General features: G+C 46.1%; 23 protein-coding genes across 23 annotated transcripts; 10 read left to right on the forward strand and 13 right to left on the reverse strand.

Annotated features, from left to right (window-relative positions):
* Positions 1–488: 488 nt before the first annotated feature.
* Positions 489–4743, forward strand: ATNIH1004_009401 (uncharacterized protein; the record flags this gene model as incomplete). Its single annotated transcript, XM_033573993.1, has 3 exons — positions 489–3446; positions 4335–4502; positions 4606–4743. The coding sequence occupies 3 exons, from the start codon at positions 489–491 to the stop codon at positions 4741–4743; spliced, it is 3264 nt and encodes a 1087-aa protein (XP_033424545.1).
* Positions 4744–5005: 262 nt separating this feature from the next.
* Positions 5006–6008, forward strand: ATNIH1004_009402 (uncharacterized protein; the record flags this gene model as incomplete). The annotated part of the gene is made up of 5 exons (XM_033573994.1): positions 5006–5201; positions 5236–5327; positions 5396–5457; positions 5539–5571; positions 5681–6008. The coding sequence occupies 5 exons, from the start codon at positions 5006–5008 to the stop codon at positions 6006–6008; spliced, it is 711 nt and encodes a 236-aa protein (XP_033424546.1).
* Positions 6009–6953: 945 nt separating this feature from the next.
* ATNIH1004_009403 (uncharacterized protein) lies at positions 6954–7688 on the reverse strand (the record flags this gene model as incomplete). Its single annotated transcript, XM_033573995.1, has 1 exon — positions 6954–7688. One exon carries the CDS (start codon positions 7686–7688, stop codon positions 6954–6956), a length of 735 nt encoding a protein of 244 aa, XP_033424547.1.
* A 6685-nt stretch (positions 7689–14373) lies between these two features.
* Positions 14374–15921, reverse strand: ATNIH1004_009404 (uncharacterized protein; the record flags this gene model as incomplete). The annotated part of the gene is made up of 4 exons (XM_033573996.1): positions 14374–14506; positions 14560–14601; positions 14669–15828; positions 15892–15921. The coding sequence occupies 4 exons, from the start codon at positions 15919–15921 to the stop codon at positions 14374–14376; spliced, it is 1365 nt and encodes a 454-aa protein (XP_033424548.1).
* Positions 15922–16457: 536 nt separating this feature from the next.
* ATNIH1004_009405 (FAD-dependent oxidoreductase) lies at positions 16458–17911 on the reverse strand (the record flags this gene model as incomplete). Its single annotated transcript, XM_033573997.1, has 4 exons — positions 16458–17093; positions 17146–17521; positions 17609–17806; positions 17865–17911. The coding sequence occupies 4 exons, from the start codon at positions 17909–17911 to the stop codon at positions 16458–16460; spliced, it is 1257 nt and encodes a 418-aa protein (XP_033424549.1).
* A 434-nt stretch (positions 17912–18345) lies between these two features.
* ATNIH1004_009406 (FAD-dependent oxidoreductase) lies at positions 18346–19733 on the reverse strand (the record flags this gene model as incomplete). The annotated part of the gene is made up of 3 exons (XM_033573998.1): positions 18346–18605; positions 18656–19577; positions 19629–19733. 3 exons carry the CDS (start codon positions 19731–19733, stop codon positions 18346–18348), a joined length of 1287 nt encoding a protein of 428 aa, XP_033424550.1.
* Positions 19734–21003: 1270 nt separating this feature from the next.
* ATNIH1004_009407 (uncharacterized protein) lies at positions 21004–22190 on the forward strand (the record flags this gene model as incomplete). The annotated part of the gene is made up of 4 exons (XM_033573999.1): positions 21004–21149; positions 21210–21570; positions 21626–21810; positions 21866–22190. The coding sequence occupies 4 exons, from the start codon at positions 21004–21006 to the stop codon at positions 22188–22190; spliced, it is 1017 nt and encodes a 338-aa protein (XP_033424551.1).
* Positions 22191–22242: 52 nt separating this feature from the next.
* On the reverse strand, positions 22243–23447 carry ATNIH1004_009408 (HpcH/HpaI aldolase family protein; the record flags this gene model as incomplete). Its single annotated transcript, XM_033574000.1, has 4 exons — positions 22243–22695; positions 22777–22985; positions 23055–23182; positions 23251–23447. The coding sequence occupies 4 exons, from the start codon at positions 23445–23447 to the stop codon at positions 22243–22245; spliced, it is 987 nt and encodes a 328-aa protein (XP_033424552.1).
* Positions 23448–24622: 1175 nt separating this feature from the next.
* On the forward strand, positions 24623–26058 carry HIS5_2 (pyridoxal phosphate-dependent aminotransferase; the record flags this gene model as incomplete). The annotated part of the gene is made up of 6 exons (XM_033574001.1): positions 24623–24641; positions 24695–24880; positions 24960–25162; positions 25217–25334; positions 25391–25538; positions 25599–26058. The coding sequence occupies 6 exons, from the start codon at positions 24623–24625 to the stop codon at positions 26056–26058; spliced, it is 1134 nt and encodes a 377-aa protein (XP_033424553.1).
* Positions 26059–26498: 440 nt separating this feature from the next.
* On the reverse strand, positions 26499–27395 carry ATNIH1004_009410 (sulfotransferase family protein; the record flags this gene model as incomplete). Its single annotated transcript, XM_033574002.1, has 3 exons — positions 26499–26631; positions 26692–27214; positions 27290–27395. 3 exons carry the CDS (start codon positions 27393–27395, stop codon positions 26499–26501), a joined length of 762 nt encoding a protein of 253 aa, XP_033424554.1.
* Positions 27396–28734: 1339 nt separating this feature from the next.
* Positions 28735–33273, forward strand: ATNIH1004_009411 (uncharacterized protein; the record flags this gene model as incomplete). Its single annotated transcript, XM_033574003.1, has 4 exons — positions 28735–28833; positions 28932–31067; positions 31134–31421; positions 31474–33273. 4 exons carry the CDS (start codon positions 28735–28737, stop codon positions 33271–33273), a joined length of 4323 nt encoding a protein of 1440 aa, XP_033424555.1.
* Positions 33274–34981: 1708 nt separating this feature from the next.
* Positions 34982–36096, forward strand: ATNIH1004_009412 (Gfo/Idh/MocA family protein; the record flags this gene model as incomplete). Its single annotated transcript, XM_033574004.1, has 2 exons — positions 34982–35039; positions 35120–36096. The coding sequence occupies 2 exons, from the start codon at positions 34982–34984 to the stop codon at positions 36094–36096; spliced, it is 1035 nt and encodes a 344-aa protein (XP_033424556.1).
* Positions 36097–36406: 310 nt separating this feature from the next.
* Positions 36407–37330, forward strand: ATNIH1004_009413 (phytanoyl-CoA dioxygenase family protein; the record flags this gene model as incomplete). Its single annotated transcript, XM_033574005.1, has 1 exon — positions 36407–37330. One exon carries the CDS (start codon positions 36407–36409, stop codon positions 37328–37330), a length of 924 nt encoding a protein of 307 aa, XP_033424557.1.
* A 269-nt stretch (positions 37331–37599) lies between these two features.
* Positions 37600–38283, reverse strand: ATNIH1004_009414 (uncharacterized protein; the record flags this gene model as incomplete). The annotated part of the gene is made up of 2 exons (XM_033574006.1): positions 37600–37833; positions 37855–38283. 2 exons carry the CDS (start codon positions 38281–38283, stop codon positions 37600–37602), a joined length of 663 nt encoding a protein of 220 aa, XP_033424558.1.
* A 115-nt stretch (positions 38284–38398) lies between these two features.
* ATNIH1004_009415 (uncharacterized protein) lies at positions 38399–40273 on the reverse strand (the record flags this gene model as incomplete). Its single annotated transcript, XM_033574007.1, has 4 exons — positions 38399–38708; positions 38841–39424; positions 39507–39809; positions 39857–40273. 4 exons carry the CDS (start codon positions 40271–40273, stop codon positions 38399–38401), a joined length of 1614 nt encoding a protein of 537 aa, XP_033424559.1.
* Positions 40274–40586: 313 nt separating this feature from the next.
* Positions 40587–42447, reverse strand: ATNIH1004_009416 (uncharacterized protein; the record flags this gene model as incomplete). Its single annotated transcript, XM_033574008.1, has 3 exons — positions 40587–40995; positions 41054–41433; positions 42391–42447. The coding sequence occupies 3 exons, from the start codon at positions 42445–42447 to the stop codon at positions 40587–40589; spliced, it is 846 nt and encodes a 281-aa protein (XP_033424560.1).
* Positions 42448–42853: 406 nt separating this feature from the next.
* ATNIH1004_009417 (Zn(II)2Cys6 transcription factor) lies at positions 42854–44501 on the forward strand (the record flags this gene model as incomplete). The annotated part of the gene is made up of 4 exons (XM_033574009.1): positions 42854–42936; positions 42991–43637; positions 43682–44406; positions 44484–44501. 4 exons carry the CDS (start codon positions 42854–42856, stop codon positions 44499–44501), a joined length of 1473 nt encoding a protein of 490 aa, XP_033424561.1.
* A 61-nt stretch (positions 44502–44562) lies between these two features.
* On the reverse strand, positions 44563–45657 carry ATNIH1004_009418 (quinone oxidoreductase family protein; the record flags this gene model as incomplete). Its single annotated transcript, XM_033574010.1, has 1 exon — positions 44563–45657. One exon carries the CDS (start codon positions 45655–45657, stop codon positions 44563–44565), a length of 1095 nt encoding a protein of 364 aa, XP_033424562.1.
* A 6321-nt stretch (positions 45658–51978) lies between these two features.
* On the forward strand, positions 51979–53321 carry ATNIH1004_009419 (cytochrome P450; the record flags this gene model as incomplete). The annotated part of the gene is made up of 4 exons (XM_033574011.1): positions 51979–52212; positions 52272–52881; positions 52961–53082; positions 53139–53321. 4 exons carry the CDS (start codon positions 51979–51981, stop codon positions 53319–53321), a joined length of 1149 nt encoding a protein of 382 aa, XP_033424563.1.
* Positions 53322–55036: 1715 nt separating this feature from the next.
* On the reverse strand, positions 55037–56911 carry ATNIH1004_009420 (uncharacterized protein; the record flags this gene model as incomplete). The annotated part of the gene is made up of 4 exons (XM_033574012.1): positions 55037–55492; positions 55554–55846; positions 55903–56017; positions 56078–56911. The coding sequence occupies 4 exons, from the start codon at positions 56909–56911 to the stop codon at positions 55037–55039; spliced, it is 1698 nt and encodes a 565-aa protein (XP_033424564.1).
* A 5233-nt stretch (positions 56912–62144) lies between these two features.
* Positions 62145–63956, reverse strand: ATNIH1004_009421 (uncharacterized protein; the record flags this gene model as incomplete). Its single annotated transcript, XM_033574013.1, has 6 exons — positions 62145–62566; positions 62600–62754; positions 62810–62880; positions 62935–62996; positions 63060–63789; positions 63861–63956. 6 exons carry the CDS (start codon positions 63954–63956, stop codon positions 62145–62147), a joined length of 1536 nt encoding a protein of 511 aa, XP_033424565.1.
* A 500-nt stretch (positions 63957–64456) lies between these two features.
* ATNIH1004_009422 (uncharacterized protein) lies at positions 64457–65637 on the reverse strand (the record flags this gene model as incomplete). Its single annotated transcript, XM_033574014.1, has 2 exons — positions 64457–65236; positions 65299–65637. The coding sequence occupies 2 exons, from the start codon at positions 65635–65637 to the stop codon at positions 64457–64459; spliced, it is 1119 nt and encodes a 372-aa protein (XP_033424566.1).
* An 889-nt stretch (positions 65638–66526) lies between these two features.
* On the forward strand, positions 66527–67729 carry ATNIH1004_009423 (uncharacterized protein; the record flags this gene model as incomplete). Its single annotated transcript, XM_033574015.1, has 1 exon — positions 66527–67729. One exon carries the CDS (start codon positions 66527–66529, stop codon positions 67727–67729), a length of 1203 nt encoding a protein of 400 aa, XP_033424567.1.
* Positions 67730–68000: the final 271 nt, after the last annotated feature.

A 68000-nucleotide genomic window follows, 5' to 3' on the forward strand; every position in this document is an offset into this window, starting at 1 on the left:
CCTGGTTTCTCATTCTATTACATCCGGATCAATCACAGTTCGTCATGACCTGGCGTTGCTAACTTCTACTATATCCAAAGCACTCGATGATGCTGGACTAGTTGTTGATCACATTTCTCAGAGTGGAGCGCGTGATAGTCAAGCTCTCAGATATCTCGGTGAAGAGGACGTAGATAAGGACGAGGATTTCCTTGAGCGGGTTTTTAGAAGGTGGAAACACAGCGCGCCAGCTGAGAGCTCGGAAAAGCGGACAGCCACACATATCAAGCACTGTGACCTCTGTCGTTCAGAAGAAAAAAAGCTATCAGATAAAAATGGGCCAGCCTTTCCTGCTTTTTCTCTAGGTAAGAGATCTGTCAGGCCAGAGATGATGGACAGAGTGGCTGACGTGAGAACTATTGTGATCAGATCCTATAAGCGAGCCATTTGTGGTTGTCGACAATACAGAGTCACTGTTTCCTGTCAAAGTAACTATATCCATTATTGGAATGACCTGCGGCACCTGCGTTGGAAGGATATCTGAAGCTCTGGAAGCCCAACCATGGTCGCGATCCGTTGATATTAGTCTTCTCAGCAATAGCGCTGCTATAACTTTATCTGGCAGAGAACACGTGGAGGATATTGTTGGTACAATCAACAGTATAGGCTATGAAGCAACAGTAGAAAAGGTGGAGGAGTTAAAAGACTCCCGGAAGACATCAAAGAAAGCAGCGAGTGACGTGTACCAGGCATCTTATTCCATAAGTGGAATGACATGCAGCACATGCATTGGAACTATCAACAACGCACTTCGACAGCATAGTTGGATAAAGAATGTTCATATTAACCTTATCTCGAACAGTGCTCTTATCGTTTACCAAGGGAAAGATAACCAGAGTCAGATCACGGATTCTATCGCAAACGTCGGGTACGATGCCGTGATAAATAATGTGGTGGAATTAGGTAGTTCACAATATCAAGATCAGCGGAGAGAGACACTAATTCGCGTGTCTGGGATGTTCTGTGAGAATTGCCCCCGACGCGTCTATGATGCTCTCTCAGAATTCGGGCAGAGTGTCATCATTGAGGAACCATTAACCCTGGCAAATCCGACCCTGAAGGTCCGATATACACCAAATGCTCCAGAATTCACTATTAGAGATATTCTTGCTTCGATCTCAGCCAGATGCCCCAGCTTCGAATTGAGCATTTACCATCCTCCGACACTGGAAGAACGTGCACAGGCTATCCATATCCGCGAGCAACGGCGTCTGCTGCTCCGAGTTGCTCTGTCAGTTACAATTGCCATTCCGAGTTTTATTATTGCTATCGCGCTGGGAAGTCTCACCCCGTCAGATAGCAGAGTAAGGCAATTCTTTGCGCAACCGATTTGGTCTGGTCAAGTCACACGAGCGGATTGGGCACTTTTCATCATGGCTACCCCAGTATATTTTCTCGCCGCAGATATTTTCCATCGACGGGCACTGAAGGAAATTTGGGCCATGTGGAGGCGTGGAAGCCCTACTCCTCTACTTCAAAGGTTTTATCGCTTCGGAAGTATGAATACACTCATGTCTCTGGGGACGTCTATTGCCTATCTTTCGTCTATTGCACAACTGGTTCTCGCTGCCACCAATCCTTCACGATCCACGTCTCACGCGGCCAGCTCCACTTACTTTGACTCTGTCGTATTTCTTACTATGTTCCTACTTGTTGGAAAGTTGATTGAGTCCTACAGCAGGTCGAAGACCGATGATGCTGTGAAAATGTTGGGAAGCCTTAGACCAACGGAGGCTCTTCTAGTTGTCCCTCATACTAATGGAGGCCAGCTTCTACAATCTGGCGATTATTCGAGACACACCAAAAGGGTCAACATCGATTTACTTGAGCTGGGCGATATAACCAGAATCCCTCACGGCGGCTCCCCCCCCTGGGATGGATCTGTAGTTGAAGGCGATTCGGAGTTTGACGAGTCTAGTTTGACAGGGGAGTCCAAGCTAGTGCCGAAAAAAGTAGGCGACAAAGTCTTCTCCGGTAGTATTAATAGGGGAAATCCAGTGTCTATCCAGATCACAGGCGTTGCTGGGGACTCAATGTTAGATCAAATTATTCGGATCGTTCGTGAAGGCCAAGCGCGACGGGCCCCAGTGGAACGTCTTGCCGACACCTTAACAGCCTATTTTGTCCCATCGATCACGCTACTTGCTGTCTCTACGTGGATAATATGGCTGGGATTGGGCCTTTCCGATAGTCTGCCCCAAGATTATCTCGATACCCCTCGGGGCGGCTGGCCACTTTGGTCGTTACAGTTTGCTATTGCTGTATTTGTGATTGCATGTCCTTGCGGGATTGCGCTCGCAGCTCCAACGGCGCTCTTTGTGGGAGGTGGTATTGCTGCCCAAAATGGGATCCTTGTTAAAGGCGGGGGACAGGCGTTTCAGGAGGCGAGCCAACTTGACTGCGTCGTCTTTGACAAGACTGGTACCTTGACGCAGGGGAGTGAGCCTGTGGTTACCGACTATGCCGCGTTACCACGGGATGACGCAGCACTAATGTCTTCCATGATTCGGCGGCTCGAAGAAACAAGTAGCCATCCAATTGCAAAAGCAGTTGTCGCATACCTCAAAGACGAGCATCTGCAAGACTTACAGGTCAAATCAATTGATGACATCCCTGGCAAAGGGATGAAAGGTACATTCACGAGCGAGGGACGAGATGTGGATGTCATCGTAGGCAGCGAGGCACTGATGGCCGACTATGGGGTGGATCTGCAGAATGGGATATGCCAAAACGTTTACTCTTGGAGGACTATGGGAAAATCAACTGCGACAGTCGCGTCGAATACTGGCTCTGTATGGCAGTTTGAGATGTGTTTTGCTATCTCAGATCCACCTAGACGGGAGGCTCGCGCTACAGTGGATGCCCTTCGGCGCAGAAACATTGATGTCTGGATGCTATCAGGTGACAACATCACAACTGCTGCTGCTGTTGGTGACATGGTTGGGATCCATAAGGACAATATAATAGCTGAAGTCTTACCTGGCCAAAAAGCGGAGAAGATCCAGCATCTACAGAGGACGGTCCTGGAGCTAAAGAATCAGAACATTTCCCGAAAATCTCGTGCGCGTTCAAAGCAGAGAGCAACAGTCGCAATGGTAGGAGACGGTATTAATGACTCTCCCGCCCTCACTGTTGCTGATGTGGGCATTGCTATTGGCTCCGGATCTGACATTGCCATATCCTCTGCCGATTTTATCCTTGTTTCGTCACAATTGGATTCCATACTGACCCTGATCGACCTAAGTCGCACAGTCATGACAAGGATCAAGTTCAACTTCGGGTGGGCGTTAATCTATAACCTTATTGCCTTACCCATTGCAGCAGGAGTGCTATACGTGGTTAAGAGTGATGGAGATCATGTTCGGCTCGACCCTGTCTGGGCAAGCCTGGCAATGGCTCTTAGTAGTGTGAGTGTGGTCTGCAGTAGTCTCCTGCTGAAGAGCCGGCTTCCCGTGGTAGGCTTTCGGGACACAACCAAACATAAATAACAATCTATTGGAGCACATGTTATGCGACTCATAAATGCTGTTAGACGTAAGATAAGAGAAGGATTTTTGTTCATATTAAAATATTTTTACTGAAGCTTTCTTTTAATTTGGAAGTCAACCTGGAAGTTTTAGTGACCCTAATACAGAAGTCGAAAGAAGACATCTACATCATGTAATTGGTTGTGTTATAGAGGCTAAAATCTTCTTGCCCTTCAAGGTTGATCAGCTAAGGCTTCAGTGCCATTGCACAATCTTCCTCAATGTCCGAAGTGTGCACCTCCATGATTTGGGATTATGGAGGGACTCCCTGTCTCTCTTCAATGGCGTATTCCTAGCCCCTCCCACCGCAACATCATACTATTCAGCCGTTACAGGCTTCACCATACTCTCGCTATCCACACAGATAGCTCCACAACGTACACGGGACTAAGTAAAGTTTTCCTTCATGGTCCATCTAATGTACCTCTGAAGAGATAGCTTATCCTAGGGGCGGCAAGAGACATCCAGATTGTGCCACGTTGGCTGCTCTTCGGGGAAAATGTGTTAGCAGATGCACTTTCACGTAGTAGCCTTCAAGAGATTGCTAATACTTGTCCCACCTCTCGGTATTGAACCGCCCATGAGGTTCCCTTCACGACCTCATCAGCTCAATGTAGATTCCCTAAAGCTGCTCTGGAATGGACTCGGCGCCAATGCGCGCTCTGTGTACCACTCCTTTAGTGTAACTACGAGAGAAACTGCACGCTACAACACTTACCAGAATGGCCAGCCTCAAAACAGTCGCTGATCTCGTGGCTAGCCTTACAGATCATTGGCATTGCCAGCCAGATATCAGTCAAACTGGATACCGCACTAGCAGAGTTAGCCGCTCTTCAAGCCTACCATGTTGACAACTTCTTTGATGATAAACTCTTTGATCTCAAACACCTCCAGCGTCCTGTCGACAGCCCGAGAAAACTTAGCCCAACGACCAAAGTACGAACCAGAGAGCCTATTTCGCGCTAGGCTATTACAAATCTATTATCATGCCTACCCACACTCTCGTTACGGTTCTCAGAGCTGACTACAGACCTTAAAGACAACTTACACTTCGCAACCACCTACAGGGTTGCATTTGCTGGGTTTCTTCGCACCGGACAGTTCACCTGCAAGAGAGGAGGCCTCGGCACAACTTTATCTTCTCAGCAACAAAGCTAACGCGCTCAATCCTTATTAGACCATGCATGTGAGTAAGACGGATTGCCGCCAGAAAGGAGTACCGAGTATTCTTGCGAAAAGAGGAGACGGAGCAAGGCCAGTAGATGCCCTTTAAAAGCTGCTATTTCTTGGTCTCAAAGGACTCGATCCCCCGTCGCTCTCCTTCCACGGAAGTCCGTTAATCGCAACAATTTTCTCTACCTTATCTGCTAAGCCGAGGGAACATGGATTCCTGACGGACGGTTGCTCAGGCCACAGTTTTCGGAAGGGTGCGGCGCAGCATGCCCACGATAGTGGGATCCTCGCCACCAGATTCAGGCACTTGGAAGAAGGACCTCGGAGGGATTCTCAGGGTATATTTCACGACGAGCGCGTCGGACTTATACAGGCTCAGCCATCGGTTCCAGACTGGCTCGCCGGCTCCGCTGTCTCTGCTGATTCCACCACCAAAAAGAACCCAGTCTCTCGATCAGGGTGGTGGGCTTCCAGCAACTGATGACCTCCGAGCAAGCTGGAGGTGCCGAATACAAGAGCACATTGGACGCTTCTTCTTCGACTTTGAATGGTGCTGCAAGCATAAATGATCCTGGAAACATTCTGAAAGTAGGTATACGGTGTAGCTTTCTTATATATTTACGGATAACCAATGTTGGACTGAGAAGTCACCCAAGGAGCGAAGAAACGGCGCCAGAGAGGTCCAGCTTGTGCAGGATGCCATCAACGAAGAGTTAAGGTGAGATAACACGAGACTGGCCCAGATGAAGCGGGTAAATTTTTGATCTGTATTAGTTTTCCTAATGACTCTGGTCAACAGTGCTCGGGTAATAAGCCTTGTGAAGCATGCAAGGTAAGGGGAGACACCAGTGTTGCCCGTAGTGCAGCTTCAAGAGCCAGAGGAAGCGGCATTCTCAGTATCTAGACAATTATCGGTCAGAGAACAAACAAAATCAAGGAAGCCTGGCTGGTGATTACAACCCAAAATCCCCCACAGTGTCTCCACAGGGCCGCAAGGACTACATCTTGGAAACTGTGGAGCTGCTATCTGAGAAGAATACCAACATTGCTTTTGATCCTATCAGAACTAGCCTCCGCCATTATATGGCTGGGGGACCTGCTTCCGAAATCTCTAACAGACTGTCAGACTGTCTGTTCAACCACGCTGGAAAAAGTGGTCGCAGCTGGGGTGTGTGTGGAGTCAACTACAGCACATCCAATTATTTTTACGACGTTCCCTACGAACACGAACGCGGAGACCAGTGTGACAGAAGGCCATCCGTCTCGTAGGCGAATATTAAATAAGTATTGGTGTCGACTTACTTAGGACGGAACCGAAGTATTCCTGCCAGTTAGAGATACTAATTGTTGGCCTACCTTGGAACAAGACATGCTAGCAGCAAGTATGCTGGCGTCTGTAACCACCGCACCAAACCCGATAGAAACAATTTTAGTCCCTGGTTGAATGTCTGGGTTTCCTTCAGGAGAGTACCCGAGCCAAGTTGATACTCCAACATCCTTTCCCCTTGCGTCTGATCTAACTGGGCCATTTCGAGTCCCTTTCGAAGGATCGGATCATCAGGATCGAGACGGTAACTTATTCGGTCAGCGCGAACTAACACCCAGGGCTTGCGCAGTATCCTTTTGTCAGCCATTATCCTCCCAGCACCACAACGATGAGCCAGGGTACCTGGATGTCTCGGAAGAGCCATTTTCCATAACAGAACCTAATCAATTGATGGGTTACAATTGGACCTGAAGTCAGACTGGGCCAAACTAGTCGCCCTACATTTCTGGTGGGTATTCGCACCTTAGGGAGCTGGTACCGAATATTGTCTTCGGAAATGTGTACAGCTTTGCTAAGTTATCCTTGCAAGTAGAGGAATTCAACTTATCGTGCTCTACATATTTGAATATTCAATGTCGCGGCTGAGATGGGTTTCACTAGATGCTCATTGACTCCTAAATCTGCAATGATGAACATAGCTGCTAGGGGAAAAAGTCAGTCGGACCACTCTCCACCTGAAGTTTTGCCTCACTGATTTATCCATATGCTAGAAATAAATAAAGCCATAAATATGGGAACATGTGCATATGGCCCAGACTAGCGTGTCCTACCATCCTATGCGGATTGATATCAAGCATACAGACTAGTAAATATCGTATCTATATGCAGACGATAGACACCCATAGCACAAAAACATACACCTATTCCAAATCTGAACTATCAATATATCATCTATCCACAGGAACCACTGACAAAAGAGCCGTCGCATCTTTTGTCGAAGCTGCAATCACATCCTCCGATGCCGATGCTGTGCGCCACATGCCAAGTCCCACGAAACGCCCATTTACGGAAAAGTAGGTCCCAACCATGCGACTTTTGCGAACCTTGCGCTGCTCGTCCCAGAACCAGTCAAAGGTCCGTAGGGGCACCAAATGCTGGATCATATACAGTGGTACGCTAGTTTTAGCGGCGTGACTACCAAGGGACGCAAGTATCGTTTCCCATTCATGGACGGATATGTTCTTTCCAAGTAGAATACCATTCCCACATCCGTCACGAATGGGTTTGAGGATATATCCGTTTTTTGTCCGGGGATCCTTCTGAGAGTCTTCGAGAAGGGTTTTGAAATCTGATGACCCCGGGATAATCGTAGGTATAATTCTTTCTCTGAGGTTCTGAGCTTGCGCAGGCGAAAGGACCTGGTGTTTATTCAGCAATGTATTCAGCTCCTGTAGAACTATGCCTAAGATTCGTTTGTCATGGGTGATAAATACACTGCGAGGATCGTTGACGCAGCATAGTCCGATATGGCGCACCATCTCCAACGGAAGAGAAAATAACTCATAGTCGAAGACTTGAAGTCCAACTTGGTGCACTTCTTCTAGGGTTTCCCCGTCCACAGTATAAGTCGAGGAACCTCTGAAGTTCTGCTGACGTCCTGGTCTGCGCCCCAGATACAGCATAAAACAAACCCAGTCCGACTGGCTTTGTTGGGCACAAGACGCAAGTCTCCCGATTTGACCTGTCTTGGTTTCATACCCGTTCGCTTTTCGATCAGGCCGAATAAAGGGCTTGTCCGCGGAAAGTCTTTGCCCTCTGATACAAAGTGTATAGGCAGATTGGGATTGAAGAACGCTAATATACCGTCTTGTACTTTCTCATACCTCGTGGCAGGCTCAACTACCGGGCTGTCTCTTAAGCAGCCTGCCAGAGCCTCGTAGACACATGCGACATAGCTAAATTAATAGGGAACGAACCATTAATTTCGCATACCCCCCCCCCCCCAAATGTCTGGCCCTCACCGCTCTCGCTGGTGAGGGCCCTCCACAGTCTAATTGAAAACCAGTCTAATTAAAATATTTCTTCCACTCCCCAACTTCTTCCTATTATTACTCACCACCGCAATGTCAGAAAATCCTCCTAACACCGAGGATCGATTAGCTAATGCCTTAAAAGCCTACTATAATCGCGGCAAGCCCCCAATTACACAGTTAGCTCGGGAATTCCGCGTTTCCTATGGCTAGTTATATAGACGCGTTTAGGGTCGCACCTCTTGTTCAGCGCGCCCTGGCCCAAATAAAGTGCTTAATAAATCCCAGGAGCAGGCATTAATAAGCTGGGTAACCCTTCTTGATAGTGCAAAAGCTTTATTAACTGCCCAAGATATTAAGGTAACTGCAAACAATATTTTACGCCGGGGTGGTTCTGATCTACGCGACAGTAAAAACTGGGCCTATTACTTTTTTAAACACCTCCCCCAAGAATTCGAGCATATTATCCAGAAGCCAATAGAGGTAGAGAGAATGGATGCCGAGCGGTTACCTATTATAATTAAGTGGTTTAATAAACTTGAGGAGGTACTTAAGGAGTACAAAGTTGGACCAAAGAATATCTATAACTTCGATGAGACCTGCTTCCAACTTGGCCAAGGAAAAACTCAGAGAGTTGTGACAAAGAACAAGCATAAAGCAAAGAATATTGGAACCGGAGGAATAGGGGGAATAGTAACAGCTGGCGAATATATTGCAGTAGATAGTTGGGTTATACCACTAATAATTCTATTCGCGGGTGCCGTACATCTGGAGAATTAGTACCGTGATCAGCCAGATTTACTAGATAATTATATTATTAGTACTTCGCCGACGGGGTGGAATAATAAGGTAAGAGATTATTATTTCCCTTAAGGTTTAAAAGTAAAAGTAATTATTTATTGAATAGGTACGCGCATACTAATGGCTGATGCATCTTAAGTATATAAAACCCCAGCTTCCCCGTCGTACAGATTATCGACTTCTATTTCTTGATAGCCACGAGTCTTATAAAAAGTTCGACTTTATAAATTATTGCTTGTATAATAGAATTCTTCTTTATTACTTTTCTCCAAAGCTTACCCATCAACTTCAACCGCTTGATTTAAAGCTATTCCAGGCCTACAAGCACTATTACAGGGTTCAAAATAATCAGACTAAACGATTAGGCGGTTTAGTTACAAAGAAAGTAGATTTTCTCCACTCTATCTATAATATTTAAATACAGACCTTTAAAGAATCAACTACCCGGCATGCATTTAAGCATTGTGGGCTTTCGCCCTTTAATCCGGAGGTTATTTGCAAACCACTCCGTCCAGACGACGACGGGCCAGATCTAGTGGTCTATAACGGAGGAAAGGAATACGAGCTACCAGAATTTAGTAATTGGCCAGATCAGGAAGGGGAAATAGAAGAAGAAACGGGTAATTTATTAGATATATCCCACCCAGAAACTCCACCGGTGTCAAGTTCTACAGTCAATTCACCACCAAAGACGTTGACAAAACTACGGGAAAAAATTACAAAAGCAAGGGAGAGACTCCCAGTCAATGCAACTCCAGAAATAATAAAGCTAAAGCACTGTCTAGAGTTAATTTTAAGGGTAGTGTTACCCAAGTGGAATTAGCAGCACAGGCATCTACCGAGCTTAGCTGTATATTAAGTAACCAGGAGCAGGCTAATGCCCCTAAAACTCGGCGCCAGGTTTCTAAAGGGGGTATTCTTGCTGTTAGGGATTCAAATACCATGATCCGGTCTAGGGATATTGCAGACACTGAGAAACAAAGACGGAAGTGGGCACGGGAGGCTAAACAAAAGCGGGATAAATGGGCTCGCCAGGACCAAACTAAGGAGCAGGAAAACCGGAGAAGAGCAAGAGAGCTTAAGTGGGTGACTGGAGATGATGGCCAGCCACTTTATTGTATAGATAAACAAGGGGAGGTGCTGTAAATAGCTTCGATTCTACCGGGGGGAGGGGGATATTTTAATTAGATGGTTTTCAAAAGTGTACCTAGCTGTGGTATGAATTATACTTGAAATTATAAAAGAATACTTGACAGAGGTGTTAGGAGTGCTCAGAAGCGCGATAGCCAGATCCTTAACTAGCTACGATGCTTAGTCAGGTACAAAGGGTTTAAAGTAGTTGGACACCGAGCGGCGCAAGACACCGAGCGGCGCGCCGCTCACCGCTCCGGCTCTCCCTTACCTCCATCTTACTTTAGATAATATTCATACCATTTATCTCCATACAAATGAAATATATTATAAAAAAAATACGCAGTAGAACTATCTGGTAGGACATTTTAATCGATTATGGCCCTGAATATTGCAATTACTGCATGTGGGAGGCCTTCGCTGCCTAGGTGCCTGGGCCTCGGCCTGAATCTTTGCCTCCTTCTCGCTGATTATTTAATGTGCCGTATCAGCAGTTAGACTGCCTCCATCTTGAATAAACTGTCTAGGCTCTTTCTTTTTTTTGCTCTTGGTACTTATCACCTGCCTGACATCGATAAAGTTTATCCTTTAACAAAGATATTTGCTGCATAGCAATCTTATTGCCTTTCATAGCTTTCTCAAGCAAAGTATCAGCAATCGATGGAAAAAAGCCTTGGTTTTGAATCTCAAGAAGTTGCTCTTTTTGTCGATTTAATTGGTAGAGATTATAAGGTGTTTTTCCCAAGTAAAATAACTGGTTACTGCCTGAAGAAGATAGTGGACTTGGTGTTTTTAACTTGATTTTTAACTTTGATATCACTGTCGAAGAATCAAGAGGAATAAGGCCAGTAGCCTTAAATCCACTTAATATATTTGCCGATAACATTGCTTTTGAGTGAACCGATGAATAGATAGATAAAAAATCTACCTTATTAATAGTTTTATACCACTATTCATCATTTCTTGCACTTTTTGACCATAAAAGTGCTTTAAAGGTGCAAAACAGCTAATATCAAGTGGTTGAAGAAGGTGAGATAAAATAAGGAGGCATATAAAGTAGAATAATTAAATTTTCCATGTAGTATTAATCAAATTCAGCAGTTGCATGGCTCCCGTGGCCATCTAAAATAAGTAATCGATAATTGACCAATAGTGCGGGATCTTGTATGCTTGTTAAAAAACTTCTTGTAGCTATTTAAGTCCCAGATTATTATTAGTCCAGCCATTCTCACTAAGACTTAGTCGATAATCTTTAGGTAGAACAGAATACCACTGAGATTGATGTTTTTTCCAGCAAAGATAATCTAGGGGGTAAAACCCAACTACTTGCTCTAACAGTTACAATTAATATAACCCATTCTCTATTACCTGGTTGGATTGATTTAGCATCAGATCTGCGTGTTTCTGCGCTGCAGACAACTTTGGCTGTTGATGTTACACCCATTTGGAAGCCAGTTTCGTCCATGTTGTAGATATCTTGTTCTAAAATGCCATATTTTTTTGTATAGTATTTTAAACCAATTAAAACCAGCCTTGAATAACCTGTGGATCTTCACACTTCGCCCGCTGGTAGTCATATCGACGATTATATCTTGACTTAATATCATTATGGCGGGAAATAAATCGAGTAACCCATTTACTACTAACTAGATCAGGGATAGAGGCCGGGGATAACAACGAAGTCTTTTGACGTGCAGATATTAAAAGACCAGCAAGATATTAAATTTGGGAGATCCGTTGAGGCAGACCACGGTTAGCCATATCAATAATCCATCTTTTTAATGTATCCTCTTCAAGATTGGACAATTTCCGGCTATTAGTAATAATATTATTGCGGTTGCTTCTTCCTTTAAGTTGATAAAGAAGAGTTCTTGAAGAGACATCAAATACCTTGGCACAGGCAGTTTTGGATAAAAATTGGTTATTATTCCATGCATCAACAGCCATTTTTATTCTCTTATCCATTGGTATGGCACTCATTTTGGTATATTAATAAAATACTGATGAAAATCAAGATAAAAAGGCTTTGAATACTGAGATGTTTGAATATTTCCAGGAAGAGCGGTGAGCGGCGCGCCGCTCGGTGTCTTGCGCCGCTCGGTGTCCAACTACTTTAGTTAACTATATTCGCACCCTCGGGCCTGAACTCTTGAAGGCCAGCGATTAGTTCTGCAATATACGTGATTCCATCTTCCCTCTCATATAGATATTCCCATTCGCACCATAGCGCACCATTCAGCTCGTTATGGGCCCCATACATAACACAGGTAGACTTCATATACTCGTTGAACTTGGCCCTGTTGTCCGTCATATCGACCCGCACCACTCCCCAACCCCACTGTGATCCACCCGCAGGGATGTAAAAGGGCCCGTCCATTTGAGTGGCATTTTAGCCAATTTAGCAATAAATCCGGTAATGATCAGCGAGGACTTTGTCAGATAATACGGCTCTATTGAGGGCGGCTCCACCTGCATAGTCAACATGTCCGGCTGCAGAGCCTCGTTCGCGGTGCACTACAAGAGGATGAATGTAGCCAACATTGTCATGATATTTGCATCTATTAGCATTTGTCATATCCAATGAAAGTGTGCGGGTGCACAAAAGGATCCTTTAAGTATGATATAAGAACAATGATTGCGTCTGTGATGGCAGCTGGAGGTAAAGACTTACACGGTATATTACCATAGAACCATGCCGTGGCGATAATATGCATAGACATATTTGCGCCAGACTTTCTACCTCCACCCTGCTTTAATACTCCGTCGATCGTAGAGATTACAGAGCCGGCCGTGGCCGATACGAGAGCTCCACTGGCGACGTTCCCCAAGAATGTAGCAGAACGCGCGTATTCTGAAACTTCGCACTAGCCTCGGTTCCTATATTGTCTCCCCCCAGGTGTAATCGCCGAACATCTACCAAGGGTATAGTACTGTAATTGAATGGTATGGCGCATCCCTTTTCTATAATACAGTGTATTTATAGCTATTTTAATACTGCTGCATAAGTTAACCTAGTACAGCGCCGAGTGTGATAAGGCCGGTAAATTCTGCGCAGTGATCACCTAGTATATTGTCCAGTTCTCTAATTGTCACTCGTAACTCACATATTATTTTGCAAGCCACTTAGGATTCTTTTAAGCAACCTTTTAGAACAGCCACGCGCATCATTGCAAGGGCATTCTCTGCATGAGGGGAATGGTGATGGATTCCTCCATAAAATTCTTCCGTAGCGTCGTTTCCGGGTAGATTAAACCGGTCAGCTAGGTAAGATAGTAGAAGGGAATATTACTATATCTTTATCAAGATATATTAAAACTAATCCTTGATCTCTTCTTCAAACAGATGATAATATATAGAAAGCACATAGATAAGATAATAATGTAGTTATGAGATCATGACAATATATCAACGCGTTATTAAGATACTACCATAGCTTTGCGCCACCGTATACGCAGCTTATCGATGGGGATTCGGGACACGGGCTTGGCTGATTCCGGCCTATCCTTGGACAAATATAATAGTAGAAAATAACTTATACTCTACTACTTAGGACGGCATATTTTTTAAGAATATTAAAGAATGATTTGTCAAGGGCTGAACTTCTATGGACCTAATAACTAGGTCGTCGAAGAGGAAAGTGAAGTGAAGAGAAAATAGTGATGAGACGATTGCGAAATAGAAAGGGGAAGAAGTCACAGAGTCCACTGATCAATGTACCAATCATGTGACAGGCGAAGAGAAAAGAAACATGAGGGTTACGCCCGAGTAGACCTCAGGGCTCTAGCCCCTTACAAGTCTCCTTTGTCTCGCTAGGGCGGGGGGTTACTGTAGGGAACAAAAAGTACGTATGTTGTGATGGTGGAGGATGCTTCATGTTACCCAACGAATTAGATGCTCCTACATGTGTGACGGACATGTCTGGAAGTGTCTGGCCAGCACCCACTGCAGCACTCCTACAAAGGTCGACTCGGCACAGATCATTCTCGACTTCATTATATTCTCCCCGGTGTTTGGCCCTCGATGAACGAAAGAAATGGTGGAGAGCTGACAGAACTACGAGCGAGATACTGCAGCTCGGAATTCACTCATTATTGGCCATTGCCCACCACCGATTCAAGAGAAAGCTCACATATGTGGCCTTTTGTCCCCTCATCCGGCAATAATGGGCTACGGGGTAGAGAAAGGTGACAGGGGGTAAAACATTCTGTGGGGCCAGATGTTGCTGATCGCGAGAAAAGGGGATTTAAAGAAAAAGAGAAAAGGGCGGGTATGGAATGAGACAGTGGTATTGAAATCATGAGGATACAGTACGGTGTAAGGTATGTAAGCCCTGTAATTTTCAGAACATCTCAGGCAAACCTCACACCAGTGAATCCTTATAATTTTTTCTTTTCTTCTCCCTTCTTCAGTTTGGAAGAGTGATACGAGGCTTGCAAAAGTATCCGTCTTCAGCTGTAGCCCACTTCCTGCGCGCGAAAAAGCTCGGACTCAGATAGATGGAGGCTTCGGCGCCCTCCGTTCGTGGCGCAAGACCAATCCTAGGATCGCAGTTAGCCTTTGATCATCGTTCGGATTTGCTATGTACACTCACTCGGAGATAAAATTGGTCGGTTTAGTTCCGGCGGCAAAAGCACTGGAATTGGTGGTTAGTTGGGAGGAACCAAATGAGGGGTTAGAAGTTGAAACACTCATGCACTCACCGTAAAATGGTTGATTCGGCAGCTAGGTTGCAATGCCGGAGTAAGTGCGTGGCAATGAAAGAATCGGGATGTGGTATCTCCTGGCACATCACATAGAGCTTGCTGGAGATTTTCTGGCGTAACTCGCTCGTTCCATTCACAGTGGGTGTGGAAGATGACGCGGTCAGTTCGTAGAGGATCAGGCAGTATTTGGGTCCTACACCGGGTCGTGTGCTTGCCCATTCATCGGGAGCCGTCACTAAAGACGTCCAGAGATCGCGACATGTCGAGAGGAAACCATCAGGACATGTTATCGACTCGTTGAATCGGAGGTGCTGCTTCCAGGAGTCAAAGCCCCTGTCTCCATGAAACAGACAGCGCGTGTAAAATTTGATCCGAGGGGCTGGGAAGGCTGTAGCATCGATTGACAACATGCGCGGCCTCAGAGTCTCGGGGTTAGTGAAAACATGTTGGCGGATTTGACTCCATGATCTCTGAAACACGGGGGATGCAAAGAATTCGTGGACAGGGGCACATGCTGCGAAGACGCTGTCCATCAAGTTCAAGACTTCAGGGATATCGAGACAGGATGGAAGCAACCAGTAGAATTTGCTGCTGACCACCGATCGCTTCAGGCCAAAGCCGATGAATCCAGAGGATGGGCCGCATAGCGGGCAGTCACCCTGCGGATGGATACTGGGCTCTGAATCTTGTAAGCATCGTGAAACTGCCTTCCAAATGTCTGGCAATACATGAAGTGTCAGGCCGAACGACAGGTCCTGAGTAACCTTCTCTAGGGCGCCGATAAGGCGCAGTGACTCTTGGAGCGATGCTGCTCGGGTCCTTTCACCGTCCGGCGGAATCATATCATTGATGAACCGTACAATAGGTTTGCCTTCTTGTTTACGCTCTTTCCAACAAAGGCTTAATTGGAATGGAGTCAGGTCATTGGTCATGGAAGAAGGATACTGTGGTTGATAATATGGAGACTCTCCAGAGCCGGACACTAAGGGACCAGGACCGATATGAGGGGCGATGATGTTGACGAAAAATCTGACGTGCTTCGCGATCTCGTGAGCAGTATAAGAGCTTGCATGTATCAGAGAATTCTCTAGATACGGGGCCAGCAGCTCACTCCATTGCGGATTTTCGGGTGCACTCGAAGAATCCGGATTGTTGAGCTGATTTTCGACCAGGTTAGAGCAAATACACGAACAGGGCGAAGGAAACAAGAGAGAACCCACCAGATAAATCAGTTTGTCGTGATCGTCCATTTTGATTCTGAAGCAGAGGGGAAAGAGGATGCAATGTTGTGAGCCAAACGGATGAAATGTTGCTTGTTGGATTAGAGGGCCAGCCTCGATTTAAATAATCCAACCTAGCCTGCATATGTATGATTATAAAATAGGCCGTTAGTGATGCAATAGGGTGCTCCTTCATCCCCAGCTGAACAATAGCAAAAGATAATAAAACAGAACCCCCACATAGCGCGCTTGGGAGAATTTGTAGGTGATGTGACTCAGGGGGAAGAAGGAAGTAAGCTCATCGAACAGCACGTAACCAGTTGCCTAATATAGGGAACGATATATTGATATCCCAGACCACAGTAACTACCATATTAACTTGGTTGACTCACACCCCCTCAAGAATACAGGAAAAGGGGTGAAGTACTCGGGTGTGTCAACAATGCACATTAGCCAAATCTAAGATGCAGATCATTACTTTATAGGTAGGTTAGCATAAATCATAGTATACGTGTATAATCACAATAGACTAGTTGCTGATTGGCAGAATTCAATTCTTTCAAGATCTAACTACATTCATCTTGTGCTTGCAGTGCCTTCTTCAACTCATTTTGAACCAATTCCAGCTCGCTATCTAAAACATTTTTGTTTCTCAGCCAGTCGGTGCGCATATAGAACTCTTTGGCTAAACTGGCTGGTGGTTGTTCTCGCTTCTTGGGCAATAAAAAGCCGTACATCAAACCACATTCCAGTGACCATTGAGCAATCCGTTGTGACGCCGGGCGTCGGACTCTATCATAGACACTGAGCGCAGTGGTCAGAGTCGAGCGATCGATGGAAGGTTTAGTCAAAATGTGCGAAAGAACAAACGCATCATGAATGCCCTGTCCACCTCCCAGTCCAATATGTGGTGTCATTGCGTGCGCTGCATCGCCCACAAGAGCCACATTGCCAGAGACAAATTGTGGTAGCGGACCTACGGTGTGGATTGCCCACTGTGAAGCTTCTCTAGATGCCTGAAGCAGACTGAGCAGTGTAGGGTCCCAACCGGTATAAAGTTGGGAGACTGTGTCGACTGATACCTGCTTGACCCAGTCGTCCCAGAATTTCCCATTCGATGGGACCGGGACATGATCGTACGCGGTCATCTGGACAAACTCCCCAACCATATTCGATGTGACAAATCTGCCATCGCCACACCACTGTTGCTTGACATTAGTAGAGACTGAGATACTTGAAATGGAGTTTACCTACAATCAAGAAGCGAGAATGGGCTGGGTGTTCTGCTGGTAGATCCTCCGCCCGGCATTTTAATCGAGTCGCCAGCTGCCCACTGAAAACCGGCTGGGCCAAGGTAGGAACATCTCGAAACATAGTCTCGCGGACTTGGGAATGGACTCCGTCTGCGCCGATAAGCAGATCCGCCACTGCAGAGCCTCCATCGGCAAAGGAAAGCGTTACCGTCGCATCTTCGTTAGATGAGTAACCGATCAATCGTTTGTCTGTGTGGATAGAGCATGATCCCCCGGTGGTCTCTTCCAGCAGACTCTCTAGAAGCATCGTTCGAGGAACCACCATGGGTGAGATATCCATTTGAAAGAACTCGTACACATTTGCGGGATTGTCTGCTCTGCGCAGTGTTGGTCCTTCCACTGCCATCCAAGTTTAGAATTGCTCCTTCTCACGATATGCCATGCTACTCTCACTTTTTTCCCACTTGGGAGCTGGAATTCCCTTTGCGCTGCATTTCGCTTCCAGTCCGACAGTATCCTTCAGCAGGTCCCAGTAGCATTGCCAGATCGCAATTCCCGCGCCGATCGTCCGTACTTCCGATTTGACCTCAAATACGTCCACTGCGATATCCTCTGCCTTGGAGAGGAACGCAGCCAAGGCCAAACCCGAGATACCACCACCACTTAGAAGACATATCAGCTAGCGAATTACCTCACATATTTGGAACTGGAATCGCATACCATACTGCGACTCGGAATTTCGCCTTGTTCCCAGAACTTTCAGGCATGGTTGGGTTGTGGAGAAGCGGAGTTGATGTTTGGTAACCCGGACAACGAAGACAGACTTGACGAGAAGATAATTAGCTGTTTGTTTTGTCATAGAAAGGGCTGTATTTTCATACTGCCAGTTCAATACTCTATATGACAAATTGGTTGCATTGAGATTATTTTTATCGCATACAGCGCTTCCGGAAGTAAAAAGGTCCATAGAGCTCAGAGCTGAGTTATTTGTTATTCCTACAATACTGTCATTTCGTGTATTCGTCGTACCATTTAAAATATTACGAAACTTTCTTCCTCCCATTACCGCAGGTCCGGGTATTGATACTGTATCAGTCCATCTATTATTTCTCACATGTTTTTGAACTCAGTTCCAGTTTTTAAGGTCTAGAAGGTATTCACCAGATATAATATTAAAGAGAGCCATGCCAGCTAATAATATCTATAGAATCCTCTTCTGACGTACAGTCGACGCCTCACTCAAAGTTTCATATTCGTGGACTTCAAAAGAAGCGTCTCTGCACATCTTGACTGCACCAGCTCCACGTCGTCTGGCGCTATCTTCAAAAGTAGCAATTGTGCTCTTTTGGACTGCAGCAATATCCTCGGCAATGTCAGGGACTGCTGGGTCGTATATCTTTTCAATCGCTGTGGTAAGGTAGTAATCATCCAGGAGGGCGTGATTGAACCCCTCACCCCGGTCTGTTGAATGTTAGTTGTATCCCTTTCGCATTACAGCGGGAAGGACTCACACATTGCCATGGTATGGGCAGCATCTCCTGTCACGGTTACCCGGCCACCCAAGTTATGCGGGGAGGGCACGGCAGGCAGATGCCAGTCCTGTAAGTTGATGCTAAGAATGGGTTGGTGGTTGTCGGGGAGAGCGTCTGTAAAGATTACCCGAAGCAGGGGGTGGAAGCATTCGGCTCGCTCTCTCATTTTTAGGACTCTTTCCGCGTCAGTCGCAGGAATATCAGTGTTAGACTCAGTGGGCCACGAGAGACATAGCTGAATCCTCCAGAGCTGTTGTTCCAGTGGCAATTCTGCAGTACCATTTATCTGGGGACTGTCCATAACCGAGAACCACATCCAAGTTTTGGTCACAGGATGGCATCCTTGGAATAGTATTGGATCCAGCTGCAATAATGGGTGGATATACTGACCCGTGACATCAAGGCTAGTTCCAAGGAAGCTGATAGGAATCGGGGATAGAGGCTGTGATTTCATATCATATAACAGAGAGCGGATCTTAGAACGACCGCCATCTGCCCCGACAAGAAGAAGTCCGGTATACGAAGAACCATCACTAAATCTAGCCGTGACCGTAACTTCATCCGAAGCGTCGAAGGATACAAAATGCTTTCCCCATATCATTTGATTCTTGAGATTCTCAAGCAGCATCAAACGAAACCGATCACGCGAGACTCTCTTTCTTGTACCAGCACTGGGCGGCAGACGCCATTTCACATCACAATTGGCAAGGTTGATGAATATCGAATGGCTCTGGTCATATCTCAACGTCGGATTCACCTGGACTTGGTCTAACCTGTCATGTAACTCGTCTGGGAGCATTTGTAGAAGCTGGGGTAGTGCGAAATGGATGGTGAGGGCCCAGCCTTGAAGTCGACTGTTGGGAGCCTCATCGCGCTCAAAGACGAGAAATGGAATTCCTCGCTATCAGATGTCAGTTGGTTGTCTAACTGTGGGAATTAGAGTCGCTCACACCTTTTTTAATGCTTGGGCAAGTACAAGACCTGCAATGCCACCCCCGATAATAAGGACTGGCAGTTGTCGCAAGGTCTGATTAGGCGTTGCTTGGTCTGCAAGCATGATTAATTGTGAGTTTTAAAACAGCAACGATGGTCAATAGGGGGCTGAAAAGTGTTTTGTGCGCTCTGGGGCTATCGAGGATGATCTTATGATTGACTGACGTATTTCAGAGGTTATACAAATATAGACAATACGTGATACGAGAACATTGCATTGTACAATACGTATTGTGTGTATCATGCGTTATTGGAGTATCATACATAATCATCAAAACAGCTGTGTACCTGCGGCTACTCTGTAGTGCTGCATAAGTTGTTTCAACCAACTGCGCCTAGCGCTTGGTTGGTTACTGATCACTGATTGATCGCATTGAATACGTTGCCTTGTCTTTTATACCACACAGTTTCAGCTCCCTAACTAAATACTACCATACACAGAACTAGCCGTTGGAGGATCCTGTAAATCTCGATGTAGATATTAGTCGATACAAGATGCATGTCCACTTAAAGTCATCAGCCATCCCACGTACGTTACTTAGACTCTAAATTCGAGGCCAATGGTATGAAATCGTTCCGTCTTGGATACTCAAATTTGTGATCAATATGCCGCAACTGCACTGGGTCCTTTCCTGCAAACCCGGATGGAGTGGGTGAAGCCTTGTACCTATCAGATGTGACAAAAAAAGATCTACGAAGCTAACAATCCCCACAGGTCACTTTCGCACCCTATGTGTTCTTGCTGTGCGCATAGTGTTCTTTCGACCAATTACTGTGACAATCATCATCTCCAATCAACCTCGCCTTGTAAACCAAGTCACTTCAGAGCTGCGACGATGCTTAGTCGAGAGGACTAATCAGGAAGTTTCCTACATTGACAGGATCAGGTATGCTAGGATCCACCTGTCTGTGGCAAAGAGAATGAATAGAAGGAGAAGAAGAATAGTATGGCTCATCTCACTCCAAATCAAGGATCCTCCAGATCGAAAAATCCGACCCAGATAGGGCCTTTAGTTCCGCTTGGCAAGATCTGTGGAATCAATTGCCGATCGCTTGCTCCCTGGATGATAATTTACCCCTGGCCGCCTCACGACCGTCCCTTGTCATTCTCGATGTAAGTTGGCCTGTGGGCTTCGTCACAATCACTCCAAGAATGTCACTGAACCTGATGCTGCAAGGGATTCCAACTGTCATGGATGCATATTGTTCGGTCACACACCAGCGGAAGCACGGTGCCTGTTATCCAATGGATGATGGGCTTCTCTGCTGGGTTTCTACGCATGTGTGGCCCAGTTGATATGGGGGGGAAAGGTGATACTTTGCGATCACTCGAAATGCACGAAAGTCTCGCGACCACCAAACCATGCGGTCAGTTAGTCCACATCCCTGGGCTGCCTCCCATGTACGACTGGGAATTTTACCCCCAGGATGTTGGGATTAAGACCGATGTCATCCTTGCCGCGGAGGTCCGTATGTCCAAGTAAGGCTTTCGGTTCCTAGATTCCCTTTTCGGCGATCAGCTGAAGCGTTCATACTGCAGGTTCATAAACGAGGCAGACGGACTGCTTACGAATTCCTCCATTGCTTATGATGGCCATGAGTGTCTGCATAGCATTTCACAGTGGATTGCGCGACGTGGTGACCGCAAGACTTTCCACTTGGGTCCAATGATGCCTTTCGAGCCAGGAGCACATCGCTTTTCGCAGTCGGCGATAGAAGCTGAATTAGCTTCTATGCCTAGCAGTGAAGGCATGCAGACCGTTCAGTTTCTTGACCAAGCCTTGGAGGCCCATGGACCACGCAGTGTAGTCTACATTAGTTTTGGGACAGAGCATTGGCCAAAGTCAATGGATCAGGTCCAGGTGCTTCTGACGACACTGACACAAAGGCGCATTCCCTTCGTAGGTTGCAGATCAAGCATGAGTCCTACGAAAATAGAAGTTGACCGAATTCTAGCTATTCACGTACGCCTTTCCTGGTGCTACGTTACCGGACGTGATGCTGGCAGAATTTAGTCATCTCGGATTATTTGTCCGATATGGACCCCAACAGACCATCCTCGGCCATCCTGCGTGTGGCTGGTTCCTTACTCATGGCGGAATGAATGGGAGCATAGAGGCTCTCAGCCAGGGTATCCCATTGTACGTTGTTATAGCCATCCCTGGGCGAAGTATGTTCAATTGCTGACTCCGTTAGGATCGGATGGCCATTTGCAGTAGACCAACCAGTGAACATAGCTCGTCTCACTCGAGTGCTTGACATTGGTTTTGAACTTGTAGAGGTGCGTAGTGGAGATTATGGTCTACAGCCATTGCACTATAGAGACCAAGCGCCTACTGGTACATTTTCAGCTTTAGAAAAAGAGTTGGCAGAGGTGTTTGATACTATGCTGGGAGAGGAGGGCAAAAAGAAACGAGCTAATGCTGAGAAGCTCAGAGATGAAATGGCACGATCTTGGTTAGAGGGCGGAGCAGCATGGAAAGAGTTCGAAAGTTTTCTGGACTTCTGGATAAGAGGGTAGTCATGGGATACATCGATCTTTTACCTCAACAATATACAGGCTATGCATCTGGTTATGTCTTGGTTTCACTTTCCATTGGTGTATCCATCGGAGTACCCCTTGGAATGTCCATTAGTGTGTCCATTTGAATGCCCATTGACCTTTCCATTTGCCTTTTCATTGCCGTTTCAAAAACAGGGTTGCCTATAGCTTGTTTCATTATCTTTAACTCTGCCTGGTGACCCTTCTGAACACTGACAATGTCCGCACTGGTCATAAGCATACCGAAACTTCGAATCCACGTATCCTTCTCTGCGTTTACCTTAAAGGACACGGTCATCAAAGGCTTTCTGTATTTTCGAGACACTTCAACCAAGCGATCGACTGCAACAAGGAATTTGGGGTCGTCTTGCTCGCTGAATTTCTTTGGCGCCAGGCCAAGAGATAGTCGGAGATCTCCAGGTCCCAACATCAACGCATTAACCCCGGGAGTAGCAGCAATCGCTTCCACATTATCCAGGCCAGTCTATTTCAAAACATTCGATGTCAGAGCCTTCCCTTTATTTTTTCTTTCTTATTTTTTTTTAAGAAATGTGGGATCTCGCACCTGGCTCTCAATCTGACAGATCACAGCAATGTGAGCATCAGCAACCTGTGTATGCGTCATACCCAGAGGGGCGATATCAGTGATGCCCTGAAGTAGAGCAGATGGAGATAAAGACCGTTCGCCACCGGAAGACGCATATCGACTTTTCTTAACAGCTTCGGCGGCTTGTTCGGCGGTATCGATGTGAGGGAATACAATTCCCCCGGCGCCTGCGTCAGAAAGGAAGATATGAGTATTGTGGGTATATGCTAGTTCTCTAGTGATAGCATATCACTAACCCGCATCCAACGCGTGCGTTATCAAGTCTGAGTGTTCCGATGGGACTCGTACAACTGCAACTGTATCTCCTTCACTGGATAGGTTGATTGTCTGAACAAGTTGGATGAGGTTCTCGGTATCAACGGCACTATAACATGCAATTGTCAGTGAGGACAACTCCAAATTCCAACTACCAGGAGATAGACGTATATGTACGTGTGGAGAGCATCCAACATGATAAAATCGAAACCTAGAACGGATGTTGTTCGCGCCACGACAGTATGAGGGAGAGCCATGATCGAGCCATACAAGTGGCTGACGGTGTTGCCCTCCTCATCCATCGTATCGGCGACTGCTTTGGCCAAGTTGGAAGGCTGGAATAGAGAAAGTGCCCGAAGATGTTTGAGGCCCATGGTGATCGTACGGACTGTATCTGGTAGAAGAAACTATGAAGAAGTTGATATTCACAAATCCGTCTGCTGATACGATAGACCCTTAGCATGTACATATATACATATATACCGAGGTACCAAGATATCGTGGTTCTTCGTAACATTTCCGTTATAATGTCCAGCAAGCTATTACCTCGAGAACACGAATTACATGAATTTCAATAATACTTATGTAATACATGTAATACTAAAAATTGACATACAAATTTCGAACATGTCAAAGTTTCATTCGTGGACATGCAAGATGACGGTGGCTGCAGATTATAGCTTGTTTTCGCGGCGATATATCGAAGCAACCAATGGCAGAGACCAAATAATGATGATGATAATAAGAATCAACCTTGTCATGCGTGAAATCAACGTAGACCACTGTAACCAATTAAGACTAGGAGCAAAGCTGGTGGAAATGCGCCGATCCGTACATATTTTTGCTTGGACTTTTCAGCTTCATTTCCATACAAATATTGTCGGCGAGAGATATTGTCGGCGAGAGCCATGCTTCAGCTCAGCAGACTCCACAGTTCAGCTTCCAGGACAGAATTACAAATCCCCCACCTTACATTTTATTTTATTTTATTTTTTTTGAATTTCCCTCACCTTAATGTGTCCAGAATGTCGCAAATTTGTGACTGCAGGGTGATATGTTTCTTACTTTACGGCGGTGCTCTCATGATGCAGTGATTGGTTAAATGATTCAAAGAACATAATAGCGCTGAGTCAAACTTGTGGATCAGGGCAATCGTCTCGTTGCTCTATCACACAAGCTGAAGCTGTTGACAAAGTAACGAATTTCATCTTCAAGTGCCCGAGATCGATAATCCACGATGCCCACACAGACCCATAGATGTATCTGTATCTGCAGTGTCCTCTGTTTGTGCTGGTTTATGTAAGGTTTTGGTATGAAGATGTTTTGGTTGCTTTTCTGCTTGAGCATTTTACCAAGAACTATTCTACTCCATATATTGCAGGGAATATTTAGGACTCATTAACAGCACTGCCCCGTGATCCTACGAGAACCAAAAAATACTATACTTTTGGCGTTCAACTAATCCTCCATTTCCCTTCTATTTTTTTTTTTTTTTTTTTGGTCAAAATGAAACCCGCACATTTTTCGCTGGAAAAGGCGATTCGCCCCAATGTTTTTGCGTTGCCAAAGTATGTCACAAGCACATCAGATGAGTTCCAAGCGCGGTGCCAGATCCTTCTAGATGCCAATGAAAACTCTCTTGGTACTTGCATCGCTCCGCCATCAAAGCCTAACAATACTTGGGATTCGTCGTACACAAATGAACTTTTGGCCTACGCTTTTGCGGGGACAACCGCGCTGAATCGGTATCCTTCAGCATTGCAGGCCCAGCTCAAGAATGGTATTGCTGATACGAAAAGGGAGTTTGGTATGTGTTTTTTTTTTTTTTCCCTTGGATCTTCCCATGTTGGCGCTGTAGAATCCTGGTTTGCTAAATGATATGCTAGGAATCACAAGCCAAAATATCTGTCTAGGGACAGGGGCTGCTGATATCATTGACCTGATCATACGAACCACCTGTCGACCAGGGCAGGACGCAATTCTGGTTCCACCCCCAACGTTTGGACTGTACCAGGTTCGAGCTGCGCTGAATGATATCGATGTGGTTTCCTCGCCTTTGGATGCTTCGTTTAACCTGCAGGTGACCGATGTATGTGCTCTATCTCCATATGTTAGATACTCTCTATATTGACCAAAGAAATAGGTTCACGGCAAGCTGGAGGAGAATCCCAATATCAAGCTGATCTTCCTCGCGTCTCCTGGAAACCCAACTGGGACTCTGATTTCGTTGCAGGATATCCAAGCAGTGTTGGACTTTCCAGGTAACGACAATCATCTCTGAATGGTGGAGGCTACCTTCATGCTAAACATCGAACAGGTTTTCACGGATATGTGGTTGTTGATGAAGCATACATCGACTACAGCAACTCTCCAGATAAATCAACGGCCCTGAATCTTTTAGCAGAGTATCAGAACATTATTGTTGTTCAAACCTTCAGTAAGGGCCCTGGACTCGCTGGTCTCCGGTAAGATGCACTGCCATCCCCGGCTGTTTCAAGAGACCACAAGATTGACGGACAGAATAGCGTCGGCATCGCCTTTTCCCACCCAGAAACAGCGAACATGTTGGACAAAGTACAAATGCCGTACACCATTTCAACTCCCACATCCATCCTGGCACAGGCGGCTATTTCTTCCAATGGCAAACAGTTGCAGAAACGCCTTGTGCGAGACGTGATCGCCAATCGGGAGTCCTTGTCTCAAGCACTGGCAGATCCAAACATCACCGAGTTAGGGGTGGGAAAGCCTTTGGGTAGTGGAGAGGCCAACTTCATTGTTCTCCCGATTCTCAATCGAGAGTCCCAGACTCACGATCAGGCGCGGGCAGAGTTAGCATCTCAAAAGCTTCAGGAAGACCATGGAATCTCGGTTCGGCTTATTGGCATGATGACGCATTGCGACGGTTGCTTGCGTATTACAATTGGGACGAAACACGATAATGACAAATTTGTAGAGGGAATTCGAAAGGTGTTGGAGGTGATTTGAGCGACTTGGTACCATATTTCATTTTAAGCATCGGAATTATGTCTTAGTCGGCAAGGTATGAATCTACTGTTTGGTCAAATAAGTCCTCGCTCGGCCTCTGCTCCAATGCTTTTAAGCTCTGCGGTGTTACGCAGGTGAACAGCTTATCAGCCATATAGGTGCCTGTGTGAATTGCTTCCCATCTTGCCTCAATCTGCAATGCCGCGCCAGAGAAACCCTCCCACAAGACTAAATATACATTCAGTTGAATCAAAAAATTTATCAAATGGGGTGGTACATGATACATGAAATATTCCATGTTTAAGTACAGCATATGATAACCGAATATATCATTGATTTCATATTCATTACTGGAAAGGTAATGGTTCAACGACAAGATTGGGAGTCCTCTACCTCCTCCTTTCCAGATGTCCATGCAGGCGTGTTTACAACGATACGTACTAAACTTTAACCACCATGGGCTCATATGCCCTGTAAATAGCCATGACAGCGACTGAAAGGATGGAGGCCCAGATGTAGTAGCCCTTGCGACAGGACTTGTTTACGTTGGCCAACATCTCCTTTTTGTCGTTCCTAGCCTTTTGGTCAGTCCTCTCATCACCTGGCCCGAACACCACATTCAAATGGACTCACACGTTTGGAAAGGGCTCATTCGGAATTGGGACATTCAGGAACTTGCAGAGCGGATCCCATCCCTGCTTCACATTGTAAACGAGTAGTCTATCGGGAGGGACTTGCTGCTGAATCCGGACGTTGTGTATGCTATGAATGTCCGATGTAAAACAACCGTAGCGGCGTTTCCAACCCGCAATATATTCGGCGACAACTTCTTTTGTCGGGGACATGCTCCAGACCGGCCAGATGAGAAGTCTTAGCAGGAGTCCCTGCAAATTATCACCGAAGTAGACCCCAAAAGTCTCATAGAAAGATGTCCACCACTGCTCATCCGAGTCCCGGACAGAAAGAATCACGACGCTGTCGGGGTAGAGCTCGAGTAATTCCGCGGTGAAGTCCATGGCTGGGGAGTCTGTGGTGGCATTGTACGGCGCAACCAGATTGGCAAGTGAAACTCCAGTAATCCTCTGGAGTTCGTGGATATCCTTGTCGGGGTGTGACTTTTTGGCGCGCAATAGCTTCAGATACGCATATCCATCTCCTGGAAAACCAAGCCGCATTAGTCATTCCTAATAGGGGGATTTGGTATGGCTCATTTTGGGCTCTTGATCCCTACCAGCGTGACCGTGCAGCACGGGGCCACATCCTAGCGCTTGCAGAGCAGCTGTCAGTGAGGAGGTCCCGGTTCTTGGGAGGCCTGCGCCAATGACTCTTGGTGGCATGATGGAATGTCGACGACCAATTCGAAACGATAATAGGTGCTGTAGGACACAGAACGCATGTTTGATGGGCTGATTCGTCGGGTTTTATAGATTCGTATGGCGTCCATGAACTTGTCGCTAGAGATGCAAAAAAAAAAAAAAAAAAAAAAAAAAAAAAAAAAAAAAAGATCCAACGAACTGCGGATCGATGAGCCATTGTTTGTACTGTATGTGCCAATTAAAGGTTAAGCTCATTTTCAGTTATCTTTCCACCGTAATGTGCTTGACAAGCGGTGTCATTAAATCTGATAAACCGGGTGGCTTGATTGACATGGAGGGGGAGAGATAGCATAGTTAGGAGTGGATCTCAAAAAAAACTTCTCCGTAAAGCTGACTTGGTCTGCAGCTTATCTCTCCTCATTTACCTAGTATTACGCAGAAACAATAGTGCCTTTCCCTTGCGTAGATTCACACTACAGTCTGTACTCTGAGGGTTGGATTTGGAACTACGAGGGATCGATGGTAAAGCGTGTACGACAGGGATTCGCATCCTAAGCCTACTACTTTTGTACCGTTCATAAATCCAACTATTGCACAGGTTTGTCTGTCGACCCCAAGAGAAGACGTGGATCGCTGGCGATCTGGGTGGGAGACTATCGGTGATTTCAGCTGAAGGTCAGGAAAGGTTTAGATCCATAAAAAAAAAAAAACCATGAGTATTGATTGATGGAGCTGGAAGATGAACAAGGCAACTTAGCCGGTTCCTCCTTGCTTTGTAATTCACAACCTGTCTGCTTTCCAAGCCAATAGTTTGGTTATTTGTATTCCTTGTGCGCCCTTTTCTCGTTGATCTTCCCAAAGCGGAACAATACATGAATACATGGCTTGGTACGGAGTAACAAAAAGAACAAAACGTATAATTCAAACCATCAAATCTCGCCACCGTTTGAAAGACTTTCACGACAGAGAAAAAGCAAAATGACCACTGTCCTTCAATTGTCTTCATCCTCGGTTCAGCTTCTAGTCGACATTTGAGATTGGTGGCCCAGGATTTAACGCTTTTCGACGCCAGCCGTGCAACCAGATCGACTGTAGCTTAGGGATGATGCGGATTGTCGGTCTCTCAGGGTCTGGCGAGGATGGCTTTGCACTTACTGTCCACGCTGTCTGTTCATGTCTGGTAGCGTTGATGACAGGAATGAGCTGTGGCAGTATTACGCGACAGCTTTTATTGACTTGTTCAACCGCATCGAGATTGCCCAACTCGAAAATATACAAGGATGAAGATGGTGTGGCAACCGACGAGTCGATGCGACGTATGTCAGATAGATGGCTACAAATTTGCTATGCTGTCTTCACCATGATCGGTATGATCGCATGCCTCGTGCGACAATATGCAAGGCCAGAAAGGACACATCAGGTTCATTGGGTAGAGGAGTGGCTTCAGCTGTCCAGCTGTGTAAGAATGCATCGATTACAGCATCACCTTCGATTCTACATTACGATTCACACTTCAGGCTATGGGGATGGGGCTAACATTGTGTTGTACTTTTCTAGGTCATGCTGCTCCTCCAGGCCGTAGCTTTGGTAGCAGAAGATCGAGTTATTCGACGCTTCACGCTGGGATGGAGCGGAAGTATGTGTCAGGTCTTGGTGATGATCATGCTATCCAGTGAATATCTTTCTCTTTCCACGTCTACGACATCCATTTCCCAATTGTACAGCGCTCTCGTCATTACGCAATATGCATCTGGATTGATTGCGTTTGTTTCCGGGCTGCTCTTACCTCGAAGACCAGATGTGATTCGAGATGGACTCGAAGTCGATCGACAATACACCAGTTCGATTATCAGCAGGATATCATTTGGATGGGCGAGGAAAGTGATCAACTTGACACGGAGGAGCAGGCGTATCGAGTTTATAGATCTTCCACAACTGCGCTCCGCGATTGATGCCTCCTCTCTTCTCAGCGCCTTTCGCGCAACCCAGCCATTGTCTTTGGACTCTTCTCCACTATGGAAAAGACTCATCATGGCACATCGAGCCACCCTTTTTCTCCAGCTGTTTCTCACCGTTTGCGGGTCATTGTTGAGCTTCGGCCCGCAGCTGGCTTTGTTGGGCTTGCTCAACACGTTGGAGAGTCAGGGTTCCCACGCTTCTCTCGGGCTTTGGGCACTGTGCCTCGGTACTACAACTATGATAGCTTCCATATCCGACTCATTAACCTATTGGTTATCCTTCAATGTCATTCCTACTCGTGTATATGGTCAACTGTGGGCGGTCATCTTCGATAAAACCTTACGCAAAAAGCATACACGGGGCTATAAGCCAGTCAATGATAATGATTCTAACGAAACAGAATCACCCAGTGAAAATATCATTAGCATCGCCTCCATTGATGTTCAACGGGTGGTGGACTGTACCACTCTTCTGTATGCCCTATACGAAGCTCCCATCAAATTTTCTATCTCCGGTATTCTCATCGCTCGACTGCTCGGTTGGCAAAGCTTACTGCTCGGTTTAATCAGTCTCGTCGTGGTTATGCCCGTAAATTGCTTCTTCGGACAAAGATACCGGAGGAATCAGGCCAGCCTACTACAGTCTCGAGATATGAGAATGGAGGTCTTGTCCGAAGCGTTGGAAGGAATCCGACAGATTAAAATGTCTGCATCAGAGCATCACTGGGAGGGTCGAATCAACGGGCTCCGTGACAGTGAGATGGTTACTCTCGAGGCATCATGGTTCTGGCAGATCCTGATCTTCTCATACTTTAATATTTGCCCCATCGTAGTGTCTAGTGTCGCGCTGGCTACTTATATGCTTCGAGCCGAGAATCCATCTGGTTCGGTCATCTTCACTTCTCTATCTACATTTGCAGCCATCGAGGCAACCTTGACTATGTTCCCTCAGACCCTTATCAACTGTCTCAACACCCGTCTCAGTCTGGATCGCATAGTCCAGTACCTTGAATCTCCCGAGAGACATGATATCTCCCTGCCGTCTGACCGCGTCTCCTTTGAGCAAGCGACTATTTCATGGACAAGCCCATCATCTTCTTCAATGGCTAATCTGTTCGCTCTCAGAAATACCAGTCTCTCTTTCCCCCCGGGGCAACTCAGTATCATATCTGGAAGCACTGGCTCTGGAAAAAGCCTACTCCTTGCTGCCATTCTGGGCGAATGTGAGATTTTGTCTGGCATAGTTCGCGCTCCTAAACCGAAGATTGATATCTCCCCTGCAAATATGAAACCCGGAGACCCCTGGATTCTTGACTCGGCTATTGCTTTTGTTCCCCAATCTCCATGGATTGAGAATGGTACAGTTCGCAGCAACATCCTTCTTGGTTTGCCCTATAATGAAACGAGATACTGGCAGGTTCTAGATTCATGTGCTCTCACCAAAGACCTGCAAACACTGGTAGATGGTGATCATACTGAAATTGGCCCCAAAGGAGTCAATCTAAGTGGTGGTCAGAAATGGCGGATCGCATTGGCACGGGCGTTGTATTCCCGTGCAGACATCCTGGTCATCGATGATATCTTTAGTGCTGTTGATGCCTACACAGCACGGCATCTCTGCGACCACGCTCTCACAGGGCCGATAGTCAGCTCTCGAACACGCATCCTGGCAACACATCATCTGCATCTATGTATATCGCATGCTGCCTACATGGTCCACATTGAAAACGGCAAGGTACGCCACGCTGGATCTGTAAATGATCTAGGTAAAGATGGTATCAGGGACTTAATTTTATACAAGATGACAGGTGTAGATGGTAGCTATGTAATGAAGGACAAAATCGAGCAGGAGGCACATGGTCAGGGTGCCCAGGATGATGAGATGGAAGGATTCAACCCCGTGTCGCTCGAAGAAACTGCTACACCGCAGCATACTCGTGCATTCGTGACACAAGAAGAACGAGAACAAGGGAGCATTAAATGGAGCACATACAAGGCATACGTAGACAACACTGGGGGTATTCGCTATCTCTTTTCTGTTTTACTTGCCTATATGGCCTATGGCTTTTTCACTCTGGAACGGGCAAGTGTTGCTCTTTGCATTTGAACGACACTCGTTTTGCTAACACACCTCTCTATAGTTTTGGTGGATTGGCCAACAACCTCATACAAGTAGGGATAATGCCAGCGCACAGCAGCAAGTAAGAACTAAATCAGTTGACACACAAGTCCTACAGTTCTTGCTTGTCTACGTCGCATTGTCTTTAATGGCTTGTGTGGTCAGCTTGTGTATCAATTTCATGGTCTTTTCTTCCGCTCTCCGGGCTTCTAAGGCACTTTTTCGACAGTTCCTTCATGCTGCCTTGCGCAGTCCTTTGCGATGGCTAGATACGATGCCATTGGGCCGTATCATGAACCGATTCTCGGCCGATATCAATACCCTTGACTCGCGACTGGGTCTCATCATACGCAATATTGTTTCGAATATAGTTGATGCCATCACTATTCTAGCTGCTGGGATGGCAGTCAATTTACAAATCCTGGGGCTTGCCATGGTTTTGCTGCCGTTTTGTATCCATTTCGCTCATCAATATCTTACCGCCACTCGCGAGCTCAAGCGTTTGCAAAGCGTCGCCCTCAGTCCTATCATCGAACAGTTCAACTCCGTAATGAGCGGTCTTCCTATCATTCGGGCGTTCAATGTTTCCCATCTATATTTGGACCAAATGCTCGTAAGGATCGACTGCTATACTCGGGCGAACTGGCACGTCTGGCTTCTTGTGAGATGGCTCAGCTTCCGGATGAGCACCATCAGCGCCATATTCACTTCTCTTTCAGCGGTCATTATTGTATACAGTCCTGGCATGACGGCAGCTAAGGCTGGGTTTGCCATGTCATTTGCTATGAGAGTGGCCAGGGTCATTCTTCAGATTACCCAGGGGTATGGGAATACGCAAATGTCCATGAACAGCATTGAGCGATTAACGGCGTATGCGAACATGGAAGGTGAAGTCTATGAAGGTCTTACGCCTCCACCCTCCTGGCCAACACACGGCCATCTGAACATATCCGACCTTGTCGTCAGCTATGCGCCGGATCTGCCGCCTGTTCTGAAGGGGATAACCTTCGAGGTACGCTCTCGCCAGCGTGTGGGAATCGTGGGCAGAACCGGATCAGGAAAATCATCTCTCGTGCTGTCCCTGTTCCGTGTTCTGGAGGCCGACCAAGGTAGTATTTCCTTGGATGGAAGGGACATCTCGACGATTGCTTTACAACAACTCCGCAGTCGCATCAGTATCATTCCGCAGGACCCAGTTTTGTTCTCCGGAACGCTGCGCTACAACTTGGATCCCTTCGACAAGCATAGTGATTCCGACCTAGTCGACACTCTGGTGCGTGTGCATTGGATGAGCAGACCAATTACTGAACTCTCGAAATCCAAACCACCCCATGAGCCAGTTGCTTCCAACAGTCTTCCATCCGAGGCATCGAGTCGACCAATGAGTCCAGAAAGCGAGGATACTCATACCGTCATCTCCGACCAACAATCTATCTGTTCTCTACTGGAAACATTTATTGCCCCGGGGGGAACCAACCTCTCTCAAGGCCAGCGACAGAAGATCTGCCTCGCTCGCGCCATTCTCTCACGACCCAAACTGCTTATCCTGGACGAAGCAACATCTGCCATCGACAAAGCAACCGATGCGTTGATTCAGGATTCGATCCGAACATATCTGACCGAGAACTCCACCACATTCTTGGTCATCGCCCATCGCATCAGTACCATTGCTGACTTTGATAAGATTATCGTCTTGGATCAGGGAGAGGTGATTGAGAGCGGTACCCCGGAGGAACTGGCCTGCAGGGCTGGGGGGTACTTTCGTAAACTGCTTGAAGAGAGTACGGAAAGAACTCTACTCCATGACTTGATCCAAGCATAATTGAATGTACTCTTCTTTACGCTGTATATGAGTGATACTATGCAGTTACTATCAATCAACCGTACATTGCCCTATCTCCATTTTTTTAGAAGGAACATTCAGCCATTACAGGAGGGCGCTGCAGTCAAACTATAATCTATCTTTACCCGATGTTTTTATGCAGTTCTTGGGATGTAACTGAGGACAAGTCAAAAGGGCTTTTCAGCTTGAGAGTAGTATTGCAATAGAGAAAAGACTTATGGGGTATATATTGTGTGCTTCATCTGAATGCTCAATGCAAAATGAGCACTATAATTGCCCCATATCAACATCCTCTGTTATAGCCCGTATCCTTGGATCAACGCGAGAGTCATCTATATCCAGCCACTTGAAGAATGATTGATTCCCTGGTAGGAAGTAATTAGGCCATGAATTGGATATTTCTGTGTTGCCCAGGGAACAATGAAGAACATTAGTGCTGGGATAAATGGGCAAACTGTATATCCCATCACGGTCTAAGACTTCATCGAATTCACCCTAACATGCACAGTCGCTGATCAGATCACAGAACATCTCAGTCATACCTCTCCAGATTGGAGGTGTATCAAACGATCGTGGTGGGTTTGAACCATCCTTTATCGAACCTTTGAATCAGATCATGCTGCCTTTTGGAAATCTCCCAAATATGCCAAACAGGAGCCGTCTATTTCAACCCAGCCGGGTCTACAGCCATCATGGACTATATTGGAGGGACGATATCTCCGTATTCTCCGGTTCTAATAAAGAACTGACGGTTCGTTTTGCCAGCATATAAATATATATTATTTTCTGTCTCATACCCATGACGTATAATCTTTATCCATTGACTATCTTACTACCTTTTCTCATCCACCTAGTTACAAATCTTCATATATCACGCTGAATTTGCATGATTTTGCCTGATGTTAGTGGTGTTCAATAGTGCTCCGGAGCATACATCCAGATCAGTTAATGACGAAGTATCGATTGTGGAAGATTTCGGTCGTGTGTAATATGTCATACTAACAGCAAGTTGGTAATTTTAATACCTGGGTAATATGTATCTTTGCAATTTCAAATTTACATCAACACCAAGTAACAGATGCATGTACAAGGGTAACTAAAACTTTGTGAGGAACACAGATTGAGCGAGCTGAACTGAGCTGAACTGGGCTGAAAACTGACCCCGGTTGAAGCTCTGGAGATCAGCATCATCGGAATGGCAGCCATAAATTATCATTGTCGTACTTCAGGTGACCAAACAGTGTTTCTGCATGCAGAGTTTCCTACCAATCCCAGTTAATTCAGGAAGAATACGTGGACGAGTACAATTTGATACATGTCACTATCTGGTAAGCTACCCCTTACTTGAGGGACTTGTTGTACATGCATAAGCGCTATCCAACATTGAAATCACGCGAATAACATAGGATGGAATGGAATAGACCAAGCCCACGCATGTGCTAGGGGTGGGGATACTGTGAAGGATAGTACGCATTATTGAAGCTGCAGGATTCATCACCTGTAGAGGAGTAACAATGCATCACATTCTCAGAGATATTCCCAGCCTCGACATGGTGTCCTTCATAGGAATAAGGAGACTTGATTTTGCCCGCCTGAGGGTTCTATAACAATACTTGGGAATCGTGCTTCCCTCAGGCAATTCAGAACAACCACAAGCAAATTTCTACATAGCGCACAAATCATCAAAATGACTCAAACCATTCCCGGCATTGCGTTGATTGGCGCGGGCATCTACGCTCGTGAGGGTAAGTCTTGTCTGTTATCTCCCCTCAGACGTAACGGTGATGGTGAATATTCACTCACATCGGGCTCGTTCTTCCCACAGAGCACCTCCCCAAACTCATTGCACACAATGCCAACCTGCTGGCCGTCTACTCGCGGTCTCAAAAGTCAGCCGAATCGATCGTCGAGGCAGCCAAGCCCCTGACCAAGAAGGCTGCCAGCATCAAGGCCTACTCCGATGAGAGTCAGGACAACCTCGATGCCCTGCTGGGTCGGGCCGATGTGACCGCTGTTGTCATTGCGGTGCCCATCCTGGCGCTGCCAGACCTGATTCGGAAATGTTTGGCTGCTCGCAAGCATGTCCTCAGCGAGAAGCCCGTGGCCAAGGATTTCAAGACGGCCGCTGCGTTGATCTCGGAGTACGAGATGGTATACAAGCCGAAGGGCCAATTGTGGTCCGTCGGTGAACAGTTCCGCTACGACCTCGGCCTCCGTAAGGCCCGTGAGCTGATCCAGTCCGGCGCCATCGGCGACCTGACGATTGTCAACGCCCGCGTGTGGGCCGCCATCAAGCCAGGCAACAAGTACTACGAGACCATGTGGCGGCAGGTCCCCGAATACCAGGGAGGATTCATCCTGGATGGCGGTATCCATTTCGTTTCCGTGCTTTCGTTTGTCGCCTGTCAAGAGATCACGGAGACGAGGGGCTTCTCCAAGCAGATTGCTCCGCATCTCCCCCCATTGGACACCGTAAATGCGGCCCTGCAGTATAACAAAGGTGCCCAGGGATGCGTGAGCATCAGCTTGGCGTCGACCAAGACGGCATTCGACTTTGTCTTCATCGGCACCGAGGGCACCCTCACCCTTCAGTTCATGGGCAAATTTGCCGTAAAGCTGGACGGCAAACAGCAGTTTGAAGAGACAATCGATGGAGAGGCAATGTCGACGGAAATCAAGACTTATCTGGATGCGCTCTCGTCCGGCTCATCTGAAGGTCTGCTGAGCGCAAGGGAGGCATTGCATGACTTGGCTGTTGTCGAGAGCCTCTGCTCTGGGGGAGGTGTCGTTCAAACCCTGTAAATATACAAATATAGTATAAGACAGTCCCATAACCACAATTCAAGATCATCCAAGATAATCGAAATCGTCCATGTTAACAACACCTGCGCAGCCGGCAACTATAGGAAAAAATTCATAGCTACGTATCGGTACCACAACATGTTCTTGCTTACCGGTAAAATTTCTCCAGCAGCGATCGCCATCACATTTTTACTCGTCGACTGGGAAATGTATCCTCTGGCCTCGAACATAAATAGGGCCATATCGCTCGAGTTTCCAGCAGATCTTCCAGTCCCACAGCGTCAAGGAAGCGACCCTTAATCCTGCGATCATGGCCATACAACACAAGTCAAACGGAGTGCTCGCACTCGAGGTATCTGATGAAGAGAGAAGTTCCCAAAGCCCCAGTGCAGAGACTGTCGGGGCAGCTGTGACCATTCTCCAGCGTGACGGCATAGTCATCATCCGAAATGCAGTGGATATCGATGCCCTGAAATGTCTCAACAAAGTCCTCTTGGAGAAATCCGAGGCCCTCGCCGCGCAGCCAGGCATTCACTTCAACAACGACCGCTCGGCGCGTAACATCTCTCAGCCACCTCCCTACACGGTTGATCTCATGTTCGAATCAGTCTGGGCGAACCCATTCACGGCCGCCATCAGCGCCGCCATCCTTGGCCCCAACCCTCGCGTGCACTTTGCCAATGGAAATACGGCCCTGGGACGCGCATCCGGACGGCAGACGGTCCACGCCGACCTCGGATCCAGGCACCTCTGCTTTCCATTTGGAATCGTGGCCAACTACTACCTGATCGACACGGATGAGACCAATGGATCAACCGAGGTCTGGGTGGGCACGCACCGTGATACGACCATCGAGGACCATGATCACTCCCCAGGTGCAGTCGGTGGCGTCTCGTCCATCAAACCGGAATTGGTCGAGGCGCGTCGAGCTGTGCTGCCCCCTGTTCAGCCAGCCATCAAGCAGGGGGACCTTGTCCTTCGTGATCTCCGATTGTGGCATGCGGGGATGCCTAACAAGAGCGAGACGGCCAGGATCATGCTTGCCTTCGGCATGTTCCCATGGTGGTATCAGAGTCCATTGAAATTGACTTTGCCGCTTAAAAGCAAGGCTTTGTTGGAGAGTTGGAAACGCAAGCACGGCTTGGATTTTGCAGCAGAGTTTGTCAATGAGGAATGGCCAGACCCGAAGTTCCGCGCCACGATCGACTCGATGAACCCCGCTATTGTCTATTGACGGCTTGACAATGTATGTAGCTAGTAACGTAATCCACAAGCGATCAAGCGAGCGGATCAACTCTGTATCTTTTTATAATCTGTCAGATATTCGGCTAGTCCCGAAGAGGAAATAGAGTACAATTGGTAAAAAGATCGTATTTGAACGAGTTGAGAGCTCTTCTTGATTGTATTCTTCTTGGTTATTCTTGATAATTATTTTGTTGTGTGCTCTGCGGGGGTGCTACTCCGTGTTAGGGACCTACCGTATCTTGCCCGCCGACAACGAAGTTAACGTTGCCGTTGACCTTGGCCGTTCTTCTTGCCATTCTGGACCCACGTGCGGACAGAGCCCTTGACTAGATCGTCCTTAGTGATGCCTCCAAAGTTTCCGTTAATGAGGGAGTCCAGGCCTGGAGGCTCCGAGAACTTGTTGTCTCTGCATACTTGCTGGCAGGGGCCCCCATCTGTCACGACCTGGCAGTGGCATTCCTTGGCATCACCGTCCGGATACACAAGGTAATACTGTTATCCGTCAATGCAGACCCCCGTGGCATCCATGGTGTGGTCGTCGAGGTAGTCGCTGAGCTTCTTACCTTCAGCACACCCGTAGCCCGAGTCAATGATAAAGGCGTATGTTTTAGATACTCGCCAGAGGGCGGGAATGGAGTAGCCAAAAAATGACTTGGCAATGTTGGCTCGCAGTTCGTTCTGAGCATTACCGGACTTTGGGGGGTTTCCTTCACGTTTACCCTCAATGAACTTCCCGTCGGAGATAGCGCTCCCAAAAATCTTAACCGACTTGTCGGTTCCGTTAAACAATTTTCCAAGCGCTAGAGAAGTAACATTGCCCCTGCCATCGATAGTCTGGCCCATAGTGTTTGAGAAGGCATCCTGTTTCTCCGGCGTCCATGGAAAGTCTTTACTGGGTAACACATCCTTGGTGATAGCTGTACTTTGTCCGATCAGAGTCATGGTAGTATCCTTGATTGTTGTCAAGTTTGCTACCTTTCTCGTGGAACCATGGGTGCTTCTTGAGGGCCAAGTTGAAGAAGGCCCGGCAGTCGAGAGGCCTCCAAGGGTAATAAGATCAATAAGCAGCAAGATCCAAGTTATTTTCCTCCTCCGGAGGAATCGGTGCAAATTTGTTCTCCAGATCTTTAAGCGCGGTGTTGACAACCGCGGCGATCTGGTAAAGAGTGTTGTAATAGTCCTTGTATAATTTATGGATCTCCACCAGCGAGTTCCAGGTAAGCTGCGCCGCGGGTCCCGACTCTGGACAGTCCGCACCTTTGGGGCAGTCTTGCGAGATGCAGCTGTCAGAGATCAATTGCCCGCAGTGGGCCTGAGCCCCCATATGGAGGGTGCTTGAGACCGACTCCATAAACTTAATATCGGAACTTTTAGAGTCAGTGTCTAACCAGATCCTAACAACGTCCCTCCATGCAGCATCTGCGTTCAACCCTTCCACCGTTTAGAGGGCGTGTAGTCCAAATAGTCCATAATAAGTGGGTGGGTGCGTGCAATCGAACTCGGTCCAGTTACTATTCCGCGTGTGGTCTGTCTTGGGGTCCTCTCTGGAACTGGTGAGTTCTATAAACATGGCCCAGCTCTTTGCTAGTGGGGGAACATCATGGTATTTTTGTAAATCACTGGCCCAGTCGGAGGCGCCTCCCAAACCCCAGGCTGCGTAGAGGGCTGAGCGTGCCTTCCTAGTTGCGCTGCTTATGTAGCCGACCCATTCCGTGTCATCATAGACAAGGATGTCACTGTGGCTGCTTGAGTCGACAAAGCTCTTAACAACTCGGCCGGGATCCTTCAAGATCTCTTCAATTTCAGCATTAGCAATGTACCCAGTGGTGTTAGTGCACTTTCCCTTCTTCGCGTCTAAATTTAAGCGGTCACCAGTGAACAAGCAGTCAGGGCCCCAGCAACCTGCCTCCGCCATCTTAAAGGATCGCCTATAACTAGTCATACCAACAATAACCTTTTTTCCAGGGACACCTGCTTTGGTTATCATAGCCAATAACTGCTTGGTCTCTGTCAGGTTAACCTGACTGCGCAGGCAGTTACCCATTTCACATCCCTTTTGGGAGTTACTGTTATGGGTATCCCACTGACCATGGAGATCATAGGTCATGTAAACAATGTAATCCACGATCGTGCTAATTTCCTTGATAGGGAACTGCTTTAAGTACCGTAGGAGAAAGGGTGGCGATGGAGACAGATTTGCCGGGCAAGAGGTTCTTAAGAATAACAAGAAAGGCCAGGTAGTTGGGACCCTCTTCGGGGCTACCGGGATTAAAGATGGGAAGATCAGGTGCACCGGGATATTCCCAGTCAATGTCGACACCATCAAGGTTATGCTTCTTAATGAGGTCAGCAATCTTTGTAGCCATTATAAGACGGTTTTTAGGTGTGACACTGTTAGGGAAAATCTGATACGTAGCAGGCATGGTCGAGAAGTCCCAACCACTGAATAACAAGATCCGGCGCCAGAACTGCGCTTGAATTCACCAAATTCGCATAAGGATAGCGCATCACCAACCTCAATATTATAGGAAGGGGTCAACATCCCAAAGCCAAAGTGGATGTGGGTATACTGCGAGGTGTCAATCTGGGAGGCATCTTGGAAGAGGTACTTTCGGCTCAAGCAGTAGCCTTTATAGTAGGCAATCTTGATGGCGCCAGTCCCGTCAACCTTGATAATATCAAGGCCGCAGTAAGAAATACAGCCGTAGGTGCCAGGCTCAGCAGTTCCCGGGGTGCCGGTGTTGGTGTCAATGCAGAAGTCCTTGGTGATACCACACTGGCCCCAGATATTGCAGCAGGCGTCCAACGGGTAGGGGTTAAGAGCAGCAATATCCAAGCTGCCAGTTGGCGGTTTGGACCCTGCCTTCTGTGGACCGCACACTGCGTTGGCAATCGGGGCAGGAAAAGGTGGAGTATCTTTGCTCAAGCTCATGACAGTGTCCTTAAACAGAGGCTTACAGTCACTCCAACCCTAGGTGTTCTTGAAGTCTAGAAGATCGTCCTTCGTGAGGCTGTACTCGGCAGCAAGATTGTCGCAGTTGTCATTTTCCTTGACCTAATATGTATAGTATAAGCTATCCTTGTTAGGACTTGGGCTGAAATCCGGGATCTCCGCTGGAGCAGCAAACTTGCTGCTTGGGCTTCAATGTAGAACAGAAGCCAGATCCAGGATTGTACTTGGTAAAGTCGGCGGCCGAAATACCCCACTTTGTAGCCAGCTCCGCACAGCCGTTGCCAGAGTCCACCTATACTGTCCTACACTCACCATGAGCACGAGCGTTGAGCTCCTCCCTAGCCAGGACAGTTGCGTTGGTGGTGCGAATAGTGTGTAGAAGCGGCGTGGTGAACATAGCCTGGCCAGGAAACTTCATGGACCCCGAGAACGACAGGCATGTCGCATTGATCCAAGATTTGATAGCGCGCTGGATGGGGGCAAACGTCCCGTTGCTGGTGGCCATGACCCCAAATATGTGGGTGCTGTCGTAATGTGACCCGCAGAGCTGCATGGCTAAGCTTGGCGTCGAGACGTTGAGGCTTGCAAGGTTGTCTTGGAGCATCTTTAGGGCAGACTCGCTAAGGCTTTGGTTCAGCAGGTCTCCGCCAATGTAGAGACCAATGGTAGCTTGACCAGACTGGCCATAGATGATGAGGGGCCTGTCCGCAGCTCCATGTCCATGGTCCACATAACTGGCGCATCTGCTTGATGAGGGACCGGAGGCCGGAAGTTGCCAGGCCAAAGCCCTCGTCCCACCACCCAATCTCGAATTCAACATCGACAGACTCAGCGGAAGCGATCTGCAGGCTTGAAGGGGCAATCTGAGAGAAATCGGGACCGAATGATGAGCAAGCTTGGATGCGGTGGTTATCGGCCAGGTCGTCAACTTGGCCGTAGAGAGAAAAGTCGTAAAACACGGTCTGTTTGCATTTATTTATCTGCTTGAAGTTGGGATAGACCGACCAGATTCCTGTGTTCGGCCCGGAAACACTGCATCGCTCTGGGCAGACTTCAGCATTGCGATAGGTTGGACTGGAAGAAAGTCTGTATCCTGGAGTGGCCACGGCTCCATCGGGAGAGAGCAAGAGGCCAACAGCCTAAATTCCGTCGTGAGCCATGACGAAGTCACCATTCTTGCACGATAGGCCCGACAGAGACACTCAATTGTAAGAATGTAAAGATAAAAGATGGATGCCCAGAATATCCCGGTGTGATGCTAATTCGCGCCTAGGTCGGCCCCTTGCCCCAAGATTCAGCTGTATCAACACTGCCGCGGCCATAGCCTAGCGCCTGCCCAGAGCGCTCAGATCCTGCGCTTTCTCCTTCTAGGTTGGAGAGTTGAGGCCATTGTAGCTGAATACCATGTTGGCCGTACAAGAGTGTTTAATATACAGCCAAATCTCCTCCGCTACGGCTCGATTAGGAAGCCGTATTTCTGTCAAATTGGCTGTGCTAGGAAGCTATCTGAAGCCGATGAAAATGCACTGTTTGAACACCTCCTTTCACAGGGATAGCGCGAGCGAGCTGAGTTGGTCTGGTGGCTGTTTTATAAGCGTGGTATGCTGGTCAGTCAATCTATAATATCGCGGGTGTTAAAGCGGAGGAAATGGACCCGAAAAGAGTTACGGCGCATATCTCTTAACCACAGCGAAGCGCTCCGAGAAGCATATATTGAAGATATTCGGCGCTTCACGGCGGAGGACTTGATCATTATAGACGAGTCTATATTCAACGAGAAGACTGGCTGGCGCTATTATGGTTACCTCTGATTAGTGATAAAGCTCGATACACCGTCCTCCATTTGCTGAAGTCCAGAATAGGCCGATCACTGCGCGAGACAATGTCCCTAGTACGTGGTGGCCGCCGCCCTTGTATTTTCCCTTGCCTTTGCATTGTTCCAAAGCACCGTATCACCCCCGGCTGTTGCCTTCTTCCTCATCTGATCTATCTGAGCAGTTGTAGAACGAGGAATGTAATTAACTGCAGGCCTGGATAATGAGGATCCTGCTTTATCAGGCGCTGAAATCTGTTGTTCCCTGGAGATCGTACAGCACCACGCGCTCCGTCGGGGTTGCGCGCGTGGCCAGAGACTTCGCCCGCTTGGGAGGCATTCTTGGTATAATATAACGATTCTTACCGTTGAATAGCTTCAATTTGGCCGTTTTGGGCAGTAAATTGGTTGTCTCCAGGTCTGAATAGGGTGCTTTTTGACGGATATCGGGTAAAATCGATGCCTTTGACGATGTGCTTTTTTCGTGTTGCAGCGCGCCAGGAAGTCCCGAACGTTTTGCATAGTTACGCTAAATGGGTGACTAAAAGATGCCATGTGACCATATCGAATACGGTACGTCTCTAACATCCACCAACGGCCATATTATTTGACACAACTTGGCCTTTACCACACGAGGATCGACGTTAGGCGTTGCATTCCCTGCAAGAACACCCATTCTATCTACTTCATTTCTCCCTCTCAGTTCATATATTCAATAGGCTCCTGGTCGACTCCCACAACTGCTAATGCCACAAACACATGCTAAATTATCTCCCAAGCGGCGTAGAGCCGGCGGGAAAAGATCCAAGTTAGGTTGTCGTACCTGTCGGTAAGTTGGATCGTAGGTGCCATACCCGGTTACCCGCTAATCAAATGCCCACAGTATTCGTCATATCAAATGTGACGAAACTCCAGTCTCATGTCGAAACTGCACAGATACCGGCAGATGCTGCGAAGGGTACTACCAGTGTCAGCTGCCTCGCAAACGGGGACGCCCCCAACAGAGGGCTGCCACCCCCACTACTCTGCCGCTCATTTCATTGGAATTTGCCAATGGTCGTCGCGGGCTGATGACTGCAGATGAGCGGCGATGTTTTGCGTATTTCCAGAATCGCACTATCCCCGCCATCTTGGGATTCTTTGACTCGGTGCTGTGGCAGAAGTTAGTACTACAAGTAAGTCAGGCGGAACCGGCCGTCTACCATGCTGTGATTGCTCTGAGCGCGGTCCATACGGACGCCGAGATGAAAGGAATGACTCTGGCAGATGAGGCTCTGGAGAATAACCAGTGGAAACGGTTTGCACTTGAGCAATCAGGACGCTCTTTCAACCTTTTAACTCAACGTCGCAATTCCCAGGACCCCCAATTAACAGTGGTCATTCTCCTCTGCTGTCTGCTCTTTGTTGTACAGGAATTGCTGCAGGGACAGTATAAAAATGCATTCAAACATCTTCGTAGTGGCCTACGCATCCTGAAAGAATCACAGATCTACAAGCAGCAAAGCATTGACGCTTTCAACGTGGATAATTGTCTGGTGGCTTCCTTTGTGCATCTGGATATTCAATCCGTGCAGTTCGCATTGGGGGCCCCCTCCTGTGTATCGATAAAGGAATCGAGGATCAGGCGGCCATGTTTGTAATCAGTAGTGTCCAAGAGGGACGGCAGGCCTTTGACATCATTGCCAGTGCTGTCTTTCGCTTTCTGGAGAAGTGCTGGTCAATGTCGGATGCAGAGATCGCCAATGGGTATAGCTCCTTGGATCTGACGCGAACCCATCTTCTTTCCCAGGCAAGTCATGTGGAATGGCTATTTCATCATTTCTGCGAAGATTCTTATGCCAGACTCAATTTAAAGGATCAAAGGGGAGCGGATATACTTAATCTACTGATGGACGGATTGTCTCTCGCTTTGGAAACTTGTCTTTTACAAAGTGATGATGCAAGCCATCAATATTACACCCCGCGATACAAGAACCAACTGTCCATGGCAGAATCAATCATTGGCAAGCTTCCTGAACGTCCAAGCATCACTCTCGATGTCGGGGTCATCCCAGCGCTGTACCTGGTGGCTGTGGGGTGCGATGATTATGGCGTTCGATGGCAAGCAATTCAGGCTCTTCAGGCTTGGCCGCACCGCGAAGGGTCATTCGACTCGACCTTGTTAGCTCGCATCGCAGCAGAGCGTATGAAGAACGAACCATGTTCCAACGACCACAGTCAACACACTGGGCCTGAACTGTCCCCACGCAAGGTCTTAGTGGCAGGAACTCAGGAAGAGCTTCAAGCCCGGATTAACATGGTGAGATGGAAAGGTGAGATGGAAAGGAATCAAACCGTTGCTCGGCTCCAAGGACCATACTCTCTGAATGCTGACAGATGGTACGCCCGGTGTGATATACTTTAAATGCGTTTTAAATCAATTTTTAACACATCTACTGAATGTAGACAATATACATCAGATAGCAGCATTATCCAACGCGGAATCAACTTCAATGACAAGCTTCCCAAATTGCTTTCCATGTTTCATATCCTCGAACAATCCATCAATGGCCTCAAGATTACCCAGCCCCTTGACCGTGCGACTAATAACCGGCCTAATCTTCTTCTCCGTCACGAACTGCAACACTGCCTTCAGCTCCGTTCTCGACCCCGTCGTGCACCCCTTTAGGTCAATATGCTTCAAAACCGCCTGCATGGACCAGTCTGTTTTCGGAGCCACCGTCATTCCGTAACTGCATATAACTCCGCCAGGCTTCAGGATTCGAATCGTCCTGGCGACAATGTCGCCGCCGGCTCCGTCAATCACAGTGTCCAGGTACGGCCGATGGGGCGGGAGCATCTGCTCCAACTGCTTCTCCCATCCCTCCGTTAAATAGTTGACACCGCCCTTCGCGCCCAACCGCCCTGCCCGGTTGATCTTGTCCTGGTCACCCGAGGTGACGTACATATTGCAGCCCATTGCCACGCCCAACTGCAGAACCTGCAATGCAACGCCGCCACCGATGCCCGTCACAAGGATATTGCGTCCCGCCTGGGCATTGCCGCTCTTGGTGACGAGGGCGCGCCATCCCGTCAATCCGACGAGCGGCAGCGCAGCGCCCTCAACAGGCGAGAGATGATCAGGACACCGTTCGACTTCGGACTCACGTACCACGATGTAATCCTGGGCGGCACCGTGCATGTACCGATTGGATGCACCGATAATCGCATACTTGGCCATGTCTTCGGGGCCATTGGGGTCTGCGTCCCAGCCTAAACAAGGGATCAGGATCACCCGCTTGTTTAGTAGAGAAGTAGCGGTTGGACTACACTCCGGACCCGTCTCGACGACAGTGCCGCAGCCATCGCAGAGCAGCGGACTCGTGAACGAGATGCCGGGGTAGAGATGTTGCCGAACAAAGAAATCCCGATGATTCAACGCGGCGGCCTGGATGCGCACTAGGAGTTCGCCGGGACCGGGCACCGGCTTAGATACTTCATTTAGTTTCAGGGGGTAGTATACCTGGCCAGGTTTACCTTCGATTTGTTTGAGAGTGATAGATCGAGGCATTATACGTATCGGAGTGATAAAATGGCCGACTTTTCTACAGATATATGGGTTAATGGGATGTATTCTTATAGTGCTTGATCCTAGAGTGAAATAACCTCGGCCAACAGGATCGATTTGTTTTATTGGTCGGAGGGTCCTATCTTCCTTTCAACCGACATGCATAAGTCGGCAGGGTGTACAGTGGTTCAACCTGGTATGATCCTGTCAAATAATATGGCCGTTGGTGGACCAGAATCATGTGACTGGATCGGGGTAAAACCCCCGTGGAGCACACAACAAAATAATCAATCAAGAATAACCAAGAAGAATAATCAAGAAGACCCGAACCAGCTCAATTCATTCAAATAAGACTTTTTACCAATCGTACTCTATTTCCTCTTCGGGATTAGCCGTATATCTGACAGATCCTTACCTAGCCCGCTCCACCCAGCAGGGGTTAGATCACATAATCATGGGGAGATCGCTTACAACACGGCTTTCTAAGTTAGCATATTTACAAGGCCTTTCAGATTCCTTACACATATATATAGATTGTCAGATATATACAGGAGTGGCAGTATTTTAGCGTGCGACCTAACGATCGTACCAGGTTGAACCAGTTCGACAGTACTATTCATAGGATATACTTTTGTCACCAGTATTTTCTATCCGACAAATTCTACAGTACAGAGTAAAGCTGGCGTCTATATATAGAACCTGTATAACTTGAAGTTACTCCAATGCAGAATTTCTCCCATTAAATGGGATAATACGATAAAGAACAATTCTTGATACGATAAATATGAAGACTGCCGATTGTTGTATGGGTAAAGGATCACGTGGCCAATCAACATTGTTCGCGAGGCACAATTCTCTTCAATTCAGGAGCTCGGGCGAGCTGACTATCTAGGTGGGTGACTAAGTGAGGCCACGTGACCATACCGAATATGGTAGGTCCCTAACACCCCCTTGGCCGAAGCGTGCTCACCCAGCGCCATTATGTACAGAATCGCGTGTAAAGCAAAAAGCCAAAAAATAAGCCAAAAACTAAGCTAAGCTAAGCCTATATTGCAGAGAAAAGCCGTAAATCCTTTAGATCAAAGCAGTTTAGTGAGGCCATCCGCAGCGTTGTCCTTATTAGGGCATAGCCGAATATTAATAATGCGGTCCGCCGCGAGCTCGCGCGTATAATAATACCGAATATTAATATACTTAGAGCGCTTGGTGGTGACTGTTAAACTAATAAGATCTGTGCAACCTTTATTATCAACGTGGAATGCAATGGGGTCTAAAGGTGCAGAGTAGATCTCTATCTTGTTAAGTAGGCAATATAGCTATTAAGTTTCCCGAGCTATATCCAACGCCGCCATATATTCTGCCTCATTGGATGATAAGGCAATGGATATCTGTTTGGCAGATTGCTATAATATCGGGGCACCGGCTAAAAGTATGATATAGCCTAATACTAACCAACGATTATAATAAGAACCTCCCCAGTCTAAATTAGTATAAACCAGTAGTTGCAGTAGGGGTCTATTTAACATGCGAAAGGTGATACCCCGCGTACAAGATCCTTTTAAATATTAAATTAAGTGTTTGGCCGCTCCGAATGCCTTTCTAGTAGGGGCCTTGTTAAACTGCGCTAGCAAGCTCGCGATATGCGTAATATCTGGACGGGTTTTAAGGCAAGCTATTAAAACTACCCGTGAGTTAATTATATTCCTCGTTTACAGTGGGATCGGGGTTGTTATTAATAACTAAACCCGGGTTTGCAGGTAAAGAGACTGGATGGGCATCTGCAAGCCCTGCCGAAGCAATAAGATTATTAATATAAAAGGTCTGCATAAGCTTAATCTAACTATCAGATTAAGTAATCTCCATGCCGAGGAAATGCTTGAGGTAAGCTATTTTTTTAATTGCGAATTTTTGTTGTATTGTGCTTAGAAGCTATTCTGTGTTTACTTTAAGCATGGTAATAATAGTAAAATTATTTATATAAGCAGTTATATAGAGATTCTTGCGAGATTAGTGAATCCATAGGCCTGGGTTATAGTTACTTGTTTTAAAGTCTAAAGCTTTAAAATTATTATAAAGACAGTTGTACTATATACATGCGGAAGGCGCGAGACTATATAGGGTATTATTTAGCTTACAAACCATAGTGTTAGGATCACCCTTTTAAAAGCCGGTTGGTTGGCATATATATATTGGTATATTAACTTTACTATTAAAAATGCCTGCACTGCGTCCGCCTAAGTAATATACTATTTATAATAAGCTGCAACTGCAAATAGAATATTAATTATTTAGGGATAAACCACTGGCGAATATGTCTCCCCAAAATAAGGATCTTGTTTAACCAAGTTACCATATATAACCTAACATGCCTTGTATTTAAAAGTGCTGTTATTAAGGTCTTTAACACTAAAAACCCAACAGCCAGGGATAGGCTTTAAGCCCTTAGGCATAGATTATTTATTAATCAAGTCCCATGCCTTAATTTTATTAAGACAGGAAGCTTCAAGCTCGCAAGCTGCTAACTATTTATCTTTATTAGGTGATTTTATTGCTTCCTGCCAAGTATTCGGAATCGGGGCCGATTTGCCTCAGCAGAAGCAGGCGAAGTAGGGGTAAATCCTGTGAATAGAGCAAAGCCTTTAGCAGGTCGAACCCAGTTAGATTATCTATTATCCTCCGCGGGAGAATCCCCATGAGATGCAGCGCTTCTTGCGCGAGATATTTAGGATCCGGAGGTACAGTAGAATTAATCGGTTTTTCCATAGGTTGTTTCCTCTAAGTCTGTTTGTTAAATAAAACATGGCTAGTCCGAATAACCTTGTTTGTCTCTTTAATATAGACTTTATAATTAGTTAAAGAATTGCTGCTGATGTAGACGCCTGGGGCGCTATAGCTAATAATCTTGTTAAAATCTTGATATCCTGGGTTGTTATAATACCAAACACAACAACCAAAGGGACGAATGTAAGCAATCTGCGGATACTTGTTAAAAAATATAAAATACAGTATAGCATGCTGCGAGGGCTAAATATCTAGATTAGTAAATACCCCCTAGAACTAAGTAATCTACGTACAGCGTAGTAAACATAGGGATGTTATTTGTAATATAAACTATATGTTGCATAGTGTCCTGCCAGAGCTAATATAGTAATCCAGAATTATACAAAATCACGCGTGTATGCTTGATAATAATCTAGTTAGTATATTTACCTAGTCTATTCTGCTATAGGGAATAGGGATTAGTTGGTTCTATCTTCGCACTATTTTTATTTACCTATTTTATTATTTCCTTAGTCACAAATTCGTTATCGCAATGCACGAACGCAGGCGGTTAAAAGCCTTGGTTTTTATATGGCTAAGCCATTGCTCGAGATGTTGGTGGACAAGCTTTTAATCCTTTAAAAATAAGATCCACTAATAGCAAGTTATATTGTCTGTTATTAGTATATAATAGCAAGAACCCGTACGAGAAGCAGGGTCGTTCAGCTGCTTATAGTGTTTAAACAGAGTATTGCCTCCACCTGCAATATTAATAAAAATGCGCTGAAGAGGTCTCGTGGTATATTTTACTAAGGTATAAAATAGGCTGCGTTTCTAATTCGCTGCATGGCAGATATCGCAAAAAAGGGCTGAGATTAGGGATTAGAAACCTTAATCTAACTGCCAGGCGTACGAGATAATCGCAAAATATTAGGGTAATTTAGGTGCGCTAATTGTCGATGCCATTAGATTATAGTAGCCACCTAAGGATTGGGTGCTTTAGAGGCTATAGCTGTAAGAGCTAATTCCTTTGGAGATGTCTTGTATACTATACTATAAATCCTATAATAGTTTATTATTAAAGGGACTGCAGTAATAGTTAAGCTATTTTTATTAGTAAAAACAATATTAGTGTACACGTCCTCTGGGATTAATAGTTTAAAACCTGCTTTTAGGAGCTGCGCGTAACTTAATAAATTTGCTAACAAACCAGGTACATGCCGTACCTCTGGTATATTAAGGGTAATATTATTTAATATTATTCGGGCCGTTCCCTTAGCAAGGGGAGGCTTTTATCTACCTAAGGATCCGCCAATATTAGGCATACCAGTTGGTAGAATCTTGTATATTAAAAAACATTTTGTCTAGGGGTTATATAGTACGATGCGCATGTATTTACATACTATTTAAATAGTAGCTATATACTTGATTCTGCAATATAATTTATAAAGGCCAAGGGCTTCGGTGGTAATGTATATGCAGGATCACCTTTTGTAGCCCTATACTTATTAATTTGTTTAAGAAACACTGGCGTTGCTTTATTAAAGGGAATTATCTTGGGATTCTAATACCAGCATATCCTCGTGAGAGAATATTGTCTGTAATAACTGCAAGACAATTTTATATTTTTAAAAGAGGTAAAGTCCGACTTGTTATCTGGCTTCTTTTTAATACTATTAGATTATTAGTTTAATCCAGAAGTCTTTAAATAGCGCATATTAGATTGTTGCAATTTTAACTATTGTCCAATCTTAACTAGATTAGTATTCTTAATCGGTTGATTTCCTGCCCCTGAGGCAAGGAATGGATTAAGCTTATTTGTTATAAAATTTAATTGCCAATTGCGTAGGCAAATATAGTGGATATTATAAAATATATTATCCACAGTTATATGGAGGCGTTTTGCGCGTGCTTAGAGTATTAAAAGCTTGCTCTTGTACACTAAATAATCGCTATTATATAATTTAATATTAATAATTTCTCGCACTAGGTTATAGCGCTCCTGGGCCTTCGTCTAACCTATTACCTTATAGATTCGTATATATAATGCAGCTGCCTTCGAGATATCTATCTTACCTAGGTGATCCTGCACTTCTCGTGACATTAACTAGTAGATTTGGATAGCCAAAGCTTTATTCTTTATCTGCCAAATTGCTAAATTAGCTCCTCACTGTTATATAGTGGATAAGCTCCTTGTTAATTAAAATTAACTCCGCGTTTATAATACGGCGTCTTTAATAGATCCTCTTTCCAATCGCAAAATTGGAATCTTAGAGATTTATTTATATTAAAGCTTTGACCAAATCCTTCCATGGCCTACTGCTGTATTATACTCGCCGGCCGGGTTATCCTCGCTGGTAACGGTAGATCTGTTAACATAGGCTTCGGATTTGGAGTAGGCATACTTAAAGGGGCGATTAACTGCGTTAATTAGCTCTATTATTTGCTGCAATTAGTTTGCATTTGATTCTGCAATTAAGTCTGCAGTTGTGTTTGGAAATCCCTGAACTGGTCCCTTGATACATATTCCATGCGATCCTCCTCCTCTGACTCAGTATCTTGTGGTGGTGGTCGTATTATCGCAGGAGAGGACGGGCCAGGTGTACAGTATGGAGATTCATCCCTAGCAGGCGCTTTTCCCTTCTTCGGGCCCATTTTAATTGAAAGTATTATCAATTCCTCGAGAGGCAATTGAATAGACAAAACAGGTGGTTTAAAACCACGTAATATCAGCTCTAAAAGGAAGATATAGAGGGTCTCATAACCTGTTCGCGAGGCACAATTCTCTTCAATTCAGGAGCTCGGGCGAGCTGACTATCTAGGTGGGTGACTAAGTGAGGCCACGTGACCATACCGAATATGGTAGGTCCCTAACAAACATAGCGACATATTGACGGGCCATCCAATCAGCATCCAGTATGACTCCATACCACAGGACGATTCTACGAAGAGTATCCATATTGCTGTCATGGTTGCCCCACTTATAACTTATAAAGCTGTCATCGTGTCGAACACGAAGAAAGTGAAATCCTAACTATTGCATATTTATATTCTATTTTTATTGAATGTCCATCCAAGCTACGATGGAGGGTAAATCTGAAGATACCCCCCTATGGCATCATTGGTGTCCTCTTTCTTATTCTATTTCAAATCACCAGACGAGTATTGCAGGATTACTCCCTTCGAGATATCCCCGGTCCGCTTGGAGCACGATTTACTCGGTTGTGGTATCTTGGGGAGATTGCTCGGGGTGGTTTTGAGAAGGTGAATATAGATCTGCATCGACGATATGGTATGTACTCTTTATCTTATTATCAGTGCCTATGTGGGGTCTATTTAACCATTCTTTTTTACTTTTGATGATGTAGGACCCGTCGTACGAATCGCTCCTGGTCAATATAGTTTTGATGATCCGCAAGCTGCTAAGGATATATATTCGTACACTTCGGGGTTAGAGAAAGTAAGTTTGGCTTATTTTTTTTATTTTTTTATTTTGGCATTAATATACGCATATACATTAATATAATATAATAGGCACCATGGTACAACGCATGGCAAAGTCCCATGTCCGAAAATGGCGACTTATTCTCAGTAATTGACTCCAAACAACATGGGCTGCTGCGACGGAAAGTAGCCTCATCATACAGCATGACCTGTCTGGTGCAGATGGAGCCCAGCATTGGGCACTGCGTATCCCTACTGGTAGAGCGGTTCCGTGAGCTGGCGAAAACCGGTCAGACGTTTGATATGCGTCATTGGATGCAGTGTTATGCTTTTGATGTGATCGGGTTGATTACAGTATATATAATGCCATATCCACCAGACAATAGAGTTCAATCAGGCTAATTGAACTTCAGCTCGATAAACGGTTCGGATTCCTGGATGCCGGCCAAGATCAGGGAGGCCTTCTTCCGGCAGTGGACGCCTACTTTATGTATGCGACTCATGTGGGGGTGTATCATGAAATGCATCCTATACTAATCCGACTGCTCTCATTCCTGCCTACGTCAGGAATGATTCATCTGCAGAATTTTGCCGTCGAGCAAGTCAACCATGGAAAGGCGTTGTTGGATGCTGGATACAGAATGGATGACGCGTTCCTAGTGAGACTGTTACGTATGCATGCACAGAACCCGGAAAAAATGAGTCTTAACGATGTTATAACCTACTGTGGCGAGAATGTTGGTGCAGGTTCCCATACCACTTCGATCTCCATTGCGGCTATTATGTACCATCTGCTGAACGCACCCATCGTGTATGTCACGCTCCGCGAAGAGATCGATCTTGCTACTAGCCAGGGGAGAATCTCGTCTAGTATCAGCTATCAGGAGGCACAGAAACTCCCGTATCTTCAAGCTTGTACTAAAGAAGCTATTCGTGTCCATCCGGTGACGGGATTGCCTATGATGAGAGTTGTTCCTAAGGGGGGGATGACTCTATGTGGACGATACTTTCCCAAGGGAGTAGGTATCTTCTCTTCTTTTCTTTTCTTCTCTTTATTATATTTTAAATAAGATAGACTAATATATGTAGACCACAGTCTGAGTTAACGCATGGACCATCCATCGCAACCCGACCATATTCGGCGACGACGCGGACATCTTCCGTCCAGAGCGATGGTTCGACAGCGACGAGCGAGTATCGCTGATGGAACGGAACTTGTTTAGTGTAAGTATAACTTTATATATACATGTATAAAACTACGACAGCTAATTGATATATAGTTTGGAGCCGGAACTCGCACCTGCATTGGCAAGAACATTAGTCTAATTGAGATATCCAAGTTGGTGCCGGAGCTCATCCGCCGGTTTGATTTCAAACTGGCAAATCCGGAGATCGAGTTGAAGACGGTGAATCGGTGGTTTGTTCAGCAGAAAAATGTACTGTGTCGAGTTCACTTAAGATAACTACGTTGTCTAAGGCTTACTTTACTTGAGATACGTAAGGAAGGAAACTCTTTGGCCATAAGACCTTTTTTTTGTATTGATAAACACAGAGGCTTGTCAGCGGAATGGAAAGGTGAAGGATGCAGGTTGAATGAAAAGGTGTATATAACTCTAGATTAGTTATAGTACATACTTGCTAGAGAGCTACATGCGGCCTTCGGCCGCGAAAAGCCTGAGGAATGAATAAATTAATTAATGGGTCGAATTGTGGGTACCTGCTAAGAACCGATGGGCAGGCTCTTGAAAGTGAAAACTCGATCCAACCCGCGTTTGGGCGAGGTCTACAGTAATAACTATGACACTGGCTTCTTACCTGCGCCTAATGAAGGCTCAAGGTCCAGGAAAATTACACCAATCCACGACAAACTATCAAGTCTCCATCGTTTGTTTCTATAATAACTATTATATATACAACGAGGATGCCGTGAATATCATACATGGCACTAGACATAAAACGTGTAGGAAAACGATGATGGTACGCTCTAAGTTCTTGATATAAAACAGAACAGCCTGCATGCGACAACCCAACCGTCGATCATTGGCCATGCTGAGAGGGAGAAATTCGTCATTGGAGTCACGCTATCGCTCGGTAAAGCAGACAGCTGTTAAACATATTTATATTACCTTGATACCAGGCAACAAAAAGATTAACCCATTTACCACTAACTTGATTAATAATGGAAGACTTGGGGGCTTGGGACGGTCTTAAGCACGCGGAAAGGCCTGCAAGATATCGAACTTAAGAGATTCTCTGAGGTAGGCCACGCTTGGCCATATCAATAATCCATTTTCTCGGGGCTTCTTCCAGATTAGGTAAATTCGGGCCATTTGCAGTTATTTCTTCACTCAGTCATTCCTAGCGGGCAAGGTTGAAACATTCAAACAGGCACATCAAATGCAGTGGCGTAGGTAGCTTTTGATTTAAATTGGCAATTATTCCACGCTTCTATGGCCATTTTCATCCTTTTATTCTTTGAAATATGACACATTTTGATGACATCTTGGAAAAAGGGTTCAAATATTGAAGATATTAAATTTTTAATGCGGACGGTGAGCGGTGCCACATTCGGTGTCCGATTACGTTACCTAGCTAGGACCTAGGAGCAGCATCACTGCTCGCTTGACACTAATAAAAGCAATGCACGGACCCCTGTCTCAAACTCGCTGCTTATAGGCAATGATGGGAGGATTCTGCAGTGGACCGAAGACTACCAGGATTTAAGATTATGTTTTATAACTATAACTTAGTAGCGGCCACCCGGGCACCTATTCAATAGAACAAGCAATCGCTTCCAACATCGAGGGCCAACAGGGCCAAAAGGGACAATAGGGATAATAGGGACAGTAGGGACAATAGGGACAACAGGAACAATAGGGACAATAAGGACAACAGGGATATTAGGGACGTTGACCCGAGAGGTCAAACGGGCTCCAGCCCTTTACAAGTAATATATTTTGGGACTTCGTTGATAAACAGTCAATCCGATGTATATATATAAAAACTCGGTTTTCAGATCAGGAAGTAATTCAATTTTCTGCATTATAATATCATGATTCGTAATAGAGGTCTCTAGTTGAGAAGCGCATGTACACAAGCTGGACAATAAGCATACCTCTAAACCTGTGGCTGCCGAGTCCTCATGCCATACAGCCACGCACATCCAGCATACTCGTTGCTAATTAAACCCTCTCGTACCAGCTAAGTTCGCTCGGCTAACTTTTAAAGCAGCAAGTACATATGCATCCTGAACATATGAAATCCCGTGTAAGACTTTTCCTGTCCAGATTCGGTCAGGGTTGTCGCCCAGCTGCCAATTCTCCAGCAAAAACTGCTTTCCCCGTGCAATAGCCAATTCAACACGGCTAAAGTCACTAACAATGGCGGCATGTGATCCTAGATTTGCAAGGCCTATAACTGCATATGCAGTCTCTTCTCTTGAACGTATTTGTCCCCAAGAGCCATCAGGATTTTGCCGGGTTAGGATCCGTTCTAATACCCCTTGTAGACACGTCGTCACCATGCTTCCAGCGATGTCTTCTGGCAAAGATGGCAAACCGCCTTTGTCCCAAAGAACCATCATTGGAACTAGCGACTGTGCCGTGTGCATAAGGCCATAGTACTCGGATATGTTCTAAAATACACAGTCAGTAGAGCTGCACTCTCTGAATCTAAGCCACGTTATGGTAACCCACCCAATGATCGACGAAATGCCCCTCTGGATCCCACCTTCCACAAATGAACCTCACAATTTTCGTTATTTGAGAGGTGAACATGCTGGGGTGCGGGCTTCGCAGAATTGAGTTGAGCACGTTGCAATTTACACTAATAGATGTTACCCTGGTTGGAAGTCGTTCATCAAACGTTTGAACACTATCGTCGACTTCAAACTTTTTCAGCATTTTAGCCGGGCTGGCCTGGTAACCATGCATGTTCAGTATCGTAAGTGCCCTCGATGTGTCAAAAGCGTCCGGGAAAAAGGCATGGGCTCGGTAAACGTTAGCTTCTAAAACTATTTATATGTCTGGATTGGTTGAAACATACTGGCACCGGTGACACCGTCTTGCATGCTGCTGTAGACACCTTCAAGTATGCTATTTACTTGTTCCCTGCCTATGTTATCTATTGTGAACCCATTCTCGAGCAAAGCCGACAGAACCTTCGCTCGCCGTGGTCAGCGACTTAACTCGGCCTTTAAAGTTATTAGGAAGAACCATACCGAGCATGGCTCAAATACCTCCAAAGGAAAAACTCCACAGACGGCGCCACAGCTTTGGCCTTGGCCATGTAGAATTATATGTCTCAAATAAGCCTCACACTTGTCACTCCATACAGGGCAATGGATCAAATACGCGGCGGCAGAAGCTGGTGACCCTGTTACACCCGCAGTGGTGACCAAACACTCGAGTTGGCTAAAGTCGAGATTTTCCAAAAATCCCTCCAGGGAGAAAAGTGGAACTTGGCAAGGACCGTTATAAAGCCAACTGATATCCACATTAGATGACTTGCAATAAAGATTTAGCAAGATATCTTTCGCAGGAAACTCGAAATTAACTCCTTCTTTCTGTAGAAGATTTAAAAGAACAGGAACGTTCAGTTCACATGAAAAGTGTATACCCTCGTCAGGCTGCCATCGTTGGAGCATGGAGTCTAGAAACGCCTTTGCACGGAACAACCGGGACAGAGCATCGTCAGGAATCTCACTGGCCACACAGTGCAAATTTCTTCGGAAATGTCGACATAAGGCAAGAAATGCTGCCAAAGAATGAATAATGCAGTCCTGAACCCATATGTTGTCCGGGTATTTGGCTGCCCGGGTAGATTGTTCGAGGGGGTCCCAACCGCCGTCCTGGTTTTGATGATGAAGAAGGTACTCAAAGCATTCTGGGAAAAGCCATTGGGGCCCATTTTCTGTATTCTTCTCGATCATAGCAACCCATGCGGTATCATATATTGACACCGCCATGGAACTCATTCCATATTCTGGCTTCAGCTCTGAGGCCAGTTTATGGACGAGGCTCCGAGCAAGCTGGACTAGAATTGGAGAAGACATTCTGCCGGAATCTGGAGTAAGAAAAATTGAAATGAAAGAATATTAACAGAAGCGAATTCTCCATCGACCTGAAGTTATTTTGGCTAGAGGGTGGATTTACCATCTATTCGTTCCTCATAAAATCAGGAGACATAGGATGTATTGGGTTTTCAATGATTCCTCTTCTAGCCCGTGCATGCGTTCTCAGTAAGGGTTCTAGTAAGGTTGCTATGATAAGAAGTTGGTAGCCGGTGTTCTGCGGGTAAGCCTTTAGCTGTCTGCAAGGACTGTAAGAATGAATGATATAGAACTTTATTTCTTCTGCGGTCAACTAGAATTCACGTTGGGTTCGCACGATCAAGTGCATGCATACTAATACTTGTACGTGCCATATTTTTGATAGCTCTATAGGTAAGATGCAACAACATCACCAGATAACAATGTGATCATAAGTTGGACAACCACTTCCGGGCTTTCCGTTCTGCATATGTGAGGAGACGTTTATTCTTTGAAAAAATAAAGTTTTTTTAGCAGCCAGGGATGCATATTCATCACCACCAGGCACGCCACACAAATTGTTACGGAAACACTATAATCCGCCCGACTTGGCGGTGCGGAGTATCTGACGATCGATTCAACCCCTGAATCCTTTACATAGTTGAGCACCTAGATAGGAATGTGAGAGACTCAGTTGGTTGAGATACTGCGATTCCTGGTGTTTCCATTGAATGACATCTACTTCCTAATTAGGCTAGTTGGCCTGTAGCTGATAGAATAGCTCCCTACGCCCCATTTCCCCTGAGTTCCACAACACAAATAAACATAAGTGGGTTCGACGATCCCTGTCCGACCCTTGACCGACCCTTGACCGACCCTTGAATGCTTTGATGACACTCTCAGCGAATCTCCTATTGCCCTCCCAAATCACTAGTTCACGTATAGGATATTGGCCAGTTGCATGCTAGCCTCCATATATCAAGGGGTGATATTCTGCTTTGCAAGCGTCAAACTCTATTTTTACCAATTGTATCAGTGGGGGTCTGTACGCAACGTTTCCGATTTGCAGCCTTACTTGGCCAGCAAGGCAATATTATCTCTGGAAAAGCTTTATCAAAATTTTATAAGTACTAAGTGTGCGAATGTGTAGAGTGGGCTTAAAAACCCCAACCACAAAAAAAGATTTTTCACAGCTCTAAGAACGTCATCCTATTGTTTGCTATTATGGGATTTCAATCTAACTACAAATTTCGAGAGTCGCTGAGCGGCCAACTACTTGTTCTTCCAAATCTGTACTCGTTGTTTCCAGACTGGATTGCTGAAATACATCCAGAATATCAGAGGGCTCGACAAGAAGTCATTGATCCGTGGATTGAACGGTTAGTTAATCTTGTTTAAGTCTGTAACTTGCGCTAGCCCTTACAACCTCGAAGCTGGGTAAAGGAACCTTCCATTTGTCGAAAACTGCAAAGAGCGGAGTTCGGCATCTTCGGGGCAATTATGTGTGCTCACTTTTCCTTCGAAAAGTTATGTACCGTGTCAAAGGCCTTTGCATGGGTATGTAACAGCTGGTCGTATATTTAAACAGAGTATATTTAAACAGGGTGGGCTGATAAGTCTGCAGTATTTCATTTGGGATGATTGTATGGATTTTTTCCTTGTTACAGCCCATGGAATATGCGCTGATATAGGAGAATCCGTGTATAGTATTCGACTGCGGTTCCTTAACACACGATCCCGGAATGATCACGAAATATAAAGAAGTAACCTGTGAATACTTTCGACATATTCTCTGTGGAGAAACTGGGTATCCAAACCTTGATGGGTTTTCTGATAATCTCCAGAATGCCTTACGTTGCTGGGATGAAGTCGCACATCACATTTGCCAGGTTTGCTCTAAGTGTACGCTTGCCCGCTCTCAAAATAACTGAGCTTATATTAACAGAAAACAGCAACGCGTAAAGTTCTTTTGGAGCACATGATCGCCTATGTGAAAAGTGTGGATACTATTAACACGATCTGTGTTAGCGATAGTGTGCCTTCTATACTTCAGTACTGGACACGACGAGAGCATACAGCAGGCGTCTACCCAGTTATGGCAACTATTCCGTATGCCACATACACGTGTATACAAGATTCAAACTAATTATTTAGTAGGTTTATTTACAGCTTTGATGTTTCCAAGAAGGACTTCGCTACTGAACATATGAGGCTGCTGTGGAGGCATACATCTTACCTTGTCCATATGTCGGTGTTCCCGGGTGGGCAGATAAAGGGCTGCGCTTAACAGCTATGTGTTATACTAATGTCTGTCTCATAGACAAAACGACATGTTTTCACTTAGAAAAGAGATAGTAAGTCTGCAAGATATAAGCATGCATTCGGTAAACTCACTTTTTTTTTAGCATGACGGGCAAATTGAAAACCTTATACCTATAATCATGCTAAACGAAAACATTGACTGCAACCAAGCAATGCAGATAGGATTCTACCTAGCACAAGAAACAGCACGCAGTTTCTATGAGGTCGTTGACAATTTGCAGCAGACTGCAAAAGGCAGGGCTCAAAACGTCTCGAACATCTTTATTGAAGCCTGCAGGAATGTTGCCATGGGACTTACTTATTGGAGGTACTAAAGTCATTTTGATAATAAGAAGTGATTGCGGCTAACAAGTATTCCAGTTATTCTGGAGAGCGGTACTTCAAAAATTCTGAGGTCAATAAAGAAAACATGGTTAGATTTAGGCTTTAGGAACGTTTATTTTTGTTCTTATAAGAAATGATTTTCCTATATTGTTTATGCAGTTATATTTACAACCCATTTTTCCAATTCGAATTCTTGTTTTAATTTACTACCTATATTGTACATTACAAGGCTGCACCTCTACGTAACTCTGCTATGGCTATTTGGCGTAGCACTGCAACGAGAATATTTGCGTGCGCCGTGGAATACTGCCGCAAGATTCCTGATACTTTATGTATTCCTCCATGTACCCGTTTAAGAACCATGGATCAAGACATGTCAGCATCTGGAAGTGCTGACATGTTTAAAATGCTTTCTATCAAAGAAAAGTAAATTATTATATCCTTACAGCTTAAAAAGTTAGCATTGAAATTCTGCTGTGCATGTTTGGATATAGCTATGATAAATTTATTCTACAGGCAGGAATTACGCGTTGGCCATCCCACACAGCCAGGTGGGAAACCGAGTGAGTGTATGATAACATTAATAATATACTAATACTACTGCAAACTGGTAGCACTCTATTTTATAATTGGGCACCACTGTCAGCCATACCAAAGCAGATAATTCGAGTTTGCCAGCTGGACAACATATTCTTTGTAGTATGAAAAGCAGAGTTTATTTGTAACAAGATGTGGAATTGAATTTTTTTTGTCTGCACCAACCCTGTAGAATGGGGATTAGCCTATATTGCTCAAAGCACCCGCCTCGATATTTAGTGACATACATGGGAAACGGTGCAAGAAGTTCCTTTCGCCCTTGTATCCAATAAGAATCTTGTACCCTGGGCTTCCCATATCAAAACTTATCAGCTGCCATAGTAAGATAGATTCTACAACAAGACACACTATTATATCGTTGCCTAGTACTTTAAATAACAAACATAATGCTATTCGCGTACCAAAGGCACAGGATAACGCGGTAGCTCTCCATATACATGATGTAGTATGTGATGTTCTGTCAGCGGCCTGACTATTAGATTTATGTCAGAAACATAAAATATAGCAATATGCCGAGAACAGTTTATAGTACTGGCAAGAGGAACACACCTTAATACAGCGTAACATAGTTAACATACCTCACTACACATTAATTATAAATTATTACTCGTTGCCTGTGGACAGTATACTTTTGGCTAGGAGCAACGCCACCGTGTTCATAGTAGAGAGAGGGAAACTTTTAAAGGGCCCCCTGACATGACACGTTGCTTATAAAGATAGGTCTAGCCCCCTGAACTAGGCCGAGAACTATTTGAACTGTATGTGGGCACTATGGCTTTCAGTATTGGCTCTGTGCCACTGTGTGTGGACTCAGGGAGGGCAAACGATTAATCGAATCGCCGCCGATCAATAATCGATTATTGACAGCCGATCATTGATCATCGCAGACAATTTCTTGGCGCTGTCATACAAAAATACAGCAAGTATTTAACTGTTACGGCCTACGAAACGGAGATAGAAAAAGCCAAATTAACATAGTATATCTTTTTTCTAAAACACCACTTGTTTGCCAGTGTTTAGGCATTCTATCCTCTCAATATTCTAAGCTAATAGCTGCGCCTTTCCCATGAGATTGTATAACATGCTCCTAAAAAAACACGCTTAGGTTTATTACTTATTACTCGAATTGATAGGATATTAATTGTGACGGCCAAGCAATTTGATGAAATTGGTGCTATCTCAACGAAAATTTCATGCGTAGGGACTAGGGAGAGGAAGAAAAGTGGTGAGGGGGCGGTGCGGAGAAGTAAATAAAACTAGATACAAACAATGCAAACAGACCATGTGCACTGTCAACACGATCATGGGTAAGCGACTTCACATGTGAGACAGTGAAGACCATCTATCCTTCAAAAACAAAAACAAAAACAAAAAAAAGAAAAGGTCTCTCTGTTGCCCTCAGGACTTAACTGTGCATAATGTTATATGAAAGTGTTTGGATATTTTACAACCAGGTTTCATGGAATCTTTATATTTCTGTGCTTTCTCTAGCGATTTGGGATAATTAAGGTATGCCAACTGATGTAGCTAAAATCAGACAAAATATCGTCGCGTTTAGGCAGTTCAATTTTCCTATCACCACATCCCAATATTTAAGCAGCAGCAGGATCAGTATCTGGTAATATCAGAATAGGATTTCCTTCGTACTACAAAATTTATTGCATGACTCTAGTAGGCTTTCCAGCTGCCATATCAACACAGGTACCGTCGTATGACGGGCTGTGGCAGAGGTTGGCAATTGAAGGGCTTGTATGAGCGAGAGAGAGATGCGTAAAGAGGGGAATATATTTCTATTGCCATTTATTTATTCCTTGATAGTTAAGACATGCTATATAGGTCTTTGTAGATAACACTGTTTGGACACCCAGAAAATATCAGAGACACGCCTGCCACAGCCCCGGGAGGGGGTTCCAATTCCACCAGAGAGAAAAGAAGGAAAGCGCGCAAAGCCTGTAGTATTAAATCCTACTACATTTCCGACTCCCACCTTATGAACCAATTCCATCCATTGTTTTTAGCTATCCTCTTCCCAAAAAGCCTGCACAGGGAGCCAGTTGTCAGAATATACCCTGCATCTTCCGTCCAAATTGCTCAAAACATGGTGCTCCTCGGGCGTCAATGCCCATCCTGCCAGATCAAAATTGGCTGCGATCCGTTCCGGTGTCACGCTCTTTGGAATTACGCTGGTACCTCGTTGGAGGCCCCACATGATGCTAAGCATATTGTTAGATCTGGAAAATATGACGGTACAGGGTTCTAAGGTAAGGGCACTCAGGATTTGCTGCGGTGTCTTCGACTTCCGCTTACAGAGCTCGGCCAGCGCTGCGTTCTCATGCAATTGAGGCAAGCCAAAAGCAAGCAGGGAATAGGCCGTACAATGAATACCATGTTGTTTGCAGAACTCGACAAGACCACCGGATGACAGCAGGGCTGAAGCTATATCCGGTCAGCCAGGGGAAGAATGAGGACACCCCATAGCTATGTAGAATACCTCGATCTGGTTCACAGCGGGAACAATATAACACTTTGGGTGAGACAGGAGCGTTTTTAGGTTGCGGATTCCAAAGTTGGAAACTCCAATATTGCGTACTCGACCGGATTCGACGACCCTCTGCATATCCTGCCTGCGACAAAATTTTTTGAGTCTTCTATCCCGTGTATTCGATCGACTCAACCTACCATGTCTGCGTGAAGTCCCAATCTGGCATGGCTTTCTTGGGATCCTCTGGCGAGACTGGTGAGGGCCAGTGCTATTCAGAGATTAGCGAAGCTCAGTCACAGATTTAATACCGAAGGACACTGACCATGAGAAGAAGATCAACGTATTCTAATCCCAGTGCGGCCAGAGACAGATCCACGGACTCCGCTACACGGTGATGTTACGTGTTGTCGACCTTTGTTGTGATCCAAATCGCTTCACGGGGGATACCTGAATCCCTCACTGCCTCGCCCACTTGGTCTTCATTATTATACCGGAACGCAGTGTCAATATGTCGATACCCCACTTCTAGGGCTGTCTTTACCGCCTCATATGTTTGTCGGGGCTTTTTCGGCTTTCGGGTTCCAAAGCCCATCCCGGGGATCTTGTTGCCAGTGTTGAGCAAGAATCGTTGCTGCGCCAGGTTGAAGTCAGCATCGTGGTAGACTTGATGGCCGTTTGTCTGCGTAGCCGCTGGCCTGTCGACCCTCACAAGAGGAAAGGGTCGCACGGGTTCCAGTTTGTTTGAGAAGAATGAAGCGCCAACTGCCTCAGAAGCCGCCAGAGTATCGGCCATCTGGGTAGATGTGGAGAATGATTCAGAGACATCGGAAATATAGTTCCCAAATTCCTGGCACATGGTCTGAACGGGATCCTCCTTGCGTGATTGGACCACCATATGGAAGGTCTGTCTCCCCTGGGCATCGAGATGGGTTATTTCGTTGCCATCTAGGTGCAGTGATCCGGAAGCCCCTCGGACGAGAAGGCTTTCCTCTTTGCAAAGGGCAACTTCTGAAATGTAAAGATGGCCGACTAGGCAGGAATTATCCCACCTCATGGCAACATGAGACTCTCGGTCTCGAGTGTGTGCGGGTCCATCGTTTACTCGGTGGCCCAGCAGACTGGATGGCCGCCCAAAGAGCCAAATAATCACATCTAGCATATGTATTCCAAGGTCTTGCTATACGTATGGTTACACTGTATGGTTCTGCCGATGTGCACGTCACCATGGTGGGAAAAAAAAAAACTTACAAACGTGCCAGCATTGTCCATCACTCGCCAGCCATCCTGCGGAGAGGTATACTTTCCGACCAATGTTGCGCGGATAGAGAGAACTTTGCCGATCATAGGCAGGAAGTTTTTAAAATGAACAAAGCGCGGCTGCCAAAAGCTTCGAAAATTGAGATAATGGAGTTTGGGGGGGAGGCAGTGAAAAGGTTTGCAACTCGGTGTCCTTTGCAATTCGGTGTCCGATTACGTTAATGAAAGGGTTAGATAGGCTGGTAATTAAAACATGTATGGTATGAGCCGGTAGGCTCGCTAACCCCATCACATGACTAGTTTCGGTCCACCTTGGCATTCGAACGGGCCATGTGACCTGTAACCTGCATCCGTGGTTGTAAGTAGTAATTAAGCAATAATTAGACATATTTTATACAAACGAAGACTAGGTAGGGTCGACTAAATACCTTATTCTCATCTCAGCTACCCACCGCATATTGCTATTACCCTTACATATATTTCCACTCACGCATGCCGGATTAAACAATAAACCACAGAAGTCATTACCTTCCCGCAATACAGTCTCATTACAAAACTTCCATATGACGCGGTCCACAGTCACGGAATTACGCTCGTGCAATTATCATACATGCCTCTACTAGTCCAGAGCGTGCCCACCACCCGGCCACCCAGCCAGCCAGCGAAAAGTCCATATAATCCCATTTACTTCCCCCCATTTCCTGCCACCTTTGTCCTTGCTGATTAATAAACTGGTTGTAAGGAGCGTAGACGTGCTCAGTGTATGGAACAAAGGAGATTTTCTCGGCCTCGTAACCGCACTCCACGAGTAAGCCAATGTACTGCTGGCGGGAGAGTACATGGCGGAGCGGTGTATCAAGTAGACGGAATGAAACCCATAACTTCATCCGATCCAACATGGATATATTTTCCACGACAAGATGGTCGGTGATCGCGACGGATGCATGTATCTCGTTTCTAGCGTATTGTAGAATCGCCTTTCTCGATGGCCGAAAATCCACCAAAGTATCCACGGCAACCAGCCAAGGATTCTTCAGCGATTTCACACTCCGGTGGATGTCTTCGCTCCAGGTTTCAGGCCTGGCAGCGTCAGCATGGAAGATACGGTACTCGGAGTCGCAGTTGAGAGCAGCAGCTTTCTGGGCCTTTTGCAGTCTGGAGTCTGCCATGCGAACCTGCATTGGGCTGATTGTCAGACCGATCCATGTGCGACACAGGTCCGTATAATCCTTTAGTAGCACCTGGGCAGTCTCAGCACAACCACAGCCGACTTCGACGATCGAAACCTCTTTCTGTCTCGTGATCCCAGACTCATCCAACAGTTTGCGAAAGAGCGCTTCGCACGCACGTGACGAATGAGTGGCTTTCTACGGACATATATCAGTACAACTATCACCATTCGAGCTGAGAGGTGCCACTTATCGCATACCTCCCAATAGCCTAGGTTAACCCATAGCGTCTGGTGCTCCAGATCCGCGTTAAACCACAGGTTCTCCATGCCATAGGCGAGATCGGCGCTTTTTCCCTCAATCTGATATTTTTTGTTCATGGCTTTGCGGCGACTGACCATATGGCTAAGGAGGGGATTTGAGGGGCAGTGGTAGAGAGGGAACACATATGTACAGAACATTGCCATAAAAAAGCCGATAGCATAGCTGCGGAGAAAGAAATAGAAGGGCACGCTGTTATCGCTGCTCACATCCGCAGACAAATAGATGGGAGCCAGCGCACAGGGAACTGAGATGAACCCGACGATATAACGATACATTGTGAAGCATGAGGAAATTAGCGTCGGTCGGAGCAGGTCCACTATCCATACGAACCATCTCATCCGAGATATTTATAATGTCAAATTCGATGTGGGCTGCTTCGCCAAGAGTGGTTGCAATGCGCAGTCCACCGGTCATGCTACCACACATGCGTTGGATTTCTTTGGGTTTCAGGCCAACTATCACTTCACTATCGATGGGCGAAGGTTTCTATGCGGATATTAAGTGGCGGTCGAAGGCTCCATCTCTCCATTCCATGATCAATTTGTTTTCTTACTTACGTTCGTAGAATCCTACCCGTGCAATTATCCATTATGCAACTTATACATAGTCTCCACAGTTAACCAATAGTCATACAACTGTATAGGGTTTGGTGCCTTGACATCTTGAGACATAAGGCAATTTCCGGTGTAAAAGAACGAGACGTGGGTGCGACCTTGCCTAAGAATCCGGCGGATGCGACCTTACGCATCCGGCGGTTGCATATGGAAATGTTCGGGATTCATTTTTTAAATCCTCGCCTTGTAGGATTCCACAACAGAATCGAACCATTCCAGCCCTTTACATACCTTAGGTTCAATTCAGTGGCGAACAATTCCAACCCCGTGGCTCGCAGACGCCATCCATGGCCTTCGCACAATGATAGAACGCATAGGATCTAGAGATTCAGATATATGCGACTATGTCAGGGGTAAGGACACATGCTTTAAGAGTACCACAAGAGCTTAGGTATCTTTTTGCATGTAAAATATCACATGGGTGTGTATGCACATTTTCACATTGGCTAATCATCTTTATCTTGCAGAAGACTGCTTTCCCAGAGACTATGTTGCGACTCGTGGCATAGAAAATATGATTGAAAGGGCAAGAAAAAGACCCTACCAGTCAATGGACCCGACAGTGGCTGCTCTCAAAGACACATTGGAGAGTGACAAGGGCTTAAGCGCCCTCTGTCAATCCATGTTCGCCGAGGGAAAGGAATTGGTTCTCGCGAATAGGGCACATCCAGGCTACCTTGAGATAGATAACATTCCGATCCTGATGCGACTCTTGGACTACATCCTAACGACCTCTCCAGAATGGGAAGATCTGGATGTGCCAGACACTCTGGGTGGTCTTCCGTTTAATCTTGTCTTGATGGTCTTGATGGAAACGCGCAGTGGCCAGCGCTTGTTCGGGCATGATCGTGTTAACCAGCATCTAAGGACAATCCTTAAAAAATGGTCACAATTCCTGGAATCACCAGAGTCAGCCTACGTACTTAACTCGCGAGATGGATGGCTATCTGAAGTTGCAATTGCAAGATTACAGAAGATAGCCAACCATCCCACGGGAGACAATAAAACCTTTATCGATCTTTTTGACTGTCCCGATCCGTCAAACCCGGACACCCTTGGATTTTCGTCTTGGGATGCTTTTTTCACGCGTCGGTTCAAACCGGGGATCCGACCAACGCCTTCTCGACATATACTCTATCCTTGCGGAGAGGGGGCTGGGGCTCCAATTTTGAACGCTTGCGAGTCGTCTCCCTGGCACATCAGCCGCCACTGCTCCCTGGAAAGCAATATCGTCCTCAAAGGACAGTCACATTCCGTGTCCTCACTGTTGGGGAACGGCACCCTTGCACCACATTTTGCCGGCGGCACCGTCTATCAAGCATATCTGTCGGCCTTGAGCTATCACCGCTGGCATTCCCCTGTATCAGGAACAATCCGCAGCATCCTCTATCTCAACGGGAGCTACTTCTCCCAGCTTCCCATGTCGGATATCCTGGCCATGGAAAAGTCGCAGAGTTACTTAGCTACCGTTGCCACGCGCATAGTAGTTTTTATTGAAGCTGTCGACCCTCGTGTTGGGCTCATAGCCTTTGTGGCAGTTGGCATGGGGGAAGTGTCATCCTGTGAGCCATCGGTCAGCGAAGAGGACTATGTTAAGGCTGGGGATGAGATTGGATGTTTCCACTACGGAGGGTCAACGCATTGCTTGGTCTTTAGGGGAGGAGTAGATGTACGCTTTGAGCCGCTGGTCGAGGATAATCAGGGGGACTACCATATCCCCGTAAGAAGTCTCCTGGGTCGTTGCTCTGTGTAGTCACTAGATAATAAATTTAATTTCGATCTGTGTTACATCTTTCAGTAACTTGATTGCTTTCTTGACCTGTACTGAAGGATACAAGGCTCACATGCCCCAGAAACCGAATAAACGTGCAATTTATATCGGTTTTTATAGGCACCAGAGGGGCATCGGTCATTGACGAGTCTATGAAAATCTATAATGCTAAACCGATTACATCCCCGCCGCTCAAGTCCTTCATTCTAAACCTCCTGAACACGCAATGTCATGTAGGATCGTTGAGGTGACG

The sequence above is a fragment of the Aspergillus tanneri genome (genome assembly GCF_003426965.1).
Source record: "Aspergillus tanneri strain NIH1004 chromosome Unknown AapTan_6_pilon_pilon_pilon, whole genome shotgun sequence".
NCBI lineage: Eukaryota > Fungi > Ascomycota > Eurotiomycetes > Eurotiales > Aspergillaceae > Aspergillus > Aspergillus tanneri.